Source organism: Ictalurus furcatus, chromosome 15 (assembly GCF_023375685.1).
Source record: "Ictalurus furcatus strain D&B chromosome 15, Billie_1.0, whole genome shotgun sequence".
NCBI classification, from domain to species: Eukaryota; Metazoa; Chordata; class Actinopteri; order Siluriformes; family Ictaluridae; genus Ictalurus; species Ictalurus furcatus.
This window is the reverse complement of record NC_071269.1, coordinates 1,932,907-2,004,995: the sequence shown is the minus strand read 5'-3', so window position 1 is coordinate 2,004,995 and position 72,089 is coordinate 1,932,907. Positions and strand designations below refer to the sequence as shown.

Genomic DNA, 72,089 nt, shown 5'->3' with positions numbered 1-72,089 from the left:
TATTCTCTCCTCAATATCAATTCATTTTCCACGCACCTATTCTGACAGATTACCATGTTAACACGCTGCCGTCATCTTAAAACTGATGGAAGACGTGCTCTAATTAATGAATTAATACTTTCACGTCACATGACATCAATCTGCACGCTGATGTCTTACCTAAACTGCTCTCACTAATTCAGCGTGTTTTATTAAGATATTTTGCAGGCACTTCCCAGCCTCGATATCAAACAGACTACATCCAGACCACAGACCGGCCTTCATCTAAAGGTATTGCCAGCCTGCCTGGGGTAATACATCACGAATTCTGTAAGGACAATGCGAAGATGCTGAAAGCGAGTACAAATGCATCGCAGTTGCACAGTGAGCACTTTGTTCCAAATAATGTTGTCATCAATTTTCATCTTTTGTTTAAACATATTAGTCTTTTGGACAAGATAGGTCATATTTCAGCGGCTTGATAAATTCTTCCTTCTAGACTTTCTCACAGAACGTGCACTTAATTAATTACACAACCTTTAATTGGACAGATTATTCCTAATGGTTGTTGCAGTGCTAAATGTACAATCTTGCAGCAGGCTCAGGAGTCATTATTTTAATGCCGCTTTCTCGGCTGGTTGTAATCAGTATATTTCAAATAATAAATCAGCTTCACGTTGTGAGAAATATTTGCCCCGAAAATAGATAAATTGCACGCACATTTCATTGCACGCACATTTTCCTCTGTTTTCCTGCACCTATATTGCCCCCTTTACACACGGATCTTGCACATGTAGTGCTTTATTAAGGGAATATCTAATTTCTTTTTCTTTTTTCATTCTTTTTTTTTTTTTTTTTTTTTTTTGCAGCTTTATGATGTCTGCAGGCATTTGGGGGTTTAATTAGGGTGGTAATGTCCGGTGATGTACATGATGGATTTTTACGGAAGCCAACTTTAACTATCTGAGGCAATGCCATAAATTATCACCTTGGCCATAATGCTCATGCGAGTTTGTTTAATTAGGATGTCCACCGGAGGAAGCGCCTGGGTGTTGCTGGGTTTGCACAGGAAATGCCAATTACACGAACACCGTGTGCTTTAACATTCCACTAAAGAATTTCAGTGAGTAATAATAAAGCACTAAAAACAGTCTGATTACAGCATGGACTGGGCTGCTCATTGCTAAATATTACATTAGATATTAATCATACATACATTTATATTTACATGAATCATTCGGCCGATGTTTTTGTCCAGAGCAACCTAGAGACGCTTAATACAATAAAAGCGAAGGAAAGGAAAAGCAGGAAATTGTTCATATGCAACAATAATATGATTTTCTGCTTCTTTTTGTTGTCTCATAAATGTGTTTACAGGGGGAAAAAAGACATATTAATGGAGAAATTGAAAGCTCATTCAGAATAACAGTAAGGATTTTATATATATATATATATATATATATATACACACACACACACACACAAGATGTCCCAAAACACTTTATATATATATATATATATATATATATATATATATATATATATATATATATATATATATATATATATATATATCCTTTAAGAATGCCTTTGACAAAAGAATAATGTATTGAAACATTTCTCATGACAGGATCAGGAAGCTGTCGCAAGGTTGCGATGGACTTTAACAGGAAACATGGCAAGCACATCACACACGACACTGTCGCCAAACTTATTAACAAATTCAAAAAGACTGGAAGTGTTGTGGACCAACCGAGAAGTGGACTTCTACGAACATCCACTGACGAAGGCACAACCTACATTGTGCTGGCAAACATCCATCCATCCATCTTCTATACCGCTTTATCCTTTTTCAGGGTCACGGGGAAACCTGGAGCCTATCCCAGGGAGCATCGGGCGCAAGGCAGGGTACATCCTGGACAGGGTGCCAATCGCTGGCAAATATAATCCCCTATATATAAAGACTTTGGGGACTTTGTATTATATTTACATACTTTATATTTGTCCAGCTGACTTTGAAGACTTCTGACTTGAAGACTCAAAGGCCAAATCGAGTCTCAATTTCATCCTGAGCTCAGGGCGTGTTACCTGATTTTATATACTGTAGAAAATGAGTGAAATGAATTCATCTGTGACGTGTTTGAAGATTGACGGACAGCACTAAATCCTGCCTTATTACACCTAAGTGGGTGTTTAATTCGCTAGAACAAAATGACAGATCTATTCCAGTTCGCTGGTGCAAGATTTCCAGATAATAACGTTGTCTGGAAATTGATGCATAGATAGCTCATGTCTATAGGTGTGTATGTGATTTAAAAAAAAAAAAAAAAAAAAAGTACTAACATTTGAGAAAATTTGCTCAGCTCGGGAGTGCTGGTGCAGTATAGAGAGGAAGATCCACAGGCCTGGTCACCACAGCGGGCACACGTGTCACTCTGTCCTCATTAACATGACTGATAATGTCATCTATCAGTCGTCTAATTGGCAATGAGGATCTAGTGTGGGTATTTTAACCAAGCCCGGAGATCCATCACTTGGCAATAGATGAGTGGATGGCACTTCATTACCACACAGCTAACCAGGTAAAAGTCACATCCATTTGTAATGAGAGGGAGAGCGATTTCGCTCCTGTCCATTCTCATTATGCAAAGTTCAATGCATACGCATGCGTATTGTAATTATGTTGATGAATATTCAAAGTCGCCTCGAACAGATTTGTCTTTTGCATGATGTTGCAAGCCACTAGGAGGAAATTTAACTGTCCTGCATTTCAGTAAAAAAAAAAAAAAAAAAGAAGTGCCAAGTAAATATCATTCTGTACTGTATTTGATTTAATGAATTATATGTTGAAATATGATGATAAGGACGTGAAGCTGTGCATTTCTAATACAAAACGTTTACTAAACGCACATATGTACATAGTATAATGTATATAGTCATTCAAATATGAGTGATCCCAATCCCTCCCCCCACATCCCCTTGGTGCAACCATGAATCTTTTCTCCCACCCTCTCTTTCTCTTACTCGTCCTTCCCATTTATTGCTTTGTACAGCAAAGCACCATTACTGATCCCTTCCAAAGCACAAACTAAAAATCTATCCTGTTGTCATTTGCTGCGCTGTGCCATCTATCATCTGGGGAGGTGTGTGTGTGTGTGTGTGTGTGTGTGTGTGTGTGTGTGTGTGTGTGTATGTGTGTTGGGGGCGTTTGGGTTTGGCAGTGTCTTCGTGCCAGAGAGGAGGCTCTGGAACAGGAGGCAGAGTCAAGGACTTTCACGCGTAACAAAAAACTTGTCACAATTATTTATGGCTCGAGCCGAGGCACATAATAGGACACATCAAACTGCTGTTTTTTTTCCCTCTCTCTCTCTTTTTTCCGTTCAACCAACCGACCCCCCCACCACCACACCCCTCGCCCCTGTCCCCCCCACCCATTCCATTTTTTTTTTCCTGTGCAGTGATGAGCGCCCTCACATTGCCGGCTCCCTTGTCGAACTGGGTCACAGGCATCTCTTGCCTTACACATACAATTTCCAAGACAATGGTGGAGCACTTGGGGGAAGTGACAGTGACAAATACGCAAGGCCCCACGGAAAGCTGGGCAGCCTGTTACATGAGTGATTGCGCCAATAATCATGCAGGGCCGTCACGTGGCCCCAGGGCAGGGGAGAGAGAGAGAGAGAGAGAGAGAGAGAGAGAGGGAAATAAAGAGAGAGAGAGGGGGGTGGGGGGTGCAGCAGGAGAGAGAGGAGTACAGAAGAGAGAGAAGAAAGAGAAAGGGGGATAGACAGATGGAGAGGGAGTGAATTGAGTAGGGAGACAGCAAGGACGGCCTATGAGCCATGAGAGGGAGCTGGCTAGCGAGGAAGAGAGGCAGAGGGACGCAGAGAGAGAGAGAGAGAGTGACTGTGTATGTGTGTGTGTGTGTGTGTGTGTGTGTGTGTATGCTTGGGCGACAGGAGTTCTGAGGGGGGGGTTCGAGGCTCTAGGCCTCGCTAACAGGTCCTGGCAAATCATTTTTTACTCCCTTATCATCCATCTGCGACTTCCTTCCTCTCCGATGAGGAGCTGCTAAATGACTGTCACTCGCTCCGCTATGTTCCGTCGTGCCTCTCGTAATTGGGAGAGGGGTCAGTCAGGCCTGTTTCCGCTTGTGACCTTTCTTCAACTCAGCCACCCGGGGAATTGGGTAAAGCCTCCGATTAAATTACTCTGCTGCCGCCTCGGCCCCTTCACCTTAAGCACTGTTGCTCAGCTCTGGATCATGGAAGGGTGCAAGGGCCCTCAGTTCTCTCTCTCTCTCACACACACACACACACACACACATACTTTATCCCTCCAGTCATCTTTTTCAGCTTCACTGCTCACTGTCAGCTATAGAATACCAACATCTACCGGCTCCTTCTGTCTGCTGGGGACTCAGAACAGGAGATTGTACTGATAATAGTGTGTTTATAAACGTTTTCATCCAGGTCTTATTGATAATCTAGTAGTATTAAGCCGATGTGACTGGACCGGACATTTCTCCACTAATCCCACGAGTTTCAAGTTTCTCTACATAATAGATGTGGATCATTTAGAAAGGTGGGGTTAGAGAAAAAATATGTGTGGACCAACATCTGATGTATCAAGACAAGGAGGTGTCCTGATACCTGTCACCTGTCAATCATGCCACCTGTTAAAACAGTAAGCTCCTACTCTGGCACTAGCATTCAGATGTTAAAGCCTAGACAGGGTGTGTATGTGTGTTTTGGGCATGGCTGTGAAGTGAATACTGAAAGGAGGGGTCCATATGTGTTTGCAATGTGAGTTTCGATGCAGATAAGTTCTACCAAAATCACCGACTATACTTTTAAATGCCAGTGAATTTTCCACCACTCAGTAGATTTGATGCCTCTTTTAATCAAATTAATATTGTAATGTAATAATAATAATAATAATCCACCCATTTTCCATACCGCTTATCCTACACAGGGTCGCAGGAGAGCCTCAGGGAACTCGGGGGACACCTTGGACAGAGTGCCAACCCATCGCAGGGCACATTCACACACTACAGACAATTTGAAATGCCAATCAGCCTACAACGCATGTCTTTGGACTGGGGGAGGAAAATGGAGTACCGGGAGGAAACTCCCGAAGCACGGGGAGAACATGCAAACTCCACGCCCACATGGCAGAGGTGGGATTCAAAACTCCAACCTGGAGATGTGGGGCTAACATGCTAACCACTAAGCCACCATGCCCACCTAATAATAATAATAATAATAATAATAATAAGAAGAAGAAGAAGAAGAAGAAGAAGAAGAAGAAGAAGAAGAAGAAGAAGAAGAAGAAGAAGACGACGACGACCTTCTTTATATTTGCTAACCATTATCTTCTGGTCGTAGTGGATCCAGAACACATTGCAGGGCATTACACACATGTCTGCCTTACTATCTTTGTAAGGACCTCCCATTTACATAATTATTAATGGAGCTAATTAATGCTATGCCTACACCTAAATCTAACCCTAACTGTATAAATACACACTCTCTCACACAATTAGGAGTAATCTAAAGTAGCCTATTCATCCACTGGAATGTTTTGGTGGAAACAGGAGTAGCAAAAGAAACCCACATGGTCCTGTGAAGAACAGTAAGGAGCTGAACAGGAAGGAGCTGCACAGTCAGGAGCTGCTCAGGAAGGAGCTGCACAGGAAGGAGCTGCACAGGAAGGAGCTGCACAGGAAGGAGCTGCTCAGGAAGGAGCTGCACAGGAAGGCGCTGCTCAGGAAGGAGCTACTCGATTTGATGCTAAGTTTCCCAACCTTTCTATTTTTGATCAATCTTAAAACCTACCATTCTTCACTATTATAACGTATCCTGATACTATTTTTCAGAACATTCTGATATTGCTAGTTTTTATCAGATTTCACAAACATCCGCTACCAGCTTGTAGCCTGCTAGCTTACAAGTCTAAGGTAAGTTTGCAGCATGATACAATTACTCCCACCACCTCTACTCTATGCGTTTCTCTGCACAAGGACCATGCACCCAGGACACGACCAGCCCAGGTCTCCTTCACTCTGGCGCCGACACACCTCGGAACCCTGGGTACACCAGCAGCGGAAGGCATGGGTCAGACCACAGGCAAGGGCCTCTCCCCCTCCGACGCCCCCACTCTTCAAGATCTCCACCAGGAACCACTTCGCCCCTCTCCGCGAGACCAAACCCAACAATATACAGTAACACTCTTAATATTACTCAGAGAACAGGACACAAGTATTCATTTGAAGTGATTGTGCTTAATGTTACACTTTTAGGTATAGGGAAAAAAACCCCTGCTATCTCTTGCTCTAGCTACTGTGTATAGATCCCCAGGGCCCTATGTAGGTTTTTTAAAAAGAGTTTGCAGATTTCCTTTCAGACTTCATAGTGGACTGGTTGACGGAGATTTTAACATCCACATAGATAACAAAAATGATCCATTTACAGACCATACTGAACTCCTTTGGGGTCAAACAAAATGTCACCGGACCCACTCATCGCTTCAATCATACACTAGACTTAATTATATCTCATGTAACTGAGGTTAACGATATAAATATTCTACCACAAAGAGATGATATCCCAGATCACTATCTCATTTCATGCACACTGCCTGTAGCTGAGATTAGCCATTTAGAACCACATTATCAAATGGGTAGAACTATTATTCCAAGCACCACGGACAGTTTCATAAGTAAGCTGCCTGATCTGTCCTAACTGCGCTGTGTACCTATAAATACGACTGAACTTGATATGGTGACTAGCAATATGGGCACTATGCTCTCTAGCACTCTAGATAATGTTGCCCTTATCAATTTAAAAAAAGGTTAGAGAGAAACATCCTGCACCATGGTACAACAATTATACTCATGCTCTCAAGAGAGCAACTCGTAATCTTGAACGCAAATGGAAAAAGACTAATCTAGAGGTTTTTCGAAGGTTTGTGGAAGATGGAAGTATGTCTAGCTATAGACGGGCTCTAAAAGCTGAGAGGGCAGAGTGTCTACGTAAACTCATAGAAAGTAATCAAAACAATCCTAGGTTTTTATTCAATACAATATCTAGATTAACAAATACTAAGATGTCGCCTAAACTGAATATTCCAACACAGTTTAGTAGCAATGACTTCATCGATTTCTTCACTGAGAAGATTGAAAGCATCAGGAATATGATTGGAAATGTACAACTAACAGCAGCATCACAGGTTTTAGCCTTGCAGTCCTTTACCGCTATTGGACAGGAAGAGTTTACAAAACTTATCAACACATCAAAATCAACCACATGTATTCTAGATCCCATACCCACTAATTCAATGAAAGAGTTGCTTCCTGTAGTAGGAGAGCCTCTTCTCAGTAGTATTAACTCCTCATTATCTCTAGGTTACGTCCGGAGAACATTCAAGCTGGTAGTTATCAAGCCTCTCATTAAGAAACCACAACTAGATCCTAGTAAACTAGAACATTACAGACCGATCTCAAACCTTCCATTTATGTCTAAAATATTAGAAAAAGTTGTATCTGCTCAATTATACTCCTTTTTGTATAATGGTATCTATAAAGAATCAGGTTTCAAGCCCCATCATAGCACAGAGTCTGCACTTGTCAAAATTACAAATGACTTACTTCAAGCATCTGACCAAGGCTGCATTTCACGGCTTGTTGTACTTGATCTCAGTGCTGCGTTTGACACTATAGATCATGACATACTCTTAGATAGATTACAAAACTACATTGGTATTCAGGGACAGACATTAAAATGGTTTAGATCCTACCTGTCTGACTGCTACCAATTTGTTTGTTTAAATGATGAACTTTCTAACGTAACGGCAAGAAAGTATGGTGTGCCGCAAGGATCGTTGTTAGGCCCCCTGTTGTTTTCTTTATACATGCTGCCCCTTGGAAATTTTTTTTAAAAAACATGGGATTAGAAAACACCAATTAATTTCCACTGTTACGCTGATGATACTCAGCTATATATTTCTACAAGACAAGATGAAATTTCAAAAATTTCCACATTGACAGAATGTGACAAAGGCATTAAAGACGGGATGACCGGTAATTTTCTTTTACTAAATTCTGATAAAACAGAGATATTGCTAATTGGACCCAAAATCTGTACACAAAAGAATTTAGAATATAATACTAGATAATAGAATAGACTAAATAATAGAATACAGTTTCACTGTAGTTACTGAATAATTCATCATGGCTACTGAATAGCTGAATAATGTAATAATAAGCTAGGCATGTAAAAGGTTGTCTCCACTCGTCTCCATATTTGGGACATGCCTGTTTGTTTGGTATTGCAGTAAAAGCATGTTTTAGATATTTCTGATGAGTCAGAGATACACAATTTCCCTTTCTGCCATCATGGAGCCATCATTACTCTGACATCTACAAGGATTGTGAGGTTACTACATTACAGTACGCACTACCAATAGGTAATGGAGAATCCCACATGACTGAGATATTGAGCTGTCCAGATATTGTGAGATATATGAATGATATTGCCACAGCTGAGCACTTGCTAAATCAGCTCAAAGTGCAGACACCACTGCTGCTGACACCAACCAGACTGTGACAGTCTAACTTTCATGGACCAGCTGCCCCTTTAATTTGAAAATGATGAATCTCGGATAGTGAAAGAGGGAAAAATATTGAAAGCTCAAATATACCTTCATAGGTTTAGAACTCCTATAACTGTACATGTTAATACTGAGCTACTACCAGGCTCGCTTTGAGCCCAGTGCTTGTGAAAATATCATCAAAACACAGTGACGTGATATGAACCAGTTAAGAGTACAAACTCTAGATGAAGGAAAGTCAATAACATATTCTAGAAAGGCAATGTCTACAAAGATTAAGGAATAAAATTATAATCGTACAATGCAATCCTAAAGTATTATAATTATTTATGAATATGAATTACAATTTATAGCAATGTTTACCATGCATTGCAATAAGAATGGAATAAAAAGGTACAGGGCATGCTGTTATAAGTAAATAATCAATTGCAGGGTGATGTGATGTGACCTAAAATGACACAGAGAGCCATTACCACCCAAACATTTATTATTTTCCAATAACAGCATGTCTTGAAATGTTTTATTCCTCTTATACCACACAAATTGTACAATCTACAATGGCAGATAATTTATTTCTATATATATATATATATATATATATATATAATACAATGAAACATCATAGCTTTTATCCGTTTATAGTTATGTTTAACACTGTGGACTGTCCACGTTCCACCACTTTCAGTGCTCCCATTATATTAAAACTAATCAACATCTTCTGACCAATCAGAATCAAACATTCATCAACACATACTACATAATAATTGACTAGTGTTTATATCATATTGCCAATGGCAAAAAAAAAAACCACATGTATACATTATTTAAGGAGTAATACACAACAGACTACCCCAAAGTGGATCATTCTCAAAGATCCGCATTATCTAGAGTGTGTATTCCACTTATACCACAGCGATTTGCCAACGGTTATAGTGTTTGATTTATTAATGAATGAATTCATCGTGCATTTTAACAGTTTAAAGTTAGATTCAATGTCGTGGAATATCAGCAAGAAGTTCCTGTTATCCCGTTCATATTATAGCAGTGATAAACAGCTGTTCCCTCACCAGCATCTCCTTTCTCTCTCTCTCTCTCTCTCTCTCTCAAAATAAATAAATAAATCGCAGTTTACCAAGAAACCAGTAATTTGTTTATTTATTTATTTATTATTTTTGAACATGTTTATTATTAGTCTCAGATTAAATGGAGCATATGCCATACAAATCCCTGCATATGAGCTGTTACTATAGAAATAATAATGTAACATAAACATAGCATTCATGTTCCACTCGGAATTACTGTCTATGCCATGCGGTTATACAAATATAACGCATACCTTCTGACCAATCAGATTCAAGAATTCAACCATGCTGTGGTATAAGTATGTATACATAGCATACATAATATAAATTGAGTTTATACCATAGTGCAGTAATGAGTAATAGCATGTTTTTGCAACGTTGTGCGACTTATATGTTATTTAAGATGTAGAAATTGACATGCATATCATATTATAACCTAATCCCATGAATTTACTATTAGAAGTTGGATTATGGAAGTAAAAGAGAAAAAATAAAAGCAATGCAAACCATTCACCAGCTAAGGATGGACAGTAGGAGGTATCCTGTGGGCGAATATTTCCACTGGTTGTGAAAAGCATTTCCTTATAAAGAATTGCTACAGTAAAATCTGTAATGCATTTTCACAAATAATTATACGTTTTTGTCTATAATGATGATGATGAACACATTATAGCATGTTATGAATGCGTTCACAGATCATTATAAATATAGCCATTTTTGTTGCTGCAATCTTCAATCGCATTGTTTCCCTATTAAAGAAACTCAGTACTCCTTTATGTCAGGCGTAGATTGCATTAACAGCAGGTGAAGGATCGGACTCGTTAAGACGCTGCTATCTCATTGCTCTAGATGTCATCCAAGAGGCCACTGATAAAGGGCCTGCAATTTAGTTTCACAGTGTGACACGAAAAATGTAGGGCGGAGACGATAACAATGGTCAAGATTTGTAGCGGTGGTTTTATTGCAGTTAGGGCAATAAAAGCACTTGGTCAAAACCAAACATTGCAGCACATGTAGAGGTCGGAAAAATATTCTGCTTGAGATATTACTGAAAGACAGGACATTTCAGATTATTCAGCTGTGTGAGCAAAGTGCTTCTGAAGTCCGTAGATGTGTTCTTAATACAATAACATACTGCATCAGTAACAGAAGTGTATATATGGAATGAACTTTATTCACAGATCTTCAATTGACCACTCAGGTTAAAGAAACAGACAAGAGAAGCTGTCAGTGTCCTGTCACATCATGGTGCATGTTTGTGGCAGCACCACCTCATCCTCTCTGTTAGATATGATATAATGAGATAACACAACACACACACACACACCCTGCCAATTGTTCTCCAGACAGGATGAAAATTTCAAAATAAAACTGTTGACTCTCCACCATGCAAATTAATAACGTAATGGGCTATAAAATAGATGTTATGTAAAATCAAATCACCTCCAAAGATGTAAAAATGCTCCAATCAAGTGTTCATTTCGGTGCTTTTTTTTTTTTTTTTTTTTTTTCTCGAGCATTCAAAACGGCCCGACCGCTCAATTACTTTTGTGTCAACAGACAGCTTGAGGCAGTGAGCGCATGCCATAGAGAGGCCTGTTTTCTTACTTAATGACAACTGATAGCTGGAGTCAGGCAGGTTATGAGTTTCAATTTGGCTTTGGCAATAATAACAATTACAGGCCTCAATATCTCTATCATTAGACAGTGGATGTTCCAATATAGTGTGCTGTTCACTGCTGAGTATCAGTCCTTCATGTGCCTCTTCTCATCATAACTAACACTACATAATCACACACACACACACACACACACACACAGAAATACAGGCATGCATGCAGAATCATTGCGGTGATGATACTAGGAGCCCACAGCTGGAAGGTAAAATTGTAGTCGGATGTACAAATAAATTCAATGTATGCTATAGAGAACACAAAAAGCAATAGGATACTTCAGAGTAGGGGTAATAATAGTGTATAATATAAGTGGGATATAATGCCACTCTCTGTATCCATTTATTGTTACAAATATTGGTATCTGTATCTGTTTTTGGCTTTAAGCTTAAATTTTTGTTCGTATATTTGCCTGTTTTTTATTATTATTTTTTTTTTATTAAATATGAACCCTACCACTACTCCTATGGAAAACCCAGAAGTAGAAATGCCAGCATTGTCAGTATACTTTGTGAATGGTGGCTCTGACAGTTCATCAACCTCAGCTACAGCACTCCAGTTCATAATTTGTTTTAACTAGAGAGCAATAAGCAGGACATTAAAAAAAAAAAATTCTGCTCACACAGTTATTATTTTAGTTTGTACCTGGCTGAGATACTGTATTTTTTTTTAATAAATTTAGTTGGTCCTATTTCGCAAACTATAAACAAACTAGTAGCCTAATTTAAACTAGAGTTGTCATGATACCATAAATATGTCTCACAATACGATACCAGCTGTAGTATCATGATACCCAAATGTAAAGAAATCCAGTTAAAAAATGAGAGCTAAATGAAAACAGACCAATCGAACTTTCCTCTGAATATTTTATTAATGAGAATGAATAACTGTCCTCATGTCCGCAGGAAAGTAAAAACCTTTCCCTCACGTGAATATTTTGTTGCAAAATCCAACCAGATGCCCTGTGAACAACAAAAAAGTTTAAAACACACATACGAATGTATTCTTATTTGGTCACAGCACTTCTTTAGAGTTAAAATAACAAATCAAATCAAATTTTAAAGCCAAGTTTTTATCTAGTCTTCCTAGCGTGGTACTGGGCAAGAGTTTACACCAGTCTAAATCTTTTTCTTTTTTTTTTTTTAAACAAATCTTATATCTGCTTTTCATTAGAATCTGTTGTAGATGTTTAATTAACTATCCAAGGCCATTGGGGAAAAAATACTAAAAGTCATGTTTTGTGTGTTTAATTAAAGTGTGTCTAATCATGTGTGAGCAAATAATTCTCTATACCATGCCATCACACAGAAACGCTGCATCAGCTTTTGAACCAAGCGAAACAACAGAAAAAAATGATCTGTCACCATGGATGCTACTTTTGTTTTGTGTTTCACAAACTCATACAGTGGATCAAATCCCCAGCTTACAAGCAAGGCATGTTTTTTAAAAGCCACACAGTGAAAGAAGAAAAGCTCTACAAAGGCAGATGATGTGACCACAGTAGTCTGATCACATAGGCTACACCCAGCTTAGTGGTTATACTTTAATCATGACGCCAAAGACACGGCAACAAAGCATATTTGAAATATCTTGGATATTAATATCAGACTAGTGTGCTTAGCTCAAGGTGGCCCAACTCTTCTGAAAATATGCCGAGAGATATCTACTCACTAGCAGTGAAGCTAATGTCTCTATCCAACACTACTTCTAGTGCCACTAAAGCTTCAAGAATCATCCGGTCCACTCCTCTATACAAGCAAGGTTATTGTCCGATTCCTCTTTTACAACACGCCAAGCCAATCCCTGACCGAGAAACATCATCGTTATGACACCGCTTGCATGGCAGAGACATCTTTCTATAAGAAGTAAGCCGGAGGGTTGAGACGTGATAAATACATATGTGGTACTTTCCTTAAACGAGTAAATAACTTCAAAGAAGGTGTTCTTGTTAGATTTAATGAGCTAATATATCTGGGAAGAGATTCTAGCAGCACATCCAATATCGGATGCATTCACAAAAGTCATTTCTTTTAATAGGTGCTCGTGGACATTCTCATCTTTTCACGGTGGATTACTGCACATTAATCTATAACATGTATTGATTCTGTCATAGTTATTATCATTATCATTATCATTCCATGAAGTATTTTAGTTATACGCTTGAGCCTGAAGTCTATTTCTCTGACAGTGTGAGATCACCAAGCTGACTTCTACAACAAACACTCTTCAGTCAGTTATATGAAGATAAGGTTTAGGTTTAGGGATAGGTGTAGTTGTTTTTTTTGTTGTTGTTGTTGTTGTTTGGGACAAAGGGCACACCAACGTCAAATGTTTGCTGGCTATTAATAACTTAATTCCTACTGTTTTGGGCTTTGGAAGTTGTTATGGTTTCTACCCCACTGCTTCATATAGCCTTCTGGGTGATTTCATGATTGGTGTGCCATTTGTATCACACCGATATTACATTTAAATAAACACTGTATGTAATGTGAATGTAAAAGTCATAGTTAAAAACATAGGTAAATTGGGTAACACTTTACAAGAACAGCATATATATAATCATGGACTAATACCTGAATTAATGCTTACTTAAATATGAGCTAATGATTAGTTAAGGCATGTACTAATATATTAATATATAATCACAATGTAACCAATGCACAACCCTAGTTGAGGTCTTACAAAACTGAAATAATATTAGTATAGTCTTGAAGAGGTTAATAATGCACCAGTGAAAAGGACTAAATGGATTATTACTTAGTGTCGACTCTGGCCTTTGGCCTAGGACCTGACCTTACAAGAGCACAAATGTTTCACCTTAGCTGAGATTAAATGAAGATAGAGGCTTCAAAGGTGTGCATGTTAATATTAAAGTGCTCACTCAGTCATTTTCACTTTATACTGTCAGGGTCGCAGTGGAACAGGAGTCTGGAAGATTGGTTGTGTCCATCCTGTGGCAGCATGCACAAACACATTCACCCACTTCACACCTAGGAGCATTTTACTTAGCCAATCCACCTATGGGCATTGTTGGGGGGGGAACCCAGAGGAAACCCCCATGTGGACACAGATGCGAAACAATACATAGACAATAATCCGAGCTCAGGATCAGGGAACCCGGGAGCTGTCAGATAGCAACGCTATATCCGCTGTGCTAAACTATTAAATATAGTGGGTAACTTAAATAACTGGTAAAGGATCTGTCTGAAAACTCCCTGCTTGATTCTTTATTACAAATGAAAGTTTGGTATTTTAAAACCAGACTATGTACATGAAGAATGCATGCCTGACATTTCAAGTTCTACTTTTACCACTTGTGACAGCAACGCAGCATAAATATAAGATGAAATGTCACTAGTTGCTCGCAAAAAGAAAGGTGGCATAGCTATGAAAAATGAAATGATTCTGTTGGTATATCCATACATATATTTAAAATGTCATGTGTTTTCTGCACTGGAATTTGTCTTGGCTTTAAAGTTTACGGGGTTTATGAAGAGTGAGCTAAATCTAGGAGGTCAGTTTTAGTAGAGGATTTAGCAGTTCATTGCAGCTTCTTGCTAATTTAGTCTGACATCCAGGGAGGGATTGTGTGCAGTGTTAGCCATCTCTCTCTCGCTCTCTCTCTTTCTCTCTCTCTCTCTCTCTCTCTCTCTCTCTCTCTCTCATGGTCTCTCTCTCTTCTGTGGACAGGATCCAATGAATCACATGCCGCACACGGGGTGAGAGAGCGGGTTAAGTAGTACTCGGCCACTGCAGCATGATAATTTTCTATCGCGACCAGCCTATAAGTATCTGACAGACCTTATGCTGAGTTGGCAGTCTGCTTCAGAATGGCTCTTCTATCTTGCCACATGTTTCACGGCAATTGGACAATCAGCCACTGCAGCGAAAATCCATAGTATCGATCGGTCCCTGTATCTTCTCTATAATTCTCCTGCAGGAAATCCCTGATGACAAATTATATCTGCACCAGTTTTTGATTGGTGCTTTGATGTAAGCAATCTCCAAGGGCACACTATGTGAAGCAGGCCCCAGCTTTATTAACTCACAATGTCCACTTCCCAGTTCTCAGAGCAGATTCTCACCAGCTAAACATAATCGTATTCATATTTCCTATTCACAGTAGAGATGGAGTGAGGAATTACCTGATGCCATATAAATCCACATGCTTTTTACATGCCAAACATTTTGAACACCCTAAAATTTTGGCATTAGTGTTTAAATAGCCACATTTTAAATGCATAAAAATTCCGAAATGGAACCAAAGAATAAGTCATAGTGAACTTAGAAATGTTTAGAAAGGTGAAAAGTGAGAAATGTTATGTTATGAGAAAGGACCATTAGGATCTAATCTAAGAGAAGAGGCTCAAATCGTTGCTACTCTAATTAATTGGAACATAGTTGTGTTTTACAATTAATACTGTGGATCAAGACCTTTATGGATCAAGACCTTGTCATGATGAAGGGACTTGATGAACCTTAGAGCTATGTCAACTGGAGCTTAATGCGTCCCAGTACACCCACCCTTGGTGAACATACCTGAGGGGACTGGTCCTAAAAAGGGCATTCTTAAACCACCATGAAAGGTACACAAAATGGATTAGGGTTACCAGGACTCAGCCCTGGAGCCAGACCTGGGGGTAGTGTCTGAGGGTCAGCACCTGGTAACTGGGCCACCCATGTAACCCAGTAATGCTCAGCCCAAAATGGCAATGTGGAGCCATTTTGTGGGTTCACCACCTGAAAGTTGAATGGTAGGACCTGGTACAATGCCAGTCAGGTGGCAGGAATATGATGCAAAGGTATGGGATATACATCACAGTATATGCTCCACTACTAACCTCCTCAATCATGAGTGATCTCTTCCCTACTCCAGAGGATGTAAAAGCATTGCCTGTATAAGGTTTTCATGAAGGACATGTGTGTGTGTGTGTGTGTGTGTGTGTGTGTGTGTGTGTGTGTGTTTGTGCAACAAATAGCAGCTTAGAGTATTCAGTTTTCTTAGGGAAAGTGGAGCAGGTGCTTGAGAGAGTATGTTACCTCTAACTGACTACATAGTACTACCGGGGGACCTGATGAACTTGGCTACTTATTGGATTATGATTGGAAGGATCTGAGTGCACAAGAATGAACATGTTGCTTGTAGTACTTGGTCCCTTGTACTGAATGAGGTGTTAGACATTCTGTCAGAATAGGCCATGCTCAAGTCCTCAATAATAGAGGCAGCTGTAAGAAGCTGTGGTTGCAAGGCTGTCAGTGCCTGCCATGGTGGTACCCCTAGGGCACTCTGGTGGACACCAGTAGTGAGAGTTTTGTCTGCATTCTTGTTATGTTAAAACTGTTTTATGGTGGATGTCATACTCTGTCAAAGGTTTGTCTTGTCTCCAATTCTGTTTGTGGTTTTCACGGACAGGACATCAAGATTCCGCAAAGGTTGGATAGGTGTCCGTAAGGGGGCAGCTACAAGTAATATTTGGGGTTCCTCCGCAGGGTTGTTACACTTAGTCTCCATGATAGAGTGAGGATCTCAACAATCCAGGAGAGGCCTGTAGTAAAGCTGCTGATCCTCTGAACTGAGAGGAGAAAGTTAAGAGGTGCCCCTGGTTGATTCACACTGGCCATGTATCAGGCCCTTAGGCAGACCTAGGAGTTACTGGAGAGATTATATCCTACAGTTGGCTTGGGAAAGGCTGGGGATTCACCAGGAGAAGCTGAAATCTGTGGCTAGGGATAGAGAATTCTGGGCTGACCTTCTCAGCCTGTTGCCACCACAACACCCACCAGGAAAAATGGAAGGGAAGTGAATGTGCAAATGAAAATTAATGAGTTAATACTAGCACTGTCTATAAATCTTTTCTCTATATGCTTATCAAGTTTACCCTTTAAATGTGCCAGGTTTTAATAAATTAGGATCTGAGAGTGGTCTTCTTTTGGGTAATTTTACTTATTTAATTAAATTGTAACAAAACAGAAGAAACGTTCAAAAACTTTTGACTGGTAGTATATAAATCTGCATGTGCATTCACAGCAAGACAAATACATACATATGCACACAAAAACACCCACAGACATTCAGTGACAGACAAGTGCACTTAAAATGATCTACACTAACACAGGGCCTGGCTGTAAAGGCGACTATCTTCCCCTTCTCCTAGGAGACCAAGCTGATATGTGTGCCCTTATGAATACATAAAACGAATGCATATAGAAAAACACACTATCACTATGCTGTCAACACTGATTGAACAGACTTATTATAATTCTCAATCAAGTGAGAGGATTTGACAAACTTTCTTCATGCAAAGTCATCTCTGTATTTCATTATATTTTACGGCAGTGTGTGCTCCACATTTACAAGAGCCCTCTCAACCAGACTCTCACTGCCTTTTATTATGCCTTGGTAAATTGTGGCAGAGAGTTAAGTTTCAATTTACTGTCATAGAGAGCGGTAGCCATTCTGCTGCCGACAGATTACAGCTTTCATGCCACTTCATCAACGCGGGTCATTACTGCTCCATTACACTGGACCCTGTCAGATATCAAACGAGTGGCAGTAGAAAGGGGGCAAAAAGGGGTGAAAACAAATCAAACGCAACATTTCCTTCGCAGCAGCACCTGCTCTGATCATGAAGACAGAGATTGGAATGCAAATATGCCATGCTTTAGGCAACTGCATCCCAGAGGCCATTCCTCTGCTCATAACTAGACCACAATGCAACATAGTGTACAGTGGTGGAAGCCTCTGGAGAGGCCTGATAATCCCGCTAGCAACCTGTCAGAATTAGCGCAGAATCCGAGACACGATAAAGTGTCACCGATTCAGTGATGTTGCGTGAAAAGAGGGGGTTGTGAATAGGAAAAGGCTTCACTGAGAGGAAGGAAGAGAAAATTTTCCCAACCTAATCTGGAGTATGACAAGGGAGGAGGGGTAGTATCGCTTGCCCTTTCCTGAGGCAACCTTTTAGCAACCCGTCACTGGAGGATAATCTTTCCCCACGCAAGCACAATGCAGGAGATTACACGGAGAACATGTCAGTCGCCACTGGATTTGCCAGACACCTCATCTCCTGTCCCCATTGATTTGCAGGCTTTTCATTCATGGCCTTTTTGCTACAAACATATGGCACAGGAAGAGCTGTTTATTCACCGTTATATTTCCTCCTTTACTGCAGTATGTTTGATAGTGTGTGTATGTGCGTGTGTGTGTCTGCATGTGTGGCTGTGTGTACACAGTGTCACTGTAACACCTGCTGTTGGAGTTTACATGTGCGAGTGCAGGACAAGTTTAACCCCGACATTACATGCTACAGATGTTGCAGTCCCTGGTGCTCCCGTTGTCTGCTAAAGCAGCTCTAATTCTGGAACAGATTCTGTCTCTGGAGACCGACTTTAATTAACAGAATAACTAATCAATATGGTGCACCTCCATTTGAAGCCACGGAGAGTACTATATATGGTGCATAGACCTGAAATAAAGTCACAGAGACTCTGAAGGTATTACAGCATTTAAATTATTAAACAGATGTGAAGCTGATCAGATAATTAATCTGACTATAATCCGACTATAACAAATGATCTGTCAAGATGAACAGAAAACAAATTTACATATCAACTAGGAGTGTTTCCAGTTCTACCTTGTTTTTGTGTGAATCAGTGAAACTTTTTCTTTCATTTTGACAGATATGAACATGCCCCTACAGACAGGGACAGTACTAACCTGTTTTCATATAAACCTTATTATGGATGGGTATTTGGATGGATAGATATTAGGTCATGTGTCAAATTGGGATTTGTAAGGGGATTCTTGAATATCCGGTTTATCAATATTAATTTCAACTTCTGTTTTTATTTATTTTATTAATTTTTGTATTTATTTATTTTTTTCATTCAATTTGGGTGTAAAACACTGCACTTGTGTGTACTAGTACAAATGGCCAAACAAACATTAAAAAAATGTTCTTGTCGTCATGAATTGTGCACATTGCATGATGTCAAGTTGTGTATCTATTGTGCAATATTTGTAGTTTAGGAATGGTAATTATGTTGTGTTGATGAGATTTTTGTTGATGTGAGTTGAATGTATCGTGCTGTGACCAAACACCAATCTTTATATTATTTTACCCCATTTGATCAAACTGAGTTTATTAGGCTTTAAAAAGTTGTTAAATTATTATTATTACTATTATTATTATTATTATTATTATTATTATTATTGTTGTTGTTGTTGTTGTTGTTGTCATTGTTGTTGTTGGTGGTGGTGGTAAGGTAAGCTATAAATTTAATTATAGGCAGTCATGATTTCATACATTTATATACTTTATGTGGGTAGTAAAGTTGGTCACATGACCAAGGCCATTTACTGCAAATATGCACCTGAAAACGAAAATGTGTGAGTGCTCTAAAAAAGACAGTAAGTGAAGCACTATATAATATGGCTACAACTACCATATTTGGCACGTATAATCTTCTAAACCTGTATTATTGATATTTGAATAAGATAAGATCTTCCACATTTATACTATCCTAACAGGAAATATAAACGTAAATGGTCACAACTGTGACAAGTGCAATAACTTATTTAAATTTTCTGACCAATGTACTGTACAAATAATCGATGCAGTTTTAAAGCAACAAAACAAATAAAGGCATACAGCGTTACAAAAAAAAATAGCTCTGGTGCTGATGTTAGCCAACAAACCATGTGAAAATGCCAACTTAATGTTATTAGACTGAATGCTAAGTGAGAGCTTAATGATTAAATTTTTGTATATCATACAAAATTCATTTATTTGGCAGACCCTTTTGCCCAAAATGAATAACAAATGATGACAGATTCAGTCCAAGCATAGAAGGAGCAATCAGTGACACTGTACCACAGGATTTCCACTAGATGATCAGAAACAAGTGCAAGAAATAGAAAATAATAGTTGTTTTTTTTAATTAAACCAATGTATTATAAGATAGCTCTAAACTTTCAAACAGTGCCATGTCTCTACTTATTCCAGAAAAGAATAAAGGCAACCTTCAGACAACCTTTATTTTCTCTGCACTTAAACCTTTCATTAATTATCTTTTGTGTTACTTCTCAGCTTTATTTGTGTCATTATTTATGCACCTAGGTTTGAAATTGTCATTACTGATTGTCTTTTGTATTACTTCATGGTATCCTGATTTTATTATAGTTCATAAATTCTTTTTGTCAATGCCTAGACTACTCTAGCACTTGTGTCAGGTTATTAGTCCATGCAAATTTACAGGCGCTATGTATCTCTGCTTGCACATTTTATAAGTTGCTCTATATAATGACTAAAAGTAATCTAAACATACATACATTCAGTATCCACTTTAATCCTGTGCTTTAAACATCTGTACCCTCGCACAGTTAATATTAACATCAAACATCAAATTGCGACAATAATGTAGTCTCTAAATGCAATCTTTAAATTTGACTTTGCCCTGGTATGGTTGTTGGTGAAAGATGTGCTGGTCTGTGTATTTCAGATGAGAATGGCCAGATTGGTTCAAACTAGTAGGCTTGAGGCAGAAGGGCTACAACAGCAGAAAACAACACTGGGCAGGATTCTGAGGCTATTATGGGCACAATTTCCGCCTCTTGGTTCAGCATCGTATTCATATTCAGCATGATCAGTAGTTTTTGAAATACTCAACACAGCCTGTCTGGTACCAACAACCATACCATAGTCAAAGTCACTGAGATTACATTTTTGTCTCAATTCTGATGTTTGATGCGAAAATTAACTGAAGCTCTGGTGTTGTATCTGCATGATTTTATGAATTGTACTGCTGCACCATGATTGGCTGATTGGATAATATCGGGTCACATTGAGTATCTGTCTATTGTCAATAGCTGTTTTCTTTTAAGTGGAAATCGTCTGGGTTACTCATGTAGTCCTGTTCCCTGAGAAGAGAACAAGACATTGCGTGAGCTTCACGCTGTGGGAAGTACCCTCGCACGTGACCGGTATCTGAAGTCTTTGTGAAAGCACACCTATTTATAGGCCTGCAGTGGACAGGTGACATGGCATTTCATGTGTTGTGTGATTATAAAACAGTGCCAGTAAACCATATCATTAGCATCTATTATCTAAAGCGAAGATGCGATTCACAGGCATGCTCCAGTATGACAAAGCTCCGCAATGTCTGTTCCCTTCACAGGGAACAGGGTTGTAACCCAAACTCGACATTGCGTGAGCTTCATGCTGTGGGAATGAGTATACTGAGGGTATGGCCGGTTCAAAATGGTCCGAGCCTGAGAGTCACTGCAAGACACTGGAGCCCAGAGTGGATTCCATGTACAAACTGTAATATCAAATGAATATGTGCCGCATAGACCACCCTGCCACAGCACACACATCCTGTAAAGGTATTCCTTTGGATAAAGCCTTCAAGGACGTGACCCCCCTAGTGAAATGAGCCCTTATGCCCAGAGACATACCGAGACTGCACGCCTCATAAGTGATAGAGATTGGCTTCACTATCCAATTAGAGATGCGCTGCTTTGAAACAGCATCATCTCTACTGTCGCCGCCAAAGCAGACCAGCAACTGCTCCGACTTATGCCACTAGCTGGAGAGGTGGACATAAGTACAGAGAGCCCTTACTGGACACAGTAGGTGCAATTTCTTTTGCTCTGGTGTGAGGAATGGAGGATGGCAGAAAGCTTGCAGCTCTACCGGCTAAGCAGCAGACATAGACACTTTAGGAATATAATCTGGTCTAGGATATAGGAAGGCCTTGGCTAATCAAGTGGTAAAGTCAAGGCAGTAAGGGGCAAGAGACAGAGCTTGTAGATCTCCTACTTACTTGAGAGATGTCAGGGCCAGCAGAAGAGGTACCTTTAGAGTCAGAAACTTCTCTGAATCTGACTCTAAGGGCTCCAATGGGGCACCTGACAAATCTTCCAGGACCACAGAAAGGTCCCAGGAAGGTATGCAGATGGGCCTCAGCTGCCGGACACCACACATAAACATAGATGTTAGAGGATGTTGCCCCACAGAGGCTCCATCAATAGCGGTGTGGCTGGCCAAAATGGCAGCCACATAGACCCTAATTGTAGAAGCAGCCAACCCTGCTGAGAAACGTCCCTGTAAAAACTTCAGGACTGTATCTGTTGTGCAGTATACTGTGTCTAACTGACATTCCTCACACAATGAGACAAAACGTCGCCATATGAGCGCATACAATTTTCTTGGGGATGGTGCGCTATCATTCAACATGGTCTCTACAACCTTGGTTGAGAGACCAGAATTTATGAGCTGGTGCCCCTCAGGGGCCAGACCTACAGTTTCCATAGTTCTGGCCAAGGTTGATAAATCAGTTCTCTGGCTTGAGACAGTAGATCCCTGCGAATGGGAATCTCCCAGATAGTGCTGTCTAGCAGGGATATTATCTCAGAGAACCATATTCAAGCTGGGCAATAAGGTACTACTAGCAGCAGACATAGACGGTCTTGGCGAACACACAATAAAACTTGTGGGAGCAGAGTGATCGGAGAAAGGCATACAGATGTGACCTTGGCCACGTGTGTACCATGGCGTCCATCCCCAGTGGTGTGGGAGGAGTGAGGGCAAACCACAGCGGACAGTGTGTTGTCTCTGCGAACACATCCACTTCCACTTGGCCAAACCTCTACCATATGGACTCTACTACTCGTGGATGGAGCCTCCAATCCCCAGGCCTCAGCCCCTGCCTTGACAGGATGTCTGCCCCTACATTCCGGTTACCCGGAATATACATTGCACTCACTGACAAAAATTTTCCCTCTGCCCAGAGAAAAATTAGTTGCACCTGTCTGAACAGGGGGCACGAATGTAACCCTCCCTGGTGGTTGATATATGAGACCACTGCTGTATTGTCTGTCACAACTAACACACGGTGACCTCTAAACTAAGGAAGAAGGAATTTCATTGCTAGGAATACGGCTTGCATTTCTAAATGGTAAATGGTAAATGGTGTACTGTGTCTCATTCACCCATTCACACACACACCCTCACACACCAATGGTAGCAGAGCTGCCATGCAAGGCAATAACTTGCCATCGGGAGCAACTTGGGGTTCAGTTTCTTGCCCAAGGACACTTCAGCATGTGGAGTTATGTGGGCCGGCAACCCTACGATTAGTGGACAACCCACTCTACCAACTGAGCCACAGCCGCCCCCATATTTCTAGGCAATTAATATGCCCCTCTACATGAGGGCCACTCCAGAGACCATGAGCTGGATGGCCGTCTAAGACTGCACTCCAGCCCATGAGGGAGGCACCTGTCATTACCTTCTTGTAATAAGGAGATGCCCCTAGAGTGTGACCCAATGCTAGAACCAGGGACACCTCCAAATTCTCAGAGCATGTAGGCATTGCAGCGTGACATTGATTATTCTCAGGGGTTTAATCCGAGGACGAAACCCCTGACTTTTCAGCCACCACTGAAATGGTCTCATGTGCAATAGGCCCAATGGTATGACGTTGGCTGCTGCTGCCATATGCCCCAACAGTCTCTCATAGAGAATGGAGGGAATGCCCAGACCCAGCTTTATCTTGCTCACTGTTGATAGGATTGTCCCTATGCTTGTTGGGATAGATATGCCTTCAGATAGAATAGTAGAATAGCATATAACCCCTAAAAAAGTCATCCTCTGCACTGGAGAAAGCATGCTTTTCTTGGGGTTCAACCTGAGCCCCAAGCTCCTCACGTGGGCAAGAACAACACCTCAGTGTTGGATCACCAACTCCCTGGAACACACTAGCATTAACCAGTTGTCCAGGTAGTTTAGTACACAGATGCCCTGGAGTTGCAAGGGAGCCAGAGTGTTATCCATGCACTTCATGAAGGTGCGAGGGGATAAAGCTAGACCGAAGGAAAGAACCTGATGCATCTTTTAGAACTATCATCACAAACCAGTCCTCGAACTAAATCTGTGGAGCGATAAGTTTGAGCATCAACATCTTGAACCTGTATGTCTGAAGAGTACGATCCAGATGACACAGCTCTTAAATTGGCTGCATACTCCTATCTTTTTTGAAGACCAGGAAATAATGGCTGTAAAAACCTCCCTCCCTCAGAGAAAGGGGTACATGTTCTATGGCCCCTTTGTCTAAGAAGGATCTTACTTCCTGCGCTAACATCAGGCTCTGCTCTGTGCTGACTACTGTGGTGAGCACACCTCTGGACCGGGGGGTCGAGCTCTAAACTGGACCCGGTAACCCTTTTCTATGGTGGACATAACCCGTGGAGACACATTTGGCAGTAGTTTCCATGCTGCCAGATGGTCTTTTAATGTTTAGTGACGTTTCCACATTCGGTTGAAGGGAAAGCATCAGATTTTCGTTGCCCTGTGACAGCTCTCTGATCAGAGAAGACTGAAAACTTCGGACAACATTGGCTGGGGGGCCCTACAGTCAAAATGGAAGTCCTACAGTATTACTGGGGCCCTAACAACCTCACATCCCCTGATACCTCCCTCAACAGCCAGGACCAGTCCTTCTTTACCTGCATGGCATTAATGATCGTTCTTGGATCAGGCCTACTAACAGGCTGTGACTGTAGCCACCTGGTCTCCCTGGCTTTCCACGGGGGTAGGTGGGGAACCACTCTCACCTTCTGTGCCTCCCTCACACTAGTGCTGCGAACTCGACACAACGGGGAAGGAACTGGCTGAACTTGCTGTTTCAACTCACAAAACTTGTCGGCGATGCCGTTAACCATGCCCTCAAACTTATCATTATCCACCATTCCTGAGAGGTTGAGGCATAGGTGACTCTCCGCCATGACCAAGCTACCCATTGAATGGCCCAATATAACGGGCCCAAAGAGACAAATCCATGGCGGGGCGAAGCACCGCCACTGCCTCGGGCCCAATTCCCTCCCCACTGTTGAGCTCATTCAGCAGATCTGTTTGGTAGGCCTGCAACACTGCCATTGTATGCAGTGACCCACAAGTGAAACCCATTGCTGCATAAGCTTTGCCAACCAAAGCCAAGGTGGCCTTACATGGCTTGGATGGCAAAACTGGCCCCCCTAAATTCCCTACCATTGATAGAGAAAGGTAGTTCTCAAGTGCCTCCTCCTCCTTTGGCATAGCCAAATACCTGTACTGTTCATTCCCCACAATTTCCAAATAATCCGCCATTGCTGGGTTATAAATACAGCTGGTGTATTCCCTAGAAACACAATATTTCATCATGCACTTCTGGAAAAGGGGGAGTTTTCTGCGGTGTGAAGGGAATTTATTTTCACTGGGGAGGAAGCGCTCATCCAGCCTGCTACAAGCCACTTCCTCTTTACTGGGCCAGTCTAAGTTCAGTTTCTCTACAGCCCTAGTGATCACTTCAAGCAGCTTTTATATGATTGAGAGCTTCTCTCCGTTTTTGGTGCACTTGCTCACTGGCTCCCCCCTCGGGCTCCTTGGATCTGGAGGACAGAGCAAGAGACAGAGCAGAACTCATCTTCGATTCCTCCTCCAGATCCATACAGGATCCCCAGGCTGTCAACATATGCATCACTCCCAGTGTTTCCATTACCCCCCCCCCCCCCATGCCCATGTAGGAGCAACAGGAGCAAGGAGTAACACACTTCCTGAGCTCTCTCATACTCACACAAAAATACTGAAAAATAGAGAGTATTTAGGAGTGTTCACACAAGCAACTGACAAGATAATAAGGCTGATGACGTGGTTTACAGGCTCTGTTTTATGATCACTTGATGGGCAAAATGTGATGTCACCTGACCACAGCAGGCCTATAAGCAGGTGTGATTTCACACAGACTTCAGATATCGGTCACGCACGACAAAAGTTCCTTTTGAAAGGTAACTAATTGGATTTTGTCAAATTGTGTTTAAAATAATATAGCTTTGTATAAGTTTTTGACAGATATTGATAGTGCGCTCAGAACTATAAATGTATATCCTTCTGTTTTAGGGTTCCTGTTGCTTGCTGAAGTCTGAATGTGATATATTCTAAAAGACTAGCACCCTGCCGAATACCAAACACAATGACTTGCATGATCCAGAAGCACAACACACACCCTTTCTTGGATTAAAACCCAGCTCAATGCAAAGTGACAGTGACCAGGCAGTGGAGATGGCCATTTTTTGGAAAAAAAAAAAATAAAAAAGTTAAAAAAAATAAAAATACTGTGCACAGTCCACTGGCTTCACCATGATCAATATGCTAACTCCTGGAATGCAAAAGTGGTGTGTGTGTGTGTGTGTGTGTGTGTGTGTGCGGGCTGGCAGGGAGGGGGTTAGAAATGGTGACAAAGACAGATAGATTTGCACCGTCCGTGAAATGTCACTGATTCAGTGGAGGATGTCACCTCTGGAGCGCTCGGCTGTGTGATAAGCCTGACACATCAGCACCAGGGTTGGAACTAGCGTGATGCCACTCTTGCTCTCTTTCTCTCTTTTCTCTGTTTCTTCCTCTCTCTCTCACTCGCTCTCTTCTCTCCTGTCAGCACAGACGGATGACAGTGGCCACCATGGCAGTCTTCTGGCCCCATGAGACCAGCAAGAAGGGAATGATCACAATTAAAAAATGGATGAGACAAGATCAGAGAAGAAATGTCAATTGCTGATTTTCAGGTGGCCACCAGTCACACTGATGGGAGATGAGTTGAACTTTGTGCTTTGAAGTAGACTGACTTGTTGTGATAAACCTGCGCATGAGTGAATTCTTGCCAGTCATTGTTTTTATTTACAAAAGTTTTACCTGCGCTCTTTAAAACACTTGATGTCATAATAACTTCAGCATGAGCTGCTCTCTCTTGCTCTGCTGTGCTTGTGCAGCTTTTCCATTTTAGTGATATTACAACTGTATAACCTGTACCAAGCCATAAAGAAGCAGGAAATGGGTAGAAACAACAATTTTGGTCATGTCAATCACTTTTCGGGTTTTATTGATAAAGTGCATTACAAGTCTTCTCTTAAACTATAGCTGTAAAATATCAAAACAGAAAAATGTTTATTTCAAAGTTTTTGTCCATTTGCGTCTACTGCGTTATCTGAAACTTTGTAACTCTGAAGAAGGCTTTAAGCTCCACCCACAGTGTACAAATTGAAAAGCTCATTTTCTGATATATGTATGTACTTCAATTTATTAATCATATAGCTGCCCATTTCCTATATAAACCGTATAAACAGTCCTTACTGTGTAGAATGAAAACATAGAAAGTCACCTTGTACTTTAAAAACATTTTGTTTTATTTTTGTTTTTCTATATTTAGAACCAAAAATATCATTCATGAAAATGCATGTATATTTTTATTTAATTCTCAAAATTGTTGATTATTGTTGGATTTAATGTACATACGATTAGTATTATTTATTTATTTTTGCAATTGTATATAAGAGCCTGTGGTGTTTTCTTACTTAAACAATAAATACATTTCTGTAGGGTTCCTCAATTCCAGAAATGTTGGAGTCATGTTTGATTCCAATTCAATGTGACAGGAATTGAGTCCAAGCGTTGAATCCACACAATAATTTCCTCAATTCTTGATTCCAAAAACCGAGACATATGGAAATAAACAGTGCAGTATTATTAACACATGGAATGGTTTGGAACTGCTATGTATTTCAACACATCGTGATACTGTTATGTGTTTCAAACAGAACACAGGTCCAGTTTCATGCTAATTGTATTAGTTCTTGTTTTTTTTTTACTTAGCAAAGAAATAGTACAGTACAGTATCACATCGGAGTTGTATATCATTAGTACCTTGTGTCAAACAAACACTGAAAACATCATAAACTGTATATATATATATACAAATCCTATTCAGGCTAACATAACCTAACCTCTGTCCTATCATTCCTCATGATCTTTAAAAAATGATATCCTGTTCACCTTTGGTTTCTTGCAATAAATAATGAATGAAATTCAGTAGCAGTAGAAGCTCTATAAATTTGGACTGGTTTGCGAGTAAAGTGGTAAGTTTCCTTTCCCAAAGGAACTAAATGGCAGATTCCAGGACCTTAAAGTTCTGAACATATCACTTCCTAACGTTTCATACTCAGACGCTACCTAGTAATGCACCCGAGGTTCATCATGTCCAGAGTCATGTCTCTCACACAGGGTATTTATCTTTTTCTTCCTGCTTTGTGTGGTGAGGTACAATACAAAGCTGTACATGTTATCTATCAGACAGGACAGATGGAGACCAGGGCAGAGGGGTGAAAGAGTGAAAGGCCTCTGTTTACTCTGCCATCAGTTCACAGGAGAAGGGGGTGTTAGGGGGAGATACAGAGAGATAGCTAGAGAGAGAGAGACAGAGAGAGAGAGAGATAGAGAAAGAGAGAGAGACAGAGAACCGCCCAACAACTTGCATCCACTTTCGCACCCTTTGCAATAGGCATGTCCAACTCACTTATACTGTATATGGCATCAAAGTCCAAGGTAGTTTGTTTCTGTTTCTGTTTATATTATATAATTCCCAGAAAGTTCAGCAACCCATGGCAGAAAGAGTACAGCCCTTCTGAAAAAGAAAACAAAAAAAAAAACAATAGAATTTGCAATGATTTTAATGGTTACAATGGGAATTGTATAGTTTTAATGGAACTGTAATGGCCCCTGTGTGTCTCTACTGGTAATTTGTTGCCTTCTATTGGTGGCATGTTATATCTAATGGACACCATTAAGGACCAATAATGATAATGGTAATGGTTTTTATGGTTAGTTGATTGTTTGTTTGTAATGGAATTTCCAGTGGAAACCATTAGAATTTCCGTGATGGTTTCTATAGCCTTTCATTTTTTTCAACAGGGAGATCACACTGACTTTGTAAAAGTACTGCTACTCTAGTAATAATTCATTTTACTAAATGTCATCAAGTAAGAGTAACATTGCATGTTGAAAAATTAATTTTTAAACAATTTTTTCATTGATCTACAATTGACACAACTAATTTGAAAATATTCTACCTTCTATTCTTTTCTCATGTTAGCTAACAAAGTGAGCTATGTTGAAGTGAACACCAACTGCGTTATCAACATTATATTTAAAAAAAAAAAAAAATTAACATTACTTGGCTAGCTAACTTAGGCAAATTGTGTGTTGGTTTCAGTAGATTGCTAGGTTTGTTAGCTAGCTAATGTTAATCCATACATATTTCTAGCTACATTGTAAGCAAAGATGCCTCTTACAAATTACCTATAGGCTGTAGCAGCACATAGATATATTTAACACAATAGGCAGTCGCTAACGAACATCAAAGTGACATCTTAAGTTTAATACAGAGCTTTCATACTGTAAAACAATCAAAAGACTAGTTCACTCAGCTAGCTAATAGCTTACCTGAGCATGTTACCTCAGCTGTGAAATGCTGATATCTCTATAGGTTTTGATTAAAAGTATGTCTATTAATTAAGAAAATGAAAGCAACTTGATTTAAAAAGTAGTGACTTCACAACGCAGTATTGGAAAATAGATAACGCTACTAAAGGAAATTACTGAGTGACGCCGAGGCGATATCAGATCTGACTGACAACTAAGTATATGCAAATGTGTTTAACAAATTACTGTCAGAAAGTTCATATATTCATCAGAATATTATGAAAAGCTGGACAAACCTATTTAAAAGTGCAACTTCATGTGTGAAAGCAGAGAACGACAATGTAGTGTGATATTTTACGAGACAGCCTTGACCTACACAGTCTACCCAAGAACAACTACGGGAAGCCAACACACACTTATATGCAAACAATTACAATGGATCAGTTTCACCTTTAGCTGTCCTCTGATATTTCCCTTCCAAACTTAGGCGATCATGTCAATGTTTGTTAGTTTCTCAGGGTGTCACTCTTCTTTGTTTATTTCTCTATCCTGTTTCCAGTCACCCCAGATAGAGACCGGTGGTGCCACACTGAAGATAAAGCATCCAACAGTTTCCGCTAGGTGTGTAACTAATAGCCCGGGTCAGCCGTGCGCGCTTTATTTATGACACCAGGCTCCATGAAATATGAATGGGCGGATTGAGATGCACAACTTCTCTTCTTTTATAAAGTAGGGAGGCCATCAGACGCAGCAGTGATAAAATGCCATGGAGGAGAGGTAAACTAATAATAGACTCCTCCACCTAAAACTGTCATCCTCGAATCTGTGGCCCCAACACATCTGCTGCTGGGGGTAAAATCCACTGAAAGTACAACAATAATGGGAGAAAGAGTGAGATGTGTGGCAAAGTAAGAAAAATGTACCTGATTCATACTCCTATGCATGTCTTCATTAGCATTTATACCACAAAACTTCCCATCTTATGGAAAAAGCACCTACATTTCACACGTGATTATGTGAGTAATGCATGATCATACGACATGAAAAACATGTGAAGGTGCATTGCAACATGTTAGATTATGATAATGCTCAAGTAAACATGTGAAAGCATGTGAACAAGGTATGGTATGAAATGAATTATTCATGTGAGGAAAAATAATATGAACCGTGTGTAAAAAAAAAATCACGTGAAAATAGAAACGCTAATAAAAGTCCACTACTTGTGAAGTATCTAAATGTGTAATATGTATCATACAGTGTGTAAATCATGTGATTATTCACATGTGACATTAATATGTGTCTTACCTGCAAGGGCCAGTCCATTACAAATCAGATATCTTTCATATGATAGAACTGAAACTGACTTGGACTGTAGACCTCATACTAATTAAAACCAAAATCAAACTAACATAAAAAAAAAAGCTTCTTTTTTTTTTTTTTTTTTTTTGCTGATCTTGCCAAAAAACTGTCTGATGCCAGCCTCACATAAGGGATCATATTTCACCGTACTAATCTCTCTTAGGAGGGAGTGGACGTTTCAGAGCAGTTACTGCCAGTAGCTAAGACGTTCACAAATGACCATTTATTACCTTACACTATTTTTAAAGGGAGAAATGACAGCCTCTCTGTCAAAGTTAGCAGGGGAATAGCTTTCAGGTGCTTACTCTCCTATAACTCATAGCCATGACCTTTTGAACAGGAATTAGGACATTTTATTTTTCACTCAAGAACATGTTTTAGGCCATTTGAATTTAACGTCAGGGTGTCCAATAGACTTCACTAGTGGAGCATCGGAAACAGGGATTAACATTGCATTAAAACGGATATGAACTGTGAACCGATCGCAGTTGACCAAGTCACTTTGCTACATCTATGAACGTGTTTTGGCTTTCTGGATGTGTGTGCCTCTCTCTCTCCCTCACTCTCTCAGATTTCCCAGAAGACAACTAGATCAGAAGCAATTGGATTGGTAGATCAGGAATGGCATGATCACATTTGAAGAAAAGGGAGATTGCTGGCGACAACAGTAGCACGTTCGATCCTGTCATATCAGACCCAGTTAACAGCCAACACTCTTATTGAATATTCCAGCTTTATGCTAGCTTTGTACTTTGTCAATTGTTTGCTCCATGCTAGCCTTTGCACTTTGTATAATACAGCATTATGCAAGCTTTTGTGCACTGCTGAGTTTCAGTTACTTTCATAATTTACATTGATCCTCCTTATCGAACGCAGAAAGACGCACTAATAATAAACACCAAAAAATTCATGTCAACCCTTTTTGAGGAATATTCCATCCATTTCTTTTCAAATCACACTGTAGTACTAGTGTGTGCTCTGGGTGGCTATAGGGCTGGCGAGCTGCTCATCTGCACACAAGGGTGAAATGAATACAGTGACATTTATTCATTTAGCAGACACTATTATCTATTAACATTTAAAACCAGTGTTCAGTTTAGTTTACCCGTACGTGTTAATTAATACCCTAACTAACAAACATGTACTAACGTACTTAAATTGGTTGTTGTTCACAGATGAATTCACAAGACTTATGTTGTAGTTAAGGTTAGCTCTTCATTAGTTCATATCTAAGTAAATATTAATTCAGGTATTCGTGCATGATTATTCACGTACTGTTATCGCAAAAGTGTCATGATTGAATGAGAAATTAACCAAGACGATATGAACGTGTAAGTCCTCATAACAAAAATCTGTACGTATAAATAGGACATACATCAATCACCTTGTGTCAAAAGGAGGTTAAAAAGGAGCTGTGTCTTTAAGTTTGCCTTGTGTGATATTGCCCTATTCCTGAGGCTGGAACATAAAAACCCATGCTGAGTGAAAGCACTTTAGTTAGACCCAGCTCTGCATCCTCTGCCTTTTCATTCCAAATCCATTTTCAAATCTCTTCACCCCTAATGTTTTGATATTTCTTTATCATTATGTACCAATTCAGCATGTTCTGCCTTCTGGGAAATCATTCACCACACCACACCCCGGCACGTCGAGAAACACAGCTATAGTGAAATCTTTTCGCCCGTTCCACGGTAGCAAACCAAATTAAGTAAGTGATTGAGGGAGAATGGAAAAATCCAACAGGCCTCAATCCTCACTCTGTCTCACTCACTCTGTCTGCTACTTTACCAGTGTCTAAATAATTCACTAATAAAACAAAACACAAGATACCTCCAGATACTCTGAAGCCTCGCGGTTAATCCCATAAAACAAAAAATAAAGAATTATTTCAAGGCATAGATGAAAAAAAAAAAAAAGATAATATTAAAATGTGCAAGAGAACCCAACCAATGTGACAAATAATACATTGCCTTGGGTGGATGGCATTACAGTCAAAAAGATTGCTATGCGTATATCTCAGTCTCTCTCTCTCTCTATCGTAGATCAGTGAGTTTAAGCCTCTGAGGTACATCCATAAATTCAAATCTGTTTTCATTTTGCCAAGTGGCTATTCTTGTTGAATTTGTTTATGTATTAATGCTCTAGATTTCAAAATTATTTGGTCTTATACACTGTTTTGTTTTTTTGGGGGGGGTTGCCTTTCCCACTTATATGCACAGAGTGGGAAGTGCAAGCTATTTAGTATTCTGCAGTGTGACTTTTGTCTCGCCATTCCCAAGAAAAATAGCACTCTAGCATTATTTTGGAGCAGAATGAAAAATCTTCAGTACACCTGCAATGGCTGCCAAAGGTAAATGAGCTGGAGAGAAACTCATCATCTATCTGCCGTTATCATTAGCCGCAATAATTATGTTTACAATGGCCTCTCATCATGGATGAGCCAGGGGATGCAAATGGATGTGTGCCGTGCCCTTCACTGCACATCACTAACATCGCTTTTGAAGGATAGCTGTGATCAGTGTCCTTCAGATCAAGCTTCATGTTAGCTTGCCAATCCTCACATCAACCCATGTTTTGATCTATGCGATACATAAAATGTCTGACAGATCCATCATGATGTGCGCTCAATTTGGCCTTTGACAACTGATCGGGGATCAAAATGAAGGTTGTGAAGCCTGACACGACTCAGCTAGCCAACCACGCTGTGCTTGAGGGTAAAAATTCATATTGTGGCCTTAGCCGCTGGTTTGAGGTTAGATCTCAAGATCGCTGTTCTTGGTCTGCTGATCCTGTGAACAGACCAGGATCAATCCAACACCTCACATGGTTTACATCATCTACAAAGGCACTTTGGTTTTAGTGGGAAGTCGTTTAGAGTTACAATCTCACCCTGAATCAGATACTCACCATCAGGGAGTCTGGGTTAACATATTATCTGAAGATCAGCATTACTTATTAATCTGACTGTTTGTTCCTGAGCCGCAAATACAATATAACATGTCACCTACAATGTCCTCGGAAAGCAAATTGCCCAGGAGGTGTATTGAGTTACACGTTCTCAACATTTACCGGAAAAACAGGTCCGGGAGATAACAAGAAAGGTAATATTTACAGCAGCCTGCAGGTCTTTGGTGTTTCTGCATTGAGGCACTCAGGTGGCTGTGCTAAGTGATGGAACGATTATACCTAGATTCACTTTTAGAGCAACTGTAACCTGTAAAAGTTAGCTATTCTCAGCGCGATTGGAAGTTGGTAATGTTTTCAGGATTTCGCCTTCCTTTTGAAACTATTGGAACAGCAAGGCCAATTCATTTGTTTGTGCTATTCACCAAAGATATTTGAGATTGAGAGCAAAAGATGGATATGAGAGATGAAGATTTCTACTTTTATTTCCTGGAATTTACATCTAGATGTGTAGAAGCTTTTGTAATGGTTTGCTTTTCTCCCATGGACAGCTCTCTGATCTTCATGTTGGCTTATCCTTTTTAACAATAAATGCAGTCTATGAAGGATAAAACCAAAAGTAGATGTTCAGAGCTATGTATTGTTTAACCAACCAATCTAACAGGACACACCTGGGTAACAAGAAACACTTGTCAGTCACATGTTCTAATATTTTTTTGTTCTATGTCATTTAACACATCTACATATAAATACCAGGAAATAAAAGCTAGAATTCTACCTCTCTTCTCAAATTCATATTTTGATCTGAAACCCAAATGTCTTCAGTCTACAGCAAAAACAATTGATTTGGCCCTGTCATTCCAGTAATTTCAAAGGGGACTATATATTATGTTAATTAAATGCTAAAGTGCATACTAAAATGAGCACGAATAAAAAAAAAATTTAAAAAAAAACAGGAGCTAAACAAAACCATCCTAAAAGAAGCACATCTGTTTAAGTGCTCCAAATAGTGTTTAGAATTTACACTGGAGTGTCGAATAAGTCTGATGTGACACACATGCTGCATGACTCAATTTATAACTTTAATAAGGCTGAGCACCATTTCCTCACGCTGCTCTGTTCCACCACGCCGTCGCTGATGCATGGAAGAGGAGGCATACTATAGTCTAATTTCTCCCTGCAAATTTGGGAAAATTGATGTTTTAGAATCAACTTTCTTGAACTGATGCTCATGCCGTGTCCCATGGCAGTGTAACACATTCAGAGGAAAGAGCGACTACCCTCTTCTACATACATGAGCTCATTGGCTAGTGTCACTGTGATTGACAGAGGATGGAGTATGAAAATATCCCTACCAGCCAGAGAGCACGGCCTCAACCATGGATGGTTTGGCTTCGTTGTGATTCGTACTCGTGGCCACTATTAAAGTTTTTATAGCTCTCATACAGTAGCTGTTATTTGGTTAATATCGTCAAAAGTCTCATTTACCACTCAATTTAATATGTATAATCTAAATCTCAGTTCAAGAACAAAATGCTCTAATAACACAAATAAATATGATGGTATTTGCATAACATGTTCATAAAATGAAGCTGTGCTGCCATGATAACTGGGTCGCACTTTTTTTTTTTTAACCCGGCAGCAAAAAGTTTGAGATTTCATCATCTACATCAGGTCAAAACAAACGGGAAGTACAGAAGTCTCATGTAGTATCATGAGGCATGGTGCTTGTAAGATGTGAAGAAAGAAAGATGTGATCACATTCTGCATATATATATATATATATATATATATATATAGTCTGTTGTGGTACATTACATTACATGTAACGAATTAGCAGTAGAGACCCACAAGGACCATTACTGTTTCCATTAAAAACCAATACAATTCCCATTACAACCATTAAAACATTACAATTTCTTTGAGGGTTTCTATTGGTTTTTTGTTTGTTTGTTTGTTTGTTTGTTTTTTGTAGCGGGGTAGACGTTACGTCGTCATTTGTGGAAATGCTCCAAATGTCCCTGGGTGCCTGCACACTCTCTCTGTTCTTTTGCCCCTAGCAATTTACATGTATACAGTGCCGTCCACTAATATTGGCAGCCTCGGTAAATATGAACAAAGAAGGCTGTGAAAATTTTTCTTTTTTGTTTAACCTTTTGATTTTTTGTTTAAAAAAAAATTTACAAAAATTCTCTGCTCTCATGGATATCAAACAGTTGCAAACACAACACAGGTTCATCCAAAGAAATATCTTTGTCAAATATAGGTGTGCAAAAATTATTGGCACCCCATGAATTCATATGAGAAAAATATATTTGAAGTATATTCCCATTGATATTTTACATTCTTTTAGTACTTCTGGGTGACTAGGAACAGGAAGTTGTTCTACCATTACTTCCTGTTTCACAGGGGTATAAATGTGAGGTAACTCATAGGCCAAATTCCCTTAGTCATTCATAACAATGGGTTAGACCAAGGAATATAGCTATGATGTGCAGCAAAAGGTTGCTGAGCTTCACAAAGTGGGAAGAGGCTATAAGAAAATAGCACAAGCATTGAAAATGCCCATTTCCACCATCGGGGTAATAATGAAGAAGTTACAGTCAACTGGAAATGTTATGATTCGACCTGGAATTGGACGTGTGTCTGTATCGTCTCAACGCACTGTGAAGAGGACGGTTCGAGTGGCCAAAAAATCTCCAAGGATCACAGCTGGAGAATTGCAGAAGTTAGTTGCGTCTTGGGGTCAGAAAGTCTCCAAAACTACAATCCGAAGTCACCTACATCACCACAAGCTGTTTGGAAGGATTAAAAAAAAGCCTCTACAGTAGCATGTTCCGTTTGCCAGACACTACTGGAACTTCAAATGGGATCGGGTTCTGTGGTCAGATGAAACCAAAATAGAGCTTTTATGCGATAAACACCAGAGGTGGTTTTGGAGCACACAGAGAGGTAGCCATATGGAAAAGTACCTCATGCCCACGGTTAAATATGGTGGTAGATCTTTAATGTTTTGGGGCTGTTTTTCTGCCAGAGGACCTGGACATTTTGTTAGGATACATGGCATCATGGACTCTATCAAATATCAACAGATATTAAATGAAAACCTGACTGCCTCTGCCAGAAATTAAAATGGGCCGTGGCTGGATCTTCCAGCAGGACAATGATCCAAAACATACATCAAAATCAACACAAAAATGGTTTACTGACCACAAAATCAAGGTCCTGCCATGTCCATCCCAGTCCCCTGACCTGAACCCCATAGAAAACCTGTGGAGGTAACTGAAGAGGAGAGTCCACCAGCGTGGACCTCGAAATGTGAAGGATCTGGAGAGATTCTGTGTGGAGGAACGGTCTCAGATCCCTTTCCATGTATTCTCCAACCTCATCAGGCATTATAAGAGAAGACTCAGAGCTGTTCTCTTGGCAAAGGGAGGTAGCACAAAGTATTGATTAAATGGGTGCCAATAATTGTTGCACATCTATATTTAACAAAGATATTTTTTTTTATAAACCTGTGTTTTGTTTGCAGCTGTTTGATATCCATGAGAGTATTTGTGTGAAAATGTTTTTAACAAAAGATCTAAGGTTAAACAATAAACAATTAAACAATGTTTCACAGCTTTCTTTGCTCATATTTACCAAGGGTGCCAATATTAGTGGAGGGCTCTGTACATGTACACACAGAATCAGCAAAGGTTTGTCATTTCAGCCTGAATAATAATAAGCTTTTCTCTTTCTCAAAATGTCAAAGGCTGAAAATTGAAGCATGTATACATTGTATTTTATATACCAAATGTTAACACACTCACAGACACATACAGACACACACACACACACACACACACACACACACACACGTGGCTCAGCCAGGCTTTTTTTTTTTGCTGCCGTAATGCGCTTTGTTGTGTGAAGGTATCAATCAGAGCGGAGCAGATTATTAGAGTGTCTGAAAGAGATCAAACAATGTTGCCGTCTGTCCCCCTCCACTCCTCTCCTCCCCCCTCCTCTCCTCTCCCCTCCTCTCCTCTCCCCTCCTCTCCCCTGCCTGCTTGGCTGATTTACAGCACTGCTGATAAAGTACTGCAGCTCTCTGTCAGGGCTCTACATGACGCTCGTCCGAAGAATTATTACCCATAATGCCACATCGCCTACCAAGCAGTTGCACCTGCTGTAATGTCCTGTGCCCAGGGTCAGCAGTTACTGTTACTGTAGCGAGGTGGAAAAGGCATACCCACCCGCCCATTTCTGTTCTCTCTAGTTCATCTTTCATCATGGCACGTCACCGTGCAGCTTCATAGGCCTCATTCCATTATCTCTTCCTTTGCTTTATCCTCTGCGCTGACAAGAATCCCTTTTTAAAAATCCCCAGCTTTTAACTAATCAACATGTCTATCAGTTCTGTTCTGTCTAGCAGATTTCTGTCCAGACAGGACGTGTCTAACTGGCAATATTGTCTATCAAAGCTGCTCAAGGCCTACTAACGTGTGTGTGTGTGTGTGTGTGTGTGTGTGTGTGTGTGTGTGTGTGTGTGTGTGTGACTGCATGGGAGAGTAAGCAAATCTGGCATTTTCTGCACAGATGCATTTCTCTTAAAAAATAAATAAATAACATAATAATAATAATAATAATAATAATTTTACAATTTATACACTTTACAAAAATACATACAAAAATAAGTGTACAATTAGCCATAGTTTTGCACAAGAAAGCAGATGAGATTTTAAAAAGATACACCAGGTCTGAAAATTCGAGCACAAACACACACTATGGTTAGAGAGATTTTTTTTTTTTTTTTTTTTTTTCCAGTTTGATAATGAAATAAGTGCACTTACTTTACCAAAACTCAGGCCCCCTTGATCACAGCAGGCTGTTTAAATTTTCCTTCTCAATTTGAGAAAGAGAAAAGCCTTACGCATTTTTCAGACTTATGCAAGTTATTCATAGCACTTTTTTTTTTAAACAATCTCTAAAATGAAGACTTTAAAGTCCTGCTGTGAGAGTCATAAGTAATATGAATGACAGATGGCACTGTAAACAGGGCCTGCATTCATTCAGCTACATGTCGAAAAACTGGATATGTATGCGATGATGTGGACTATTAGGGGCTTGTTAAGATGTTAAGATGCCAGTAAATACATCGTGATGTGTTACGTTTTGGTGAGATGTTTACTGAGCTTACATTTTCATTTTCTGGCTGACCCCCAAAGGCAAAATTAATTCTCTAATCTCTTTTTTGTCCAATTTCAGCAGTTTGTTGGCTTTGCTTAGTCTGCAAAGTCATAATTGCTAGACTGTGTGATAGCGTTCCCTCCAAGTGCCAATCAAAGCGTTCACCCATGAGATCTGAGGGAGCTTTTGAGCCCTGTAGTAAATGCTGCATTGGGTGGGGGGGGGGGGGGGGGGATTTAAAGGTAACTTTTTCATAAGAACTTCTTCTTGTGAAACAGCAGACCCATCTAGTTAGCAGTGGGGAATGAAGCAGCTTTTGATGCTTTACTATCATAACATCTATAATAAGGGCAGTTATGTGTTTGTTTTTTTGACACAATGTTCTCCCAGTTTGGTCATTTACCAGTTCCCACCCACTAGCAAGCTCTACCCTATCACACAACAGCTACTACTACTATCTGCCCTCTTCCACATACATCAGATGATTGGCCAGTGTCTCCCACCCAGATAGCATGAGCAGTTTTGAATGGATATTCTATCTTTTCTGTTGCACCACTTAGGAGCCTCAAAAAGTGTGATTTTTCATTCATTTTATCTCGAATGGCTGATTCTAAATACACTGTATATCCAACCCATATGTGGTTCTTCCCCAAACTGTTGCCACAAAGTTAGAAGCATGCAATTGTATAGGATGTCTTCGTATGCTGTAGCTTTGCAATTTCCCTTCACTGGAACTAAGTGGCACAAACCCGTTCCAAGGTTGAAGTGGAAGAACTGAACACCTTTGAGATGATCTCCTTGCCAAGATCAGCATGAACTCACTAATGCTCTTGTGGTTGAATGAGCAAATCCCAACAGCCACAGCCATGCTCCAGAAATCTAGTGGAAAGCCTTCCTAGAAGAGGTTATTATAACAGCAGAGGGAGACTAGATCTGGAATGGGATGTTCAAAAAGCATGTTATGGTCAGGTGTCTGATTGGGCAAATTACATCAAATCTGATAACAGTGCAAAAAAAAAAAAAAAAAGTTTTCTCTTTAAAACAGAGAGGGTTACACGTAAGTGTACATTAACTAACATTATTTACCACATTAGTTAACATGACCAAACATCATTATTCACCATTAATACACCATCAGTAATATTAATTAAATTATCTGTTTTTGTTTTTTTTAATAATAAACCAATTAAGCTAAATAATCAACACCTGTATTTAACCGTCCATGATGACAAATACTGTATGAACAAACACCTTAATGAACAATGAGTTGTTAACTGGCGCAGTTCAGAGCTGAATTTTTATTTACACCTGGAGACAAGAGTTCAGTAAGATATCAACACGTAGGAACATGCTGTAATTTAATTGTTGTAATTAATAAACTGTGGATTGTCTAAACATTAGTGAACCCAGGTGTATTTCATTAACATTTAAATAAATGGCAATCTTTGTGTTAGCTTATTTTGCTTCTTTACTGAAGTTCATGGGTTTTTAATGTTAATTAATGTAGTAAGTAAAATGTTACCGCAGAGATTTTCTGCATTAAAAATAGATTTGGGCCGCAGGAAGTTTGTAGTTTTATTTGTTGCATACCAAGAGATATAGAGTGTGTAAATCCTGTGGTGAAATTTTGTTATCTGGTTCCAGAGCTGTGCATACATACAGTATTACAGCATGGCACCAGAGACATGAGACAAATGTGAAGTGCACACAGATTGCAACATGACACGAGAACTAGCAGTGCACATTGTACAATACGCTAAGAAATATACACTAAAATATACACGATACGCAAATACACAAACCCAACACAGTGATGCAATATATACAAAATACACCCATATGCAATGGAACAATATGTATATTAGTATGTGCAAGCGTGTGTGTGTGTGTGTGTAAAGGTGATATGGAATGAGGAGTTCAGTCTGTGTGTGATTTGTGTGATAAGCATATACAGTGCATCCAGAAAGTATTCACAGCGCTTCACTTTTTCCACATTTTGTTAAGTTACAGCCTTATTCCAAAATGGATTCATTTCATTATTTTCCTCAAAATTCTACAAACAATACCCCATAATGACAACGTGAAAGAAGTTTGTTTGAAATCTTTGCAAATTTATTAAAAATAAAAAACAAAAAAAAGTACATGTACATAAGTATTCACAGCCTTTGCCATGACACTCAAAATTGAGCTCAGGTGCATCCTGTTTCCACTGATCATCCTTGAGATCTTTCTACAACTTGATTGGAGTCCACCTGTGGTAAATTCAGTTGACTGGACATGATTTTGAAAGGCACACACCTGTCTATATAAGGTCCCACAGTTAACAATGCATGTCAGAGCACAAACCAAGCCATGCAGTCCAAGGAATTGTCTGTAGACCTGCGAGACAGGATTGTATGGAGGCACAGATCTGGGGAAGGGTACAGAAACATTTCTGCAGCATTGAAGGTCCCAATGAGCACAGTGGCCTCCATCATCCGTAAATGGAAGAAGTCTGGAACCAGCAGGACTCTTCCTAGAGCTGATCGCCCGGCCAAACTGAGCGATCAGGGGAGAAGGGCCTTAGTCAGGGAGGTGACCAAAAACCCAATGGTCACTCTGACAGAGCTCCAGCGTGTCTCTGTGGAGAGAGGAGAACCTTCCAGAAGAACAACCATCTCTGCAGAACTCCATCAATCAGGCCTGTATGGTAGAGTGGCCAGACTAAGTCACTCCTCTGTAAAAGGCACATGACATCCCACCTGGAGTTTGCCAAAAGGCACCTGAAGGATTCTCAGACCATGTTGAAACAAAGATTGAACTCTTTGGCCTGAATGGCAAGCATCATGTCTGGAGGAAACCAGGCACCACTCATCACTTGGCCAATACCATCCCTACAGTGAAGCATGCTGGTGGCAGCATCATGCTGTGGGGATGTTTTTCAGCAGCAGGAACTGGGAGACTAGTCCGGATCGAGGGAAAGATGAATGCAGCAATATACAGAGACATCCTTGATGAAAACCTGCTCCAGAGCGCAGGGTAAGGTTCTGGGGCGAAGGGTCATCTTCCAACAGGACAACGACCCTAAGCACACAGCCAAGATAACAAAGGAGTGGCTACAGGACAACTCTGTGAATGTCCTTGCGTGGCCCAGCCAGAGCCCAGACTTGAACCCGATTGAACATCTCTGGAGAGATCTGAAAATGTCTGTGCACTGACGCTCCCCATCCAACCTGATGGAGCTTGAGACGTCCTGTAAAGATGAATGGGAGAAACTGCCCAAAAATAGGTGTGCCAAGCTTGTAGCATCATTCTCAAAAAGACTTGTGGCTGTAATTGGTGCCAAAAGTGCTTCAACAAAGTATTGAGCAAAGGCTTTGAATACTTATGTACATGTGCTTTTTTTGTTTTTTATTTTTAATAAATTTCCAAAGATTTCAAACAAACTTCTTTCACGTTGTCATTATGGGGTATTGTTTGTAGAGTTTTGAGGAAAATAATGAATTTAATCCATTTTGGAATAAGACTGTAACATAACAAAATGTGGAAAAGTGAAGCGCTGTGAATACTTTCCGGATGCACTGTATGTGTGAACGGGGAGCAGCTTAGTCTGCAGCGATCAGTGGTCTCATTAAGAATTTGGATAGTTTGTGAAAAATAGCTTCTCCCAAATTGCTCTGAATTAGCTTTTTTAGCGATGTTGCTAAACTAACCCAGTTCATTCTGGATTAGAAAAATCACTCAGAACCCAGAAATGTTCAAGCCTTTTCTGCATGGTGTTTCCATATGGCAACAATATACAGTAATGGAACTGTTGTTTGTGCATTCATGAACTGAAACAGGTCGACATAGCAAAAAAGACACTAGGCTTCTCTAATAGTATTAACATTTTTCACATTCAAAGTAAAAAAAAAAAAAAAGTCGTCATTTCAGACATTATGCAGTTGCACCTTATTTTCTAAATTTTATGTTTCAAGAGAAAGAATTAAAAAGGTACTTCACCCAAAACATGTTTGGATCAAATTTTTATATGTATTTTGAGTGAACTGTAATTCGTTTCTAGAAGATATATTTTATAAGAACATACTTTATAACATACTTTCATACCTCAACTTTAAGAAAACAAAACTGAATTTTACCGAAGTGTAGAAGTGGTTTACTTTATAACATTGCTAATGCTTTTGGTCTGCACTTACAGTGGTGCAGTCCCGCCGAGCCATGTGTGTCTGGAGTTTGCATGTTCTCCCCGTGCTGTGGGGGGTTTCCTCCGGGTACTCCGGTTTCCTCCCCCAGTCCAAAGACATGCATGGTAGGCTGATTGGCGTGTCCAAAGTGTCCGTAGTGTATGAATGGGTGTGTGAGTGTGCCCTGTGATGGATTGGCACCCTGTCCAGGGTGTACCCCGCCTTGTGCCCGATGCTCCCTGGGATAGGCTCCAGGTTCCCCCCGTGACCCTGAAAAGGAGTAAGCGGTAGAAGATGGATGGATGGATGGGCTTAAGTGGTGCTTGAAAGTTTGTGAGCCCTTTAGAATGTTCAATATATCTGCATAAATATGACCTAAAACATCAGCTAAAGAGAACCCAATTAAACACATGAGACAAAAATGTTATACTTGGTCATTTATTTATTGAGGAAAATGATCCAATATTAGATATCTGTGAGTGGCAAAAGTATGTGAACCTTTAGGTTTAGCAGATAATTTGAAGGTGAAATTGTCAGGTGTTTTCAATCAATGGGATGGCAATCAGGTGTGAGTGAGTGAGCGTCATGTTTTAATTAAAGAACAGGGATCTATCAGAGTCTGATCTTCACAACACTTGTTTGTGGAAGTGTATCATGGCACGAACAAGGGAGATTTCTGACGACCTCAGAAAAAGAGTTGTTGATGCTCATCAGGCTGGAAAAGTTAGTTTACAAAACCATCTCTAAAGAGTTTGGACTCCACCAATCCACAGTCAGACAGATTGTGTGCAAATGGAGGAAATGCAAGACCATTGTTACCTTCCTCAGGAGTGGAGACCAACAAAGATCACTCCAAGAGCAAGACGTATCACAAAGGAACCCAGGGTAACTTCTAAGCAACTAAAGTCCTCTCTAACATTGGCTAATGTTAATGTTCCTGAGTCCAACATCAGGAGAACACTGAACAACAATGGTGTGGTAGATTTCCAAGGAGCAAGCCACCACCCTCCAAAAAGAACATTGCTGTGCATCTGCAGTTTGCTAAAGATCATGCCAGAAGGCTATTGGAGAAATGTTTTGTGGATAGATGAGACCAAAATAGAACTTTTTGGTGTAAATAAGAAGCGTTACGTTTGGAGAACGGAAACCTGTGAAACCTGGTGGTGGTAATGTAAATCACAAAATCGTGAAATCCTGGAGGGATTGCTCAGGGCTTCGCAGGATGCCACACATATATATTCATAGATCCTTGCACTCCTTATTAGGGTAAATGTGTAGAGATAGTTCCTCAGCATTTACATTTTCATTTATTCATTTAGCAGATGTTTTTTATCCAAAAGCGACTTACAAATGAAAAAATACAAGCAAAGCGGTATATCAAACGGAGAACAATACAAGTAGTGCTACCATACAAGATTTTTACTTTGAGTAGTAGAGAAGCAAAGTGCACAGAGTAGAGGTGTAAGAGCCTGTGTAAGTGCAGGTTATTATTATTTTTATTTTTATTTATTTATTTCTTTAATTTGTTTTTTTTTTGGGGGGGGACAAGTTAGTTGTCAGTTATTTAAAGAAGGTAAATAATAATAACAACAACAACAATTATTATTATTATTATTATTATTATTATTATTATTATTATTATTATTATTATTATCCATCCATCCATCTTCTATATCGCTTTATCCTTTTTCAGGGTCACAGGGAAACCTGGAGCCTATCCCAGGGAGCATTGGGCACAAGGTGGGATACACCCTGGAAAGGGTGCCAATTATTATTATTATTATTATTATTATTATTATTATTATTATTTAAAATGTTCCAGTTTATAGAATTACTGTATGTCTAAAACTAAAACCTGATACAGTTAATAGTTTCTCAGTGTGAACCATGCCAAACATAGGTTACTGCTCACTGGGATTTCTGTATGTGCATGTGTTCTGTCTGTATGTGTGTGTTTAGGGAAAAGACGTGCAACTTCACCATGGACAGCATCTATTTGCAAATCATGCAGAGGGCCAGATAAGCACTGATAGTTCTTTTTTATAAGGGAATAAATAAGTTACTGCTCAAAGTGAAGCTCCCTCAGATATAAAACATAACTATTTGATGTTCTAGGCCTTTTATTTACTTTGGATGGCATTTTTGTAGCCCGACACAAGGTCAGGTTGAGTCACTCTCACCTCAGCAATCAAGGAGGAAAACATGCTTGGAAAAAGGATTCTGAAAGATAGATGCTGTCGATCGGCGATGATGAATATTTTACACTTACTCTATCCATTAGGGCTTTTTGCAAGAAAAAGGGAAAGTGGACGAAAAAAAAAATAGCTGGTATATAAAAACAAACGTTTTTGCAAAGAGAGCGCCTAGCTTTGGCACCACTCTACAAGTTCATATAATGTCTGTGGCACTTTAGCCTCCATCTTCCAACCTTCTACTTCATGTCTTCTCATCTCTCTCTTTTTTCTTTCTCTTTCTTTCTGTGAATAGTGCTGTCTCTCCATTGTAATGATGCTGCCTCGTAGCAGCCCTTAGAATGACCTTTCTTTAATTAACTGCATCTTGATGAGCGGATCTACATAGAATGTGAAGGTTAATTAATGAAGTATCAGTGCCTGGTCTTAAAACCATCACCTAGTGGATGACAGCTGGGCCCACCACTCTCAATTTTACCAGCCGACTCATTAGCAACGGCAGCGCCGATTGACAGCTCCTTTTTGCTCTGTGGACCAAGAGCAAATAGTATGAAAACGGACTGAGCCATGTTTTTTTTTTTTTCCCCCTTCTTTCTCAGAAAGAAATGTGATTTTCCTCGCTTAGACGATATAACAAAACCCGAAAACACATTTGAGGAAGCGCAATCCGACGATGCACGAGATAGCAGTATATATGCAATGAGATTCAAATCAGAACCCTATAAAAAATGCAGATGAAAGCAATATAACATCTCCATAAAGGTTCAGGAGTGTGTAATCGGTTTCTTGCAGCCAGATCTGTGATGGATGGTGATGGATAACTCCGGATTGTAATAGTGCACAGATTCATCTCGATAAGGCCCCTGCTTTTGGGTGTCGGTTATTTCCAGATGCATTGCACTGCTGCTTATCAGTGCGATTATAAGAAATCAGATCCACATTAGCAAATGGAAGCCAATGTAAAGAGAGACGTATTACCGGAGGGGACAGCACGAGGGAGGATTTATGGTTACTGATTATGTTGCACGTGATAGTTGCACGTGATACGCGATAGACGCAGTTTCACAAACTTCTCTGAGAGCAAATACAATGAAGCGTGCAAATGAACCAATACCGTGTCTGTGGTAAACCTGGCAGACAAGACTGGAATACAAAATGCACTTTAAAAGTCTGCTGCAGAGATTAAAAACAAGGCTGGCTTTTCCTGCAGATATATGATGTGGAACGATTTTCATTTGTTAATGAAACCCTATATGGTATTCTGCTGTTGTAGCCCATCAACCACAATGTTTGACACGTTGTGTGTTCTGAGATGCTTTTCAGCTCGTCACTGTTGTGAAAAGTCATTTTTAGCGTTACTGTAACCTTCCTATTGGTTCAAACCAGTCTCGCCATTCTGATCTGATCTCTCTCATCGACAAATGAGGTGCCTGAAGAATTGCCACTCACTGGGTGTGTTTTGTTTTTCACACCATTCTGTGTAAACTCTAGAGACTGTTGTGTGTGAAAATCCCAGGAGATGAGCAGTTTCTGAAATACTAATCCTGACACCAACAACCATGCCACGATCAAAGTCACTGAGATCAGTGGTTCTCAAACTGGGGGCCGCCCGATGGTGCCGGGGGGGCATAGAAATTGTAGAACATTTTTTAAAATTAATTTTACCTGTACGTAAGGCAGGATTGTCAACCTTTGAACTATGATGTACATAAAAATGACATCCATTGATATACTAGTGCAGTGGTTTTCAAAGTGGGGGCCGCGGCCCCCTTGGGTGCCGCCGGGGGGCCTCAATAATTTGTTCGGAGCCACCAAGCCCATCCCTCCCACTAGTATGTTTTCTCTTTCTCACTCTCAGACAACCACACAATCAATTCCTAATGTAATGTAAAGATGTAAGATGTAATTATTAATTAAAAAATGGGGGATATATTCAGAAGTCTGTATTTTTAATGTGTTTTAAAGACATCTTGCAAGAGGAGGGCCTCGGTCAAATGTTAATGCCATTTGGGGGGCCTTGCCCTGGAAAAGTTTGGGAACCCCTGTACTAGTGTACAGTACTGTTAGCCACACGCTGATAAAACCCAAGACTATTTACATTGGATAAGTTTTTAGGTAGAAGACATAGTCTCTTAGCTGAGAAAGATAATACAGAAGAGGCTAGCGTAAAAAAATAATAATAATTCTCGACTCTAGGGGTGCACAAAGGGATGCACCCTACACAAGGGGGACCTCGCGCTGAAAAAGTTCACCCTTTTTTCCCTTTCTGATCTTTTGATGTGAACATTAACTGAAACTCTTGACCTGTATCTGCATGATTTTATGCATTGCACTGCTTCCACGTGATTGGCTGATTGGATAATTGCATGAATGATCAGGGGTACAGGTGTTCATATTAAAGTGGCTGCTGAGTGTGTATTTTTTTGTTGTCGGAGACATCCTACCCTCAATTTGGGATTGGGATCTGACTATCCTATTTGCACTCTTTTTATTTTATTTTTTAGGATGAAATAAACCAGTCCTGTACTCTGTACTCTGCCGTATACTGCATCTCATGCAGTACGAGAAGCAATTGCAAATTATCATAGTAACCTTTGGAAAATACCATTCTTAAACAGCTAACAACATTTTCTGAAGTCTTTCCAGAATCCTGCATTGGCATACGTGACCTCTGATGAACACCAGAGCTAACAGGGTGGTATTAAGGAGTGAATAATAAGTGTGTGTGCTATACGGCCTTTGTGTGGTGACCTGCTTTCTACAGCAGTGCCTACAGGTCAGTACGCTCCCATTAAACATCCGGCAGTGTTTTTCGTCTGCTTATTGTCTCATCTTGGTGGGACTGGTGGAAAAGCATTTTGCTTATGAAGCTCCTCCAAGCTGTAACATCTGAAAGAGAGATATGCCGAATACTTTATCAGGCTTTCTATCCTATTAACCTTTTAATATAAGCATCTTCTCATGTAAGCAGTAATAGAAAAACTAATAGTAAACGTAGATTTGGGCTGTGGTTGTATTTCACAGTGTTGCGAAACCTTTGGATCTTTTTCCGACTCTTTTTTCAGCTGTTCCCTTCTACTCGTTTTTGCAAAGTGTGTTGAAGCATGCTTGGAGTGTGTACCGCAGCTGCTGCAGGAAGCTAGGCCACTCCAACTCCCTCGTCTCTCGGATGCGTAACCTGCTCCAGGTAGTCATCTAAATCATTCTGCACAAGCTGCTGTCATTGAAGACAACCCAGTTTTAGAGTGCGCCTCACGAAAGAAATCTCAAACTAAATTCGCTGCTGCAGCACTTTCGCATTTGTTCGTCTGAAATATTTGACACCAGACAGTATCTCGGGACTCCTGTATACTCGAGCGAGGGTGGAGGGGAGGTACAGTAGTCTTAAAAGGGAACTTCCCTGCAGAACCTTGTTTTTTTTTTTTTTTTTTTCTCCACCCATTAGTTTGTTTCTCACACTCTTGCCCTTAAGACAGTGGGACTGCAGAAGATATAAGTGGCCAGTGAAGAAAACTCCCAACGGTGTGGCAGGTGTGGGATCGGCCTTCATTATCTCCCAACACCTCCGTCCAATTATGAGCCGTGCTTCAGTGATGACAACCCGACTGTGTGAGCGTGCATATGTATGTCTGTGTGTGTGTGTGGATCTTATTCCTGGGTGGCCTGGGCTTCACTTGTTATTTTCTTTAAAGTTTTGCTTCACCAAAATTCCCTCAATTGCATCTCTTTTAAACTTGTAAATACCACAGAACTTTCTTCTGACAAAGTGTGAAACCGACCCTTTCCATTTGGGTTACACCAGAAGCACCATCATAGTCTGTTATTAAGCCTGTGCTGATAAGTGGTTGCCAATTGTGTCGAAATAAATGACATTAAAATCAGCACATGCTTTGTGTTATTTTTTTTTATTATTACTATTATTATTATTATTTTTTTTTTTGTACTTGTCTTTCCAAATAAATTATTACAGATAAGGGCATGGTGAATTACAATCGTGTTTTTTACCACCCCCCCCCCCCACATCCCACCCCCCCCCCCTTAAAATATTCATATACAAAAGAACACTGGCACTCAGGTACAATATAATTCTGAAAGGTTTATTACACTGGGACATGGTGAAAAAAAATGGAACAAAAAAAAATGCTTGGTGCATGTATAAATAAACCTCTTTCTTTTTATCTGACCTAAATTTGAACAATATTTCTGTCAGAGCCAATCAGCCTTGTGACATTATTCTCTCATTACAGTGCCGCTAACATGCTGCAATAACATGACTAACAAGTGATTTATGAGACTTTAGGTCCTAGACTTCGGAATAAATTCTAAAGTTGGATAAATGAGGGAAGCAGTATTTGTTGTCACAGAACCCACCTATTTCATGTTTTCCTTTTTTTCCCCCTAACCGCACCCCCTAATCATTAACTATGTTCTGTGTGTGTATTTTTAAATGTATTTTGGATAACCAGTCCTTGTTTCTTGCTGTTTCCTAGTGCTAGTTCTTTGTATTTTGTTTTGTTTTGTTGTTATTGTTGTTGTTGTTTGTTTATATCTGCCTGTATTACCTGTGGATTCTGACCATGATGATCGGAAATACCTAACTAAACAGACTGTTTGTTCTCTTTTGCTCATTTTAACCCTTTCATGTATAGTGCCTACTGTAAGGCTGTTTTGTTTTGTTTTTTTTTGTAAAATGTAAATCACTGTAATTTGACATAAGTAATTATCCTGATTTCTCTTGCTCTCTACGTAGACTGTTTGTCATTCTCAGTGAAGCATGTCTTAGGTATATCTTTAACAATCTTTCTACGTGAAATTACAAATTAAATTTTAAATGTGTGACTCTAGTAAATGCATTAGCTTTTAACAAACTACAGGGTGCCCCAAAAGTCTCCATACACAGGGCACTCTGTTTGCCAGCGCCATGTCGGTCGTGCCTTCGTCAGTGGATGTTTGTGGAAGTCCAATTCTCAGTTGGTCTGCAACACTTCCAGTCTTTGTGAGTTTGTTAATAAGTCTGGCAGCAGTGTCGTGTGTGATGTGCTCGGCATGTTTCCTGATAAAGTCCATCGCAACCTTGCGACAGTTTCCCGATCCAGCCATGAGGATGATTTCAATGTGTTTTTCTTTCGTCAAAGGTATTCTTAAAGGCTATCTGAAAAAAATAAATAAAGAAAGAAATAAAAATTTTAAACTTCAGAAATCAACTGTATCATCCAACAGCCCTAGACCATGTACTATTGCTATATACAGTACATTTTCCTCACACCCCCGGGGTTGGGGGTTCAAATCCTGCCTCCGCCCTGCGTCCAGGTTCTCCTGGTGCTTCGGGGGTTTCCTCCGGGTACTCCAGTTTCCTTCCCCTGACCTAAAACATGCCATGTAGGCTGACTGGCACTTCCAAATTGCCCTTGGAGTGAATACGTGAATGTGTGTGTGTATGCGTGTGTGTGTGTGTGTGTGTGTGTGTGTGTGTGTGTGTGTGCATCATAGCCCTGTGATGGGTTGGCCCCAAGTTCCCTGGGATAGGCTCCAGGCTCCCTGCAAGCCTGTGTGGAATAAGAGGTTCAGAAAATGGATGAATGGATTACATATCATGTTAGACCTGAATTTTGACATTTTTATAAGCAAATTAGATTTTTTTTTTTACATTTTATTTCAGGTGTAATGTTTTATCTTTTTTTTTTTTTTTTACATGGTTATCCTACACATGGACAACCCATGTACTTGATTTTTTTTTTTTTTTTTTTAACATAAGTGATATTATGAAACTGCTAAAATGCATATTCAAATGTCATGACATACAAGTTTAAATATGGGTATGTTTTTAAATATTTTATGAATGGAAGTCGTAAAGAGTATGTCCACAATGGATATCTGCAGATTTGAAAAAACACACTTTAGGGGGAGGGGCCCAATTGTGTGTGTGTGTGTGTGCGTGTAGGATAGAGGGTAGTGTGCGAGAGTGAGAAGGACAATTTCATCATAGCAAACATACATTTTATCAGCATATTTCATTCACTCGTGCCGAGAAACACCACAGCTAACTCGATTATTTTTGAGTGGTAATCCTGACTGAGTAAACCTCACCCTAAGTGGAGCTGTGCCGAGACAGGTGGTGATTATCTGAAAAGCTTTTGTTTTTGTCTGTACTTCAAATTACATTTCACTGGGGAAAGTCAAACACGTGTGTACTTGTAATCACAATGCGTCTCGGTTTTATTTTCAGCCATGCAACCTCGGTGCTAGCGTGTCTGTTTAAATATCTGGATATCTAGCCTTCTGTCGGGTCCGCATCGGATGATCCCAGAGCTACTTGCTACTTACATCGCTGCATTGTTCTAGAAATGTATTATTAAGATGTTATGAAACTGAAAACTTATTTATCGTGATTGATTATTGCGATTATTCCACCATTTAATGCAAAATGGGGTGTTTACTGGTGATTTACAGTTCCCAAAATGATATCAAGCACAGAAGAGGCCCAGAGTAATCATCCCTACTTGCAATTATGTTCTCTTGATCTTGTGGGTTTTTTTTTTTTTTTCCCACCAGAGGGTGCGGAAAGAAATCGGTCCCAATCTTTGCATTCCTATTTTATGATGTCATTCTTATTCTTTATTATTTTACTAGAACAGCACATCCCGAAGTGTTTTATTCTTCTTATACCTCAGCAAATTTCCAACCATTGCAATTCTTTATTTATTAAGTAATGACGCGTCATACTTTTTAACTGTTTATCGTTACCTTTCACAGTAACACTTGACAAGAACAGCACATGAATAATCATGCACTAACACCTGAATTAATGCTTACTTAAATATGCGTAAGCTAATCACAAACTAATACAGAGCTAACCTTAACTACGACCGGAGCCTTATGATTTCATGCGTGAATAACGACCACAATAAGTGCACGTTAGCACACGTTTGTTAGTTAATGTATTATTTAACACGTAGGGGCTGAACTAAATCAAACAAGCTCTATAAGAAAGAATAGGAATTAAATGTGCATCATTTCAAATTGTTTATATCATTTGCCACGTGCAGCTGCGTACACAAACATCAGTGGATGGTGCCGGATTACTTTCATAATTTACATCGATCCTCCTTATCGAACGTAGAAAGACGCACTAATAATAATAATAATAATAATAATAAGCACCGATAATTTCATCTCATCCAGTTTTGCATCATTCTTCACCCATTTCTCTTCCAATCCAACTGTAGTACTAGTACGAGCTCTAGTTTACCTCTATGTATTAATTAATACATTCACTATCAAACATGTACTAACATGTGGTCGTTATTCACACATGAATTCATAAGAGTCATGTCATAGTTAAGGTTAGCTCTTCATTAGTTTGTGATTAGTACACGCCTTAACTCATCATTAGTTCATATTTAAGTTAGTACTAATCAGGTATTAGTGCATGAATATTCATGTACGGTTATTGTAAAGTGATACCCGGGATGTTCCTGAAACAAGTACCTGTTACTTACACCAACAAACAATTTGTGAAGCAACAGTTACATCAAACGTCTTGCTTCCAAATGTCTGGATAAGCAGCTAACACGAGTGAATGGTGACAACAGTCACCTTTTAGTCTTTACCCGTTAATGAGTAATTTATGGCTAGAAGTGGCTATAAATAAGACTCTGCAATTTGAAGTTATGTTTTGATTCGCACTGGGCTCTGAACAGATGTGTTTTGGACTTGAAGCAGGGAGAATAAACACATACTTCTCTGTCCAATCGTCTATAAACATTCTGTTTTCGTCATTAAACCATGTCATCACTTCACTAATCAGACCAGAGAGACTAAATAAAATCAAATATCAAATAATCAAATCTTTTTTTTTTTTTTTTTTTTTTTTTACATCTCTGGAAGTCTGTGAAATCTCTTTCCTACAGGTAAATAATTGACATAAATTCTGCTCGAGCAGCTGCGCTGGTTCACTACGGTCGGTTCGGAATGGTTCGTTTTTTCATACGTTGACCTGCTACAGTAGAGCTCGGTTCGATCCACTGAAATCATTTTCTGGGTCCTCATCTGGACCACGGTTTGCCAGTTGATGATCCCTGACTTACGTCACAGCGGGGAATGAATAAACAATCATACGTCAATAATTTCAAAATATATATATATAACTTGTCAACTCGATGAAGTCGAGAGGCTATCACACTCGACTAATGCTATAGGCTACAATTAGTGATTTATTTTTTATTTATTTTTTATCATAACCCTGTAACAGGAAGTTGACAACATTCAGTACCGCCATCCAGCATACAGATTTGACTGGATTTAGACAATCCTTTGTTCAACTCTCTTCAAGGTAATATCAATATCCAGGGTTGCCAGGTTTCAGCAAAATTTCCAGCCCAACTACATCTCAGAAACCACACAAAAGAAATGAAACTAGCCCAAACAATTTGGGAATTGGAAAAAGGAAACATTTTACTTCGTTTTTAAAGAAAGAAAGAAAGAAAGAAAGAAGAACTAAAGCCTTTATTTGTCACATATACAGTGTGCATTGCAGTATGGTAAAATTATTTTCTTCACATATCCTATATAAGCTTCTTAGGAAGTTTAGGTCAGAGTGCAGGGTCAGCCATGATACGGTGCCTCTGGAGCAGAGAAGGTTAAGGGCCTTGCTCAAGAGCCCAACAATAGCAGCTTGGTAGTGGTGGTGTTCAGCATTTGCATGGGAAACAAGTATTTCACATGTATTTCTGACATACAGACATTATCCACTCCATAATCCACCTTTCTCTCTCCCAATCATTACAGTATATCTTCTATCTTACAATAGAAACGGTTCTGTACATCATAGACACATTGTCTGCATTTACACTTTGCCTTTGTTTGCAGAAATATAGCACAAGGTCTTGTAGGTCACAGAGTAGTTTTATTTTATTTTTTTCTTAACTAGACCAATCTAGCAATCCTGACATCGAATCCTTTCTCAAAGTACATTGAAATCAACTTATCAGACATGTTCAATCAGTATAAACAAAGTAATGATTTTATCACTGCACGTCTGTTATAAGACGAGTCAGGGCCCTGTTGGGTTTCTGTGTGTAGAGTATCGTGACTGTGTGTTTAGCTGCTGATGAGCAGGGCGATGGGAGAGAGGAGGGGTGTGAGCGTCCTGCTGGGTAAACAATTCACACGTCTCCACAATAACACCGGTACAGAGATCGAATGGATAACGCAAGTAAAGCTTTTTTTTTTTTTATCGTAAAACACTGTATACAACTGCCACGATAAAATTCTAAAATTTAAACCTCATACGCTATGGAAAAAAAATATACTTATGAACAACTGCAAAGTTTTAAAGCCCTGAGTGTCTACTTTCATATGAGCCATTAACCACTACATAATTTCATACATTCAATACTGAACACAGCCAGAAAACAGGCGAAATGACATTTTTTGACCTCTGGTAAAAAGAGTTAATGACCTGTCATTTCCTCGTCCCTCCAGCAGGACCACCATGATTCCTGCCCATGATTATGCCGCATTCGAGGTGAAGTTGAAACGTGTAATTCTCTGCCGAAAACCAGTGAAAAGCACAGAAAACAACCCCTCAAGCTGAACTTTCGACTCATAACTCGTGTCCCTTCTCTACTTTTAAATTAGTTTCTATCAGTATCGGCTTTAATTCAGGTCATATACAGACACAGTACTTGTTGAAATCTATAATACTGACCGTACTAATCTCTGTTTTGAGAAGGTAATCATCAACATTAACCGGTTAGCTTGTTGCTAGCATGACTTGCTACTGTCTGCTGGTTAGCTCGATGCTAACATTACTCGCTATTGTCCGCTGTTGTCGCCGTGCTGCAATTTCAGTCCAAAACGCTGCATGAAGGTTTGAAGTTCACTATAGTAGAACAGCACCAATAGCCACTCAGGCCTGTGACTGTAACATTAGCGTTATGTGTTTTGCCAGAGCAAACAAAAGACACGAGTTGTGAATGAGGACTCTATGAAGGTCTGCGTCAAGACTCTTCTCTGTTCTGGTGCCTTGGTGGTGGAATGAACTTCCCCTAGATTGCTGAACAGCTGAGTCACTGGCAGTCTTCAAACAAAGTCTGAAACCCTACTGAAGTACTTAAATTAACACTTTAATTAAAAAAAAAAATGGTGTTGCCTGTCTGCCTTTCTTACTATATTACATCCCCAACAGAGTTTATAGACTGATGGTATTCTTAGTCGGTGGCCTAGTGAACCAGTATCAGGGTGTGTTTTTTTTTACTTCTGTAATTTGCTCTTGATAGTCCGTCTGCTAAACGCCGTAAATGTAAATGTAAATGCGAGGCTCTGGAGAAGCTGCATATGGAGAAGACGCCACTGCTGATTCTGGCCTTTCAAGGGTTGTACCTCAATATTAAATTGGCGTATAAGTAAAGTTTCAGGTTCTCCTCAGATCCTGATTGTGTCACAGCCGTGATCCTTCACATCCTGTAGATGAGCAGTGACAAACTCCTGACCTGGAGATCCACGGCTCTAGAGATCTGTTTGTTCCCTCTTGTCACACACCGAGTTCGGCACATGAAGCTCTCAGAGATTACGTGATGTGTTGAATCAGGTGTGTTAAATGAGCTAGAATGCTGAGCGCTGGAGTGATGTGGGCCTCCAGGACTGAAGTCTGACACCTCGGCTGTTGATAATGAATCACCCAGTGGATTTTTAACGTCGTATTTAGTCTTTTTCAACACAGTTTGCAGTCCTGCGTGTTGTCGCAAGCAATTACTTTGTGTTCAGTGTGCTTCCAGTTCCAACGCTAGAGATCATATCATGTGCATCACTTGGTCTGGACAATCAACCCAAATCTGCCAAGTGTATTTTTGTGCACATGTGTGTGCGTGAGTGTGTGCGAGAAAGCAGTAGAATGTGTGTGTGTGTGTGTGTGTTTTGTATCTTTGTGCAATCATGTAGACAGGGTCAGAGGCATCTGATGTTTCCCAGACATTGCCTGTTTTATCTGATGCAATGATGGCAGCTGCTGACTGCAGGAATTCATATGCTACACGTGTGTATAATTTGTCACGCAGCTCCAAGCAAACATTAAAACAACGTCAGAACATCCTTTTTCCCGTGTCTCCATTCGTCATAAACATATCAGCCTGCCAAGTACAATTGCAAATCTTAAATCTCCCCTGCTTGTTAAACCCAAACCTTTGATGGCATGCTTTTGTAAGACCGCGTCTGTCTAGTACAAATTGAAAAAGACTCGATCTGCATGTCGTTAGCATTCAGACGCAGGGCTGGAATTCGGAAATGGCCGACGTTATTTCTACGGGTCTCTACTTTTCCTCCTTCTTTTTCTTCATCCTGATTCTCAAGTGCTTCATTTATCTTATGCATTACAGATAGTGAACTCTTTTTTTTTTTTTTTTTTTTTTAATCTCTTGTTGTATTTGTGATGTGGGACAGCGAGTTCAAACAGGCTCCGTCGTAGCACTCTTTTTCCATAAACACCGGGCAAACAGGCCTGTTTGACTAATAATGTTAACATTGAATAACATCTGTTTATGGGATGTTGAGAAATTATGGAAAGTTAAAACGACAAGAACTTTAATAGATGCTTAAAAGCAGTCCTGCGGGGAGCTTTACTGCGCTTTTGAAATATCTGTTTGACAATCCTTTGATTAAATCTGCTTTCCCATCTGCTACATGGCTGGTAATGTACACAGTAAGAGCAATATGTCAGTGATCAGGCTAAGAGCAAATAATAAACATTACACCGTTTTTTATTGTATCTTATTAATATATGCTTTGCATCTTATATCATTCATCGGGGAGAACGGAGAGAATCAGCCAACAAGTTGTTGTTTTTTCTCTCTTTTTTTTTTTAAACGTACGTTTTTATCCATTACTGATTACCTTTGTACAAGAGTACTAATGCAGATAATCAGAAATGCACTCTAGATCATTATACACAACTCAGTAATATATTCCGATTTAATTACCTTCCATTTAAAAGCCACTTACTGAAGTATAAAATGATGTACTGACAGTATTTTCAGAAAATAAAATCCTCCCAGCAGAGGCCATTGCTTACTGTCAGCTTATCTGCTTCTGCTGTTATTTATCCACTTATTTATTCATTCATTTACATGTTCTCTTGTGCCTAGGCAAAGCGTGCTGCTTAAAAATGTCTGATTTTCTCGAACAATAAATGGTGCTCTTGTACTGCAATCCAGCTCGAGCACCCACCTCTCGCCCAAGTGCACTGTGAATGTTCTAATCACGTCCGATAGACATCATTTCAGATGTTCCACCGTGTTTGTGTAGGTCAAATATTATCATTACATTCTCCGAATGACTTCCTCTGAAATATTTAACCACTGAACGATTCTGAAAGATCTCCACCACCATCATCAAAACATCGTTCTGAGGGAAGATATTTTGGAAGAACGGCGTTTATAGCTCCAGGACAGTTTCTAGAGAATCTACGCCAACGTGTACTCCGGATGTTCTGGTCATACTTATACACATTGTGTTGTTGTTGTTTTTTTTTCTTTCATTTGTCACCCATTTGTATGTTACTTTGATTTGTCTGATATTAGACAGAACTTTTGTCTTTTCCTGAGTGCAGTGGGGATGATCTGGTACACATATCATCATGGCTGTGGGTCAAGATATCAAGAGAATCGTTACATCACAACAACAATCGACGCGATGAGAAAGAACAACAGGACAGCAATAAAATAAAAATAAAAGACAAAGACAAAGACGCAAATCTGGACATTTCCGTCGTGTCGTGTTTGCTGTTTGTTAATGAACGCACTGTTCGTATAAACTTTGGGCAGCTGAGACAGATAATAATATTTGAAATGACTGACCTTGAATATGGCTATATTTTAGGGGAAGACACACAAAAGCACCAATATCCATTTCACATCTACGTTTGATTCACTGGTTAAATAAAAGCAGGTCTTGGTAGGGACTGGAGATTTCGGATGCTCCTGTGTCTTTACTTTACTTTGTGGTCCAGAAGGCAGCGGCTCTCCAATAACCGGCTGTCTATTTGTGCATCAGAAAAGCAGAAAGATGTCACGTGCGGATATTTCACTACAGTAACTCATGTCAGGTCATATCACGGCAAGGAAAAAAAAACAACAATTTGTTCCTTTTATGATTCGTCTTTTATCAATGAACAACACATCGTGCTTTTTTATCCGTTTATTGTTACACTTAATGCTGTAAAACTGGTTAGTTCTTGTTCTTACTTACATTTTTGCAGCTAGAAAAAAAAAAAAAAGTCGTTTCCTCACCGACCTGATGGTTTTCTCGCCTGTTAATAATTGAAGAATATCGATGCAAGAAATGTTGCACACTATGGCAATACGTGGACCTCAGATCCTCAGTCTGAGATCAACTCAAAAGATCTCCTTACTGTTTAAGAGCGGAGAAGGTTTTCCAGAGTGTACAGTGTAGCAATGGCGCCCTCTCCTGGCTGCTCAGCATTACATCATCTCTGTTGTTGTTTTTTTTTTTAATTTTTCATTCGAGTCTGTCTGCACTTACAGGTTGGCTCGGTGATATTTATCAGCAATACACGAATGTTTTCATGATCAAATTTGCTTCATGTACATTTAATGTACATCTGACTCAATATTTGATTTCCATTTAATTATATATATAGTGCTGCTTGAAAGGTTGTGAACCCTTTAGAATTGTCTCTATTTCTGAATAAATGTGACCTAAAACATCAGATTTTCACCCACAAGTCCTAAAAGTAGATCAAGGGAACCCAATTAAACAAACAAGACAAAAATATTATCATTGGTCATTTATTTATTGGGGAAAATGATCCAACAGTACATATCTGTGAGTGGCAAAAGTATGTGAACCTTTGCTTACAGTGTCTGGCGTGACCCCCCTTGTGCAGCAATAACTGCTTCTGGAAACTGTTGATCCATCCTGCACATCAGCTTGGAGGAATTTTAGCCCGTTCCTCAGTAGGTCATACTGTTTTAGGTCATATTTATGCAGAAATATAGAAAATTCTAAAGGGTTCACAAACTTTCAAACAGCACTGTATAGTTCTATAATTATTTTTACCACATACCACATAGTTATTTTAGTTATCATTTCCTTTTCAATGGACCCAGTTAAAAACACTCTGTTATTATTTTAACACAATACAGTTATGTCAGTTATCATTTTTAACTGTTTTACTTTCATTTGTAACCTTTTTTTATTATTATTATTCATTCAATACCTTCAATAACTCCTTTATCCTGTGATCCTGCTGGTGGATCCGAAGCCTTTTCAGGAAAGCCTGAGTGTGTATAGGAATACAGCCTGTGTGACAGCCCAGGTCCATTAAGCAGCCGTGGCACAGCTGGCAAATTCGCCTGGGCTAAAACTAAGTGACAGGACTGCTTATTGTACTTCTTCATCAAAGAGACAGCTTATTTTGTTCCTTGTTTAGTATTTTTGTTAAGTACTGTAAGTTTTTTGGGGTTTTTTTTTTTTTCTTCAAATGTGTTAACATATTGGACAAACTGTCAAGCAGTCTGAATTAAATGTATGAAATGTGGTGTATGAATACATTATTATTATTATTATTATTATTATTATTATTATTATTATTATTATTATTAATGGGGGGCACAGTGGCTTAGTGGTTAGCGTGTTCACCTCACACCTCTGGGGTTTGGGGTCCGATTCTTGCCTCCGCCCCTGTGTGCGTGGAGTGTGCATGTTCTCCCTGTGCTTCTGGGGTTTCCTCCAGTTACTCCAGTTTCCTCCGCCAGTCCAAAGGCATGCATTGTAGGCTGACTGGCATTTCTAATTTCCCATAGTGTGTGAGTGTGTGTGTGTGATTGTGACCTGCGATGGGTTGGCACCCTGTCCAGTGTGTCCCCCGCCTTGTGCACCGAGTTCCCTTGGACAGGGGTTCCCAAACTTTTCCAGGGCAAGGCCCCCGAAATGGCATGAACATTTGACCGAGGCCCCCCTTTTGCAAGATGTCTTTAAAACACATTAAAAATACAGACTTCTGAATATATCCATCTTTTTTATATATATATATATATATATATATATATATATATATATATATATATATATAATTACATCTTACATCTTTACATTACATTACATTAGGAATTGATTGTGTGTGTGTGTGGTTGTCTGAGAGTGAGAATTTATTTTTCACACTAAATTGTTGAGGTCCCCCGGGCGCCCCCTGGCGGCCCCTAACGGGACTGTGGTCCCCACTTTGAAAACCACTGCCCTAGGACAGGCTCCAGGTTTCCCACGACCCTGTGTAGAATAAGCTGTACATGAGATGTATGAATTATTATTATTATTATTATTATTATTATTATTATATAATGTACAATAACAGCAAGCAATGTTTTATTACTCTTATACAACTGCAACTTCCCAACTATTACAATTTGTCATTAATTAAATTCTAACATCATACTTTTTTAAATCCATTTATACAGTGGTTACATTTAATGTCATGGAACGTCCACAAAACAAGTTAGTTCCTGTTATCGCTTATATTATTAGAGCTACACACAGCAGGTCGCTCAGTTCTCTGGAAGTTCTTAAGAACGTACTGAGAACCGGCAAAACACAACATCCTCTCTCTATTCTGAAGATTTTCCCATGGCAGAAACCTAAAAGTACAGCCTCAACTCTGACCATCACCATTACAAAGTGCTGACACTGGATACTCTTTACATTGATTTTTTATTTATTTATTTATTTATTTATTTTAAAACAAATGTCTCCTTATAGAATTCTTCACCCGATCAAACAATTATATATGCTCCTTGTTTTCCTTTCCTTTTCCTTACAGGTTTATTAATCTGGTTATATTTTTTTATTGGGCTTATGTGGATAGTTCACCATACACCTGCTTGTGAATTATAGTATTGCTTTACTGTAGAAACTCTAACATATTACAACTGACATTATTGTCAGAGCTGTTATTCTAGAAAATTAATCAACACATTCTGACCAATCAGATTCGAGAATTCATATAACAACTCATTAATCCCTTCTAGGAAGTTAATATATAGGCCTAATTATGGCACAGAGCCATAATTTCAGATCAAAGCTGCACAAACGTTTAACTTGCATCTTGCATATGTTTTTTTTTTTTTTTTTCTGGAGTGCTTTTGTATTGTTTTTTTATTATTATATATATATTTATTTATTTTTATTTATTTTATTTTTTTTTTGGATTGAGCTACTTTGGGTACAAAGAGTACTTCTGTTGAAAGTGTATTATTAAATCTTTAAACATTACAATTACAAATCCACACATATAGAAAAGATATTCAAAGAAGTCAAAAACTATTTAAACCCTTTCAACATAAACATCAAAACAGCCCCATGAATGCACATGTGCCTCTGTTGGTTACAGTAAATAATAAAGTCCTCCGGAACACAAGGGGGCACCAGTGCGCCTGGCTCGCTTGTGTGAGCAAGAGAACAAAAGACGGCTGTATTTCAAATACCTTCTTGTTGAATACATAGTGCGCTTTGTTTGGTGTATTTCATTGTTTCATCCCCTGCGTAGTGCGCTTATAGAGAGAGCAGTTAGCTGTTTGGAATTTGCCCGACATTTGCCGCTAAGAGGTCGTCACGGTGTCGTAAAATTGTCGCACATATATAGGTGTCCCGGCGCTAAGTTATGTAAACACGCGATACTTAGGAATGGCCAGGAGAGTTAAAATGTGAAAAATATTTAGTTATATTCATATTTATCCATGTTTCTGGTGTAGAAGTGAAGATGGCATCCTTCAGCAGAGACGGTAACCTTCCTTTTTTGATAATGAAACTGTTCTAGAGACACAGCTGGGGTATTCAGTGTGAGTGTGAGTGTAAATATTTGATCACGTGGTTAAGTGCATCATTTATGTGAAGGTGGATGCAGTGTGATACGCGTTTACAATCATTTTTAAATCTGATGCATCTGTTCATGACTTTTTAGAGTTGTTGTTGTTGTTGTTGTTGTTAAAATAACGGCTCTTTCTTTTTTTTTCTTTTTTCCCCTTAGAGATGAATCATTTGCTGATGGAGGTGAGTCCTGACATCCATATCTGTGGCTTCTGCAAGCAGCAGTACAACAACTATGAGGTGTTTCTTGCACACAAGCAGAGTGGCTGTCAGCTTCATACCACAGACATCTCAGTCACAAGTACTGGAGCTGCTGGTAGGTCCGGGTATGATAAATACACACTCAGGTGTGTGTGTGTGTGTGTGTGTGTGTGTGTGTGTGTGTGTGTGCACACGCGCGCTTTCTTAATTTATGCCTCATCTTTCACAACGCCCACATAAATGCACAAAGATTTTAATTCAGTCATCTTCAGTAACCACTTTATTCCGGTGGATCTGCGGCCTGTCCTGGAACACGGCGCACAAGGGGTGCCTCGAACGGGAGTCCGGTTATTTGCAGTTCGTCCAGTTATTGCGCGCAAGGGATATGCAACCAAATATTACGTGTTATTTACTTTCATTTACATCAAGACTTGAAGAACTGTTCCTATACTTTTGCTCACCTACGAATGGGGTGGTCTGATACAAAACGTGCTATGTTGTATGTCGTTTAAATATAAACGCCAGGAAATAAAAGCTGAAATTCTAAACTCGTCTCATATCCGTCGACAGCAAGAAACAAACGAATTGGCCTTGCCGTTCCAATAGTTTCGGAGTGGACTGTACATTGACACGCTTATTCGTACGTATGGCTAATTTAGAGTAGCCTGTATGATTTTGAGGAGTGAAAGAAAACCCGGCGAACCCGGATTAAACCCGCATGGACAGAAGCTGCATGCCGACAGTAACCTGAGCTGAGGATCGAATTGAGGACGCTGGAGCTGTGAGGCAGTAACGTTACACTAAAGATTTGCACTTCCAAAAAAAAAAAAATACAGTTTACGGAGAGGTTTTTTCACCTTTGTTTCAGTGGATAATCTGGATAATCTCAGCTGGATACGTAAGAGCTACTGCTGTAATCGTAAGCACTGTCACTGGGCAGGACTCTTCTTCACAGTGTGCTCACACTAAACACACTTAGTACTGTTTCAACTTCAGTTGTAGAAGAGGAAAGATTTATGATCCCGCTATCCGATGTCACCCAGAAGAAAATGAGTTCCCGTTCGTGTCTGGTTTCCTTCTAGGTTTGTTCCTCGTGCCGTCCCAGGGAGATTTTCCTCTCCTCGCTAGCGCTGCACGATTATCGAAATGATAATCCCGATTATTTTTTTTGATCAATATTGAGATCTCGATTATTTATCACGATTATTCATTGCTTTTAGTGACAACATATTTATATTGCAATTTCACATTTATTAAGTTTTCTCATGCCACAATATAACACACAAGTAGGCATGAGAAAACTTGAGCTGGTCAATTATGACAGGATTTAGGAACATGGTATGAGCCATGACACATTAATTTACCTTCTGAAAAACTAAGTCTAATATTTTCAGTTCATTTTACAGACTGTATGCAAAAAAAAAAAAACACCGTTAACCTGTTCCACCTTGTAAACAAATACAATAAACATCAATGTTCAGTGTTTGAAGTCTGCTCCTCTTAAATATATTTAAAGCTACACTATTAGACATTTTCCACTGTCATGGTTCTGGACTGGAGTCAGTTCTCGAACCGCTCTGTGTATATTGTGTATATATCTGAATAATCTCATATAGGATGTGCTCGGGTGAGTTCATTTACCCGTCAGATGCAAAGCGCTTTAGTTTAATGGTGTTCATTAGGGACGCACCGATCAGGATTTTTACAGCCGATACCGATCCACATACCAATCTTTTTTTGTTTAAACTTTAATCAGGAGTACAGTGTCCATGTCTGCTGATAATGTTACTTTTTGGGGGATTAAATCAAAACATGGAAACTGTAGTTGGCTTTTCTAGTGAAATCTGGCAACCGTGAGTTTAAATGAAGTGGTTTCCAGGTTTTGGCACAAAAAAAATGATGTCATCCCTGCGCCGCTCTATGGTGATCGGCTGTAAGTTTAGGAAGCGCTTGATTTGATCTGTAGTGGCGTTTCCTCTGAGCGGAGGATGAACTTTAAATGTCAACATCGCAGTCGATCATGTTCATTTAATCGCGGGCAGTCAAAATCGTAATCGCGATCGATATTCGATTAATTGTGCAGCCCTACTCCTCGCACAAATCACAGATTTATATCAATGCACAAGTAATACTGGTGTACAGCCAAAATGCTTCTGAAATAAATGTGGTCAAAGTCTACTAATTCAGGGTCACTGAGAATGAAAATGATGCTTAAAATTGTTGATTGGCCCAAGTTTTTAAGATATGCTGTCGGGTCAGTATATACGACCTTTGACTAGAGAATGGCGAAGGATAAGCGAGTTATAAAGGGAAGGGATCTCAATTTAAACCAGAAATTACTAAAATGCGTCTTTGACTTGATCTGTGTATAAATCTATGACTGGGTACTTGCTTTTTAGGCAAAACAATGAATGATGCAATCTGTAGCTGGTATTGCATCATACATGATATGAGTTGCATCGTTTTGTTCCTAACAATCATGGATGGTGCAGTCATAACGGCGCTTACATCAGTCTGCTGAACAAATTGCCCTGTATCAGCTCTAGAAATCAATGTCATGCTCTCTTATTTGTCGGTGTTTGATTTTGTACAAAAGCGAAGTATAACCACTATGGTTAAGAAAGCCTATCAAGTTTATTTTGGCGGCAAAATTGGAGATCGGGATAACAGGTTGGCTCCATACACATGCTGCACCACTTGTGCAACAAATCTTCATCAGTGGTTGAAGAGGAAAAGGAAATCTATGCCTTTTTCCAGTGCCAATGATTTAGAGAGAGCCAACAGATCATACCAGCAGTTGTTACTTCTGCATAGTGCTTCCAGTTGGGAAAGGTGTGTCAAAGAAGAAAAAGTGGAGTGTACATTATCCAAACGTTCCATCGGATATACAGCCAGTACCCAACGGAGAAGGACTGCCGGTTCCTGATGCACCAGAATCATTCTCACTGGAGTCAGACGAGGAAGAGGATGAAACTTCTGCTCCTGAACCATCAATGTCACAGCACCCACTTTTTCTCCCATCCTCCTCCTCCTCCTCCTCTAAACCACACCTCATAACACAAGGTGAACTGAATGACCTTGTCAGGGATTCGGACACTGCATCGGACTAAACTATGTACCTAGTAGTTTTTCTGCCCTTTTTTTTTCATAATAAATTTAATTTATATAATCATTTTGCTGATTTTTAAAGTGCTATATAAACTCGACAGGTGATCGGTACTATATACATAGACTTCAAATCTTAACTATCTTGGAAACAGTTGCTCTGATTGTCATATTTGAATTCAGCACATCAAAATACATCATAAATAGCACGTTTTATATGGTTCAGTCCACTACAAATAAATAATCCTATTAATACTGTGAAGGCAAACTACGTTACACGCTCATTATATTAATTAGATTGAACGTTTCGAAGTCTCTCGCTCTATTTTTTATTCATGTATTACATAGAAGCTGTGCAAGAGTTTCCTTTGGAGGAGGCATTGCAGACCTGTGTGTCAAAGGCCGTGAAGAAGACGGTAAAAACCCAGAAACCAGCCTCCAAAAAGCTGAAACCTGCACTCACCCAAAAGCGACGCATTTGCAGCTTCTCGGGTGAGTGTAAAGTCCGCAGTGCAGTTACTGTTAGCTAACGGTTACAAAAGACGAGATCTCATTCATCTTCTCGCGTAACTCTCTTTCTTAGGTTGTACATTCAAAACCCAGTATGGCCAGAAGGACATGGAAAGGCACATGCTAACTCATACCGGTAAGAAACGAAATCCTTTATCATCTCGTCATTCTTTATATTAATAATGAGTTTGACAAGCCGAGTAATAATTGTCCAGGCGACAGGCCGTTTGAGTGTGAACTGTGCCACAAACGCTTCAGCCGGCGGGACAAGCTGAACCTGCACAGCCGCTCACACACCGGGGAAAAGCCACACAAGTGCAAGCACTGCACATACGCCGCCACAGACAGCAGCAGCCTGAAAAAGCACCTGCGTGTGCACTACGACGAGAGGCCCTTCAAGTGCCAGATCTGCCCATACGCCAGCCGCAACTCCAGCCAACTCACCGTGCACCTGCGCTCACACACAGGTCAGCGCACACCCTGTTCTTGGAATATTTTCTCAACTAATATTGTTTTTACACAGAGAAAAATGCAGATGATGTTAGATTTTCTTAAATAATCAGAAACTGCACAGACACCAGTAGTTTTCACTTATAATATCTAGTTCTAGTAATAAATAAATAGCAGGAACAAGACATAATGTAAACATCATTTAAATTACGCTGCTCGCGCAGTTCACCATGTAGGCTAACCTTGCATCCTTACAGTCATCCAGATATCACGTTCATGCACAAAGAAGAATATTCCACGGCTTTTTTGGTGGTTGTGCAAAATAGTGGCATATTCATCAAAGGAAACTTTATTTCACCTCCTCTCTCAATAAACTAATGAGTCAGGGGACCGATTTTGCTAAAGCAACCAGATACACAGGGTTATGCTTGTAGAGGTCAGCTGATAATGGACTAAGTTGTGCAGTATCTGCAGATAACCGATTTGAAGGGGAAAAAAAAAAAAAGAGATACTGCATGAAAACATACCACTCAAAGTAAAATATTGCTGAACTTTATTGCAAAAATAAAAAGTACCATGAAAATGTTGTGTACTTTTTAAATATATATATATATTAGCTATTAATAAATATTAAAGTAAAAAAAAAAGATAGTAACATTTCCAAATAACATAAAAATATATTCAAAAGACGTTCAAAATGAATTAAAAAAAAAACACTTCAAATAACACAACAAAATTTGTCAGTGATAGTTTTTATTTCAGCTCTAGAGGCCGCTCTCGTACCGTATAATGATGGCGGACCCTTCTCAGCCGCTCTCCCAACGGACGCAAACTTAGCAGGAAAAACATATCAGTGTGGATTTCTGCCCATAACCCATACTTCCAGCACTCGGTTAAATCAACTGGTCGATCTCTGTATGCTTAATCATTTATATGTATTGACATGTTTGAGCCCCTTCGTTCCAGTGAAGGAAAATGGTAATGCTACAGCATACATTCTAGACATTATGTGGCTCCAGTTCTGTGGCAGAGTTGCTGCATTGGCCGGTGCGTTTTGCCATTTAGAGTCAATCATTATTTTAAAGGCCGGGTAAGACAGGCAGCATTTCTGAAGCCCTCGTAGACACGATTCCCAAAAAACAGATACACAACCAGAGTTTCAGTCCATTCAGTCCTGTTGCATATATTTTATGCTTTGCCTTCATTTAAGCCGGTAAAGACGCATTGAAACCCCTCGCTTTCACTTACTTGATTGTGTAGCTGTAAAGTGTGTGTGTACAATAATTATACCAAATCTAACGACACACAAATAAACAGTTTAATCACTGTGCCACAGTGTTAAGTTGAAAACTGTGTTGTAAATACAGCTGAGAGAATGTTGATTGTCCCCATGTCCCCACCCCGATGTTTCACGGACACTGTTGTACGTTTGGGTTTTGGTTTCCTTTATTTAAAAAAATAAACACACTGTGGCTTTGGACAGAGTTGACATTTATGCAGCCATGAAACTGTTGGGAAATAGCATATTGTGAGAATATTTTTGTTTCGTACATATAAACTGAGGCAGCGGTCCATGTTTGGCCCTGGGTTTCGAAACATCTAGATTTTATATGTGTAAACAGCTTTTTATCCCTTGTTTCATTAGTTCTCAACGAATGAAGTTTAAACTGCGTTTAGTTGGGGACTGGGGCAAGTGAGCGTCCTGCTATGAGAACCATTGCATTAGTAAATTTAAAGAGTTGAAGCTTTTGGTAATCCTACCTTTCAGGTGATGCCCCATTCCAGTGCGGTGAGTGTGGTGCCAAATTCAAAATCAACTCGGACTTGAAGCGTCACACACGTGTGCACTCGGGTGAGAAGCCGTATGCGTGCGAGCTGTGCGATTACCGCTGTGCCATGAAGGCCAACCTGAAATCGCATGCCCGGCTGCGCCATGGTGCCTACGCCTGCTCAGAATGTGACTTCCAGTGCACAGCCAAGGCGGCACTGCGTGCACACTCCCGCCAGCACGCACCCGCCCGTCCCCTACGCTGCAGCTGCTGCCCATACTCCTGCACGAGCAAGGGGGCACTCAAGAGACACGAGCGTGTGCACTCGGATGAGCGCCCGTTCACCTGTCACCGCTGCCCCTTCGCCAGCAAACAGCGTGCCAACCTGCTCGTCCACATGAGGAAGTGCCATGGTGAGAAAGTTCTAGAGGGGCTCAGCAAAAGTGCCAAACGTGGAAAAGCAGGAGATGAGTCACCCAATCCTGCAGGTTCACGGTACCGGGTGAGGCTCGAAGCAGCGCGGGCGTTCCGCTGCAACCTGTGCGAGGCGTCGTTTGTGAGAGAAGATTCGTTGCGAAGTCATAAGAGGCAACATAATAACACAGAAAAACAGCTCAGACTCGCACAGACACAAAATAGTGCTGCAAAACCAACAGATAAAGGGCCCGAGCAGGTTTCGTTGACGCTCCCAAACGGGTCGGTTCCTTCCTATGGAAACGCGCAGCTCAAGATCTTTGTAGCGCCTCCTCTAGGTCAGGAAGGAACGTACATCCAGGCAGCAGTGGACGTCCCGTCTTCTAAACCTGGAACAGTTCTGCTTAGTTCAGAAGGCCAGAATGTAATTCTCAACCCTATCATACAGCAGGTTAGCCTGTTAACCCCAGTGCAACACATGACCCCACCAGAAGGCAGCCTCGAGCACCAGACCGTCTTACTAACTCACATCAGTGGCAGTGAAGAAAACCCTCTACTGCAGACAAATGTTTCTTCTCAAACCCCGATAGAGACTCAGACCTTTATCAGTTCCACTTCATCTTCAGAAAGCAGCCACGCGTTCATCACGGCATGCTCGGACCTTGACAGCCTGCACGCCCTCATCCAGCAGGGCGGCGCTGAGGTCACTGTGGTCACCGAGGGCCACGCCTCCATCACTACAGCAGCGACAGCACGCTCCACCTTCGACTCTCCACTGGACGTTGAAAGGCCACCATCTGAGGATGACCTGAAGCAGTCAGGGGAGGGGAATCCAGCTCTGGACGATGGTTTGGTTGTGCCTGATATAAACATTGAGCCGTCTAGTTCCCTTCTTGTACACAATGTTACCTTGTCAATCTCGGAGCAGGATCAGCAGGCACCCATCTACCAGCTCTCACCCCATCAGATCTTCTCCGACTCTAATCCACCAGACAGGATTGAGGACTGAGCAAGAACATTTCTGTTTCATAACTTCTGAGATTTGTTTGATATGTTTATGTTTAACAGAGATATTTTTATACTCATTCATGGCATGCTGCTTGTCTAGAGCTCTTGTAAGTACATACAATGATTACAGAATGTACAAATTGAGGTGGGGGGGGGTTCTGAAAGAGTAAAATTGTGTAATCCTTAATTTTCTTGTTTACTCGTCTAAAATGGTTCCAACCGATACAGTATTTTTCTGACCAGCAGGCAGGTGCTAATCCGTATACCGTATATAATCACTGGTCACTTTAATCGGAACGTCTGTAGCCCTGCTCATTCATGCAATTATAATTATCAGCCAATCATGTGGCAAGAATGCAATGGATAAAATCATGCAGGTGCGGGGGGGGGGGGGGGTAATTAAACAGATAAAAGAGGATTGGAGCATCTTTAACTATTCTGGTGAACCTGTGCTGCCCACTGTAGCTTAAGACTCCTGTCAGCCAAGAACAGGAATGAGACCTGATGTGGTCTTTTGCTGTTGTAGCCCATCCACCTCAAGGTTTGGCATGTTGTGCGAGATTGTTCTGAGATGCTTTTTTGCTCACCACTGTTGTAAAGAGTCATTATTGGAGTTACTGTAGGCTTCTGTCAGCTTGAACCATTCTGGACCATTATACCATTGAACCATTCTATGCCGTGGTCAGAATCACCAAAATCACATTTTTCTCCATTACGATGTTTGATGTGATCCTTAATGGAAGCTCTTGACTTGTATCTGTATAGTGATACTGCCACATGATTGGCTGTTTTGATAATTGCATGAAAAACAGGTGTACAGGTGTTCCTATTAAAGTGGCTAGCGAGGCTACATTAGAACTACACAATTCTATATGTATTACATCTGCAATAAATGCATCCTGGTTAAGTTTAGCGATATATCTGCTAAATATTTACCTTTTAAAAAAAATGAATTCTTAAAGATGAATGTTTCATTTTTAGCATTAGCATAAGACTCATAGGATATCCAAAAACATTTAAAACTTGTGAGTGGGGATTTGGTGATTTAATGCCCCAGATTAAATGACTAAGTGAAGTGCAGGATAATATGATCGACTACATCGAAAACAAGAGATCTAGATTTGCACAGTCGCAGAGGATGAAGGTGGCTTGGGATATATTATTCCTGCCTGTATGTCTTACTGCAGGGAGGAACGAGCTTTTGGTGACGCGGTCTCTGTGGGAGATGATACTTTCAGGTCTGTGAGTCCTCAGGCTGTACTTGGTGTCCCTCCAGGTGAACATATGGTGACCAGGGTGGTTAGGATCACTCATGATGGTGTGTGCATTTCTGTGGAGTCAATGGAATGGAGATTTGGTTGACTTTCTTTTCTTTATTTTTCTTTTCTTTCAATTCGATTTTATTTGTGTAGCGCTTTTAACAACCGACATCGTCTCAAAGCGGCTTTACAGAAACATAGAAACAGAGGATAGAGATTTTAAGTGTGTGAACTTATCCCTATTGGGCGAGCCGGTGGTGACGGTGCCGATGAAAAACTCCCTAAGATGATATGAGGAATAAACCTGAGGAACCAGACTCCGAACCCGTCCTCATCTGGGTAACGACGGATAGTGTGAAAGTAAAAGAAAGTTCATTATGGTTTTAACATGAAGTCTGTTTTGTTGAACTAGTCCACTGTTCACTAGAGGAGACCTGAGTGCAGTCCCAAGGCTGTCGCAGCGACCGTAGTCCCAGCAACCACAGCGAGAACGTCCATGTGGAATTGACGTCCAAAACCATTTCCATGGTACTTCAAGCGACACCATCCTCAGCGATCTCCAGGCTGTAGCCTCCAGTTTGTTTCGGTATGTCTTTGATGAGGACACTCGATCAGTCGTCACGACTTAAGCAGGGTCCAGTCTTCTGACGTAACGTCCAAAATTAAGGTGCTGTTTAATGTTGGCTGAAGTGTTGTAGACCAGTTCAGGCTGTTCGATATGTGTAGGATCAGGAACCTGTATGAGCTGACCAGCTTCTCTTCCATACATTCTGTTGTGCAGTCCCCTCCAGAACTATTGGAACGGCAAGGCCAATTAATTTGTTTGTGCTATACACCAAAGACATTTGGGTTTTGAGATCAAAAGATGGATATGAAACTACAGGATTTCAGCGCTCATTTCCTGGTATTTACATCTAGATGTGTTAAAGTTTAACACAAATGGTCTGATACAAAATGTGCTATGTTGTATGCCGTTTAACACATCTACATATAAATACCAGGAACTAAAAGCTGAAATTCTAAACTCTCTTCTCATTTACATCTTTAAATCTCAAACCCAATTATTCAGTCTACAGC

General features: G+C 40.0%; 1 protein-coding gene across 1 annotated transcript; it reads left to right on the top strand.

Annotated features, from left to right (window-relative positions):
• The first annotated feature begins 60,920 nt into the window (after positions 1-60,920).
• On the top strand, positions 60,921-70,131 carry zfp64 (zinc finger protein 64 homolog (mouse)). Its single transcript, XM_053642966.1, has 6 exons — positions 60,921-62,211; positions 62,457-62,612; positions 65,951-66,094; positions 66,186-66,248; positions 66,328-66,579; positions 68,331-70,131. Exons 1-6 carry the CDS (start codon positions 62,190-62,192, stop codon positions 69,752-69,754), a joined length of 2,061 nt encoding a protein of 686 aa, XP_053498941.1. The 5' UTR covers positions 60,921-62,189; the 3' UTR covers positions 69,755-70,131.
• The last annotated feature ends 1,958 nt before the right edge of the window (positions 70,132-72,089 follow it).

Coding starts and splice junctions, on each gene's coding strand:
- zfp64 (XM_053642966.1), top strand. CDS start 62,190: ATGGCATCCTTCAGCAGAGACG. Junction 62,212..62,456: donor GGCATCCTTCAGCAGAGACG/GTAACCTTCCTT, acceptor TTTTCCCCTTAG/AGATGAATCATTTGCTGATG. Junction 66,095..66,185: donor ACGCATTTGCAGCTTCTCGG/GTGAGTGTAAAG, acceptor TCTCTTTCTTAG/GTTGTACATTCAAAACCCAG.